At 34.2% G+C, this 69,206-nt stretch overlaps 9 protein-coding genes and 1 non-coding gene across 17 annotated transcripts; 3 read left to right on the top strand and 7 right to left on the bottom strand.

Annotated features, from left to right (window-relative positions):
• Positions 1-4,194: 4,194 nt before the first annotated feature.
• On the top strand, positions 4,195-7,371 carry LOC103863279 (ultraviolet-B receptor UVR8). Of its 3 annotated transcripts, XR_631939.3 has the most exons (11): positions 4,195-4,562; positions 4,628-4,701; positions 4,788-4,872; positions 5,148-5,447; positions 5,569-5,796; positions 5,949-5,998; positions 6,123-6,305; positions 6,396-6,486; positions 6,570-6,625; positions 6,844-6,887; positions 6,990-7,371. XR_631939.3 is itself a non-coding variant. In XM_009141038.3 (10 exons), the coding sequence occupies exons 1-10, from the start codon at positions 4,373-4,375 to the stop codon at positions 7,110-7,112; spliced, it is 1,368 nt and encodes a 455-aa protein (XP_009139286.1). In that variant the 5' UTR covers positions 4,196-4,372; the 3' UTR covers positions 7,113-7,371. The 3 variants fall into 3 exon arrangements, 2 of the variants coding, with proteins under 2 accessions (XP_009139286.1, XP_009139288.1); XM_009141038.3 differs by lacking the exon at positions 6,570-6,625 and having other exon boundaries at positions 4,196-4,562; XM_009141040.3 differs by lacking the exon at positions 6,570-6,625 and having other exon boundaries at positions 4,197-4,562; positions 5,955-5,998.
• A 126-nt stretch (positions 7,372-7,497) lies between these two features.
• LOC103863278 (CASP-like protein 5B2) lies at positions 7,498-8,536 on the bottom strand. Its single transcript, XM_009141037.3, has 3 exons — positions 8,081-8,536; positions 7,868-8,000; positions 7,498-7,781 (listed from the first exon to the last, which is right to left on the bottom strand). Exons 1-3 carry the CDS (start codon positions 8,209-8,211, stop codon positions 7,581-7,583), a joined length of 465 nt encoding a protein of 154 aa, XP_009139285.1. The 5' UTR covers positions 8,212-8,536; the 3' UTR covers positions 7,498-7,580.
• Positions 8,537-8,781: 245 nt separating this feature from the next.
• On the bottom strand, positions 8,782-9,842 carry LOC103863277 (40S ribosomal protein S21-2). 2 transcript variants are annotated; one of them, XM_009141036.3, is made up of 4 exons: positions 9,686-9,842; positions 9,385-9,457; positions 9,131-9,263; positions 8,782-9,031 (listed from the first exon to the last, which is right to left on the bottom strand). In XM_009141036.3, exons 2-4 carry the CDS (start codon positions 9,432-9,434, stop codon positions 8,966-8,968), a joined length of 249 nt encoding a protein of 82 aa, XP_009139284.1. In that variant the 5' UTR covers positions 9,435-9,457; positions 9,686-9,842; the 3' UTR covers positions 8,782-8,965. The 2 variants fall into 2 exon arrangements, with proteins under 2 accessions (XP_009139284.1, XP_033145940.1); XM_033290049.1 differs by having other exon boundaries at positions 9,385-9,461; positions 9,688-9,726.
• Positions 9,843-12,795: 2,953 nt separating this feature from the next.
• Positions 12,796-16,338, bottom strand: LOC103863276 (RNA polymerase sigma factor sigC). The gene is made up of 9 exons (XM_009141034.3): positions 15,869-16,338; positions 15,709-15,795; positions 15,553-15,631; positions 14,801-14,940; positions 14,234-14,725; positions 13,909-14,139; positions 13,664-13,804; positions 13,360-13,563; positions 12,796-13,226 (listed from the first exon to the last, which is right to left on the bottom strand). The coding sequence occupies exons 1-9, from the start codon at positions 15,902-15,904 to the stop codon at positions 12,945-12,947; spliced, it is 1,692 nt and encodes a 563-aa protein (XP_009139282.2). The 5' UTR covers positions 15,905-16,338; the 3' UTR covers positions 12,796-12,944.
• A 5,720-nt stretch (positions 16,339-22,058) lies between these two features.
• Positions 22,059-28,015, top strand: LOC103863274 (serine/threonine-protein kinase ATG1b). Of its 5 annotated transcripts, none has more exons than XM_009141032.3 (13): positions 22,059-23,839; positions 24,599-24,716; positions 24,812-24,870; positions 25,135-25,199; positions 25,411-25,504; positions 25,584-25,664; positions 25,764-25,872; positions 26,026-26,098; positions 26,176-26,561; positions 26,639-27,000; positions 27,079-27,325; positions 27,405-27,475; positions 27,550-28,013. In XM_009141032.3, the coding sequence occupies exons 1-13, from the start codon at positions 23,594-23,596 to the stop codon at positions 27,775-27,777; spliced, it is 2,139 nt and encodes a 712-aa protein (XP_009139280.1). In that variant the 5' UTR covers positions 22,059-23,593; the 3' UTR covers positions 27,778-28,013. The 5 variants fall into 5 exon arrangements, with proteins under 5 accessions (XP_009139280.1, XP_009139279.1, XP_033145774.1 ...); XM_009141031.3 differs by having other exon boundaries at positions 22,205-23,839; positions 26,636-27,000; XM_033289883.1 differs by lacking the exon at positions 22,059-23,839 and having other exon boundaries at positions 25,154-25,199; positions 26,636-27,000; positions 27,550-28,015.
• Positions 28,016-28,039: 24 nt separating this feature from the next.
• Positions 28,040-31,971, bottom strand: LOC103863275 (mitochondrial substrate carrier family protein B). Its single transcript, XM_009141033.3, has 7 exons — positions 30,077-31,971; positions 29,768-29,944; positions 29,542-29,691; positions 29,325-29,426; positions 28,764-28,834; positions 28,604-28,671; positions 28,040-28,517 (listed from the first exon to the last, which is right to left on the bottom strand). Exons 1-7 carry the CDS (start codon positions 30,347-30,349, stop codon positions 28,282-28,284), a joined length of 1,077 nt encoding a protein of 358 aa, XP_009139281.1. The 5' UTR covers positions 30,350-31,971; the 3' UTR covers positions 28,040-28,281.
• Positions 31,972-36,747: 4,776 nt separating this feature from the next.
• LOC117133857 lies at positions 36,748-36,854 on the top strand. The gene has a single exon (XR_004457898.1). It is a non-coding gene; the product is annotated as a small nucleolar RNA R71 (small nucleolar RNA).
• Positions 36,855-40,361: 3,507 nt separating this feature from the next.
• On the bottom strand, positions 40,362-50,640 carry LOC103863273 (protein NRT1/ PTR FAMILY 5.7). The gene is made up of 4 exons (XM_009141030.3): positions 43,020-50,640; positions 42,718-42,935; positions 41,812-42,356; positions 40,362-41,446 (listed from the first exon to the last, which is right to left on the bottom strand). The coding sequence occupies exons 1-4, from the start codon at positions 43,165-43,167 to the stop codon at positions 40,564-40,566; spliced, it is 1,794 nt and encodes a 597-aa protein (XP_009139278.2). The 5' UTR covers positions 43,168-50,640; the 3' UTR covers positions 40,362-40,563.
• An 8,079-nt stretch (positions 50,641-58,719) lies between these two features.
• Positions 58,720-59,530, bottom strand: LOC103863272. The gene is made up of 2 exons (XM_009141029.3): positions 59,120-59,530; positions 58,720-58,914 (listed from the first exon to the last, which is right to left on the bottom strand). The coding sequence occupies exons 1-2, from the start codon at positions 59,445-59,447 to the stop codon at positions 58,898-58,900; spliced, it is 345 nt and encodes a 114-aa protein (XP_009139277.1). The 5' UTR covers positions 59,448-59,530; the 3' UTR covers positions 58,720-58,897.
• A 1,482-nt stretch (positions 59,531-61,012) lies between these two features.
• LOC103863271 (universal stress protein PHOS34) lies at positions 61,013-62,827 on the bottom strand. Its single transcript, XM_009141028.3, has 4 exons — positions 62,552-62,827; positions 62,350-62,459; positions 62,131-62,249; positions 61,013-61,268 (listed from the first exon to the last, which is right to left on the bottom strand). The coding sequence occupies exons 1-4, from the start codon at positions 62,724-62,726 to the stop codon at positions 61,184-61,186; spliced, it is 489 nt and encodes a 162-aa protein (XP_009139276.1). The 5' UTR covers positions 62,727-62,827; the 3' UTR covers positions 61,013-61,183.
• Between the last annotated feature and the right edge of the window lie 6,379 nt (positions 62,828-69,206).

Here is a 69,206-nt window from a genome sequence, read left to right as displayed (position 1 = left end):
ATGTATTTTTTTGAAGTTACAAAAAAATAATGTTTTTTCTTTATTACACTAGCATTATATATAGATTTCATATACACAAATAAATATAATATTAACAACATAAGCTTGCTTTCCCCGATTCATATGAAAACTTTTTAAGTTATCCACCAAAGCAAATTAATTAAATCAATCAAATTGTTAGAATACAACAAATTAATATATAATTTTATTTTAAATTAAATTATTTAAAAAGTGTATTTTCATTAAAAACAAAATAATAAATAAGTAAAACTGATTTGATGGTAATTTTTATGACATATATATATTATGTGAAAGAAATATAAGCTTAATATGGAAAAAATCTTAAATACAAAAAACTCTAAAATTAACAAAAAAAAACTAATAAAAATTAAACTATGATATCATCAATTGAAAGCTTCTTTGCCATCCAAAAGTTTATTATTAATTAGCATCAGTTATTTCAAGATGTTTAAGAAAGGATGGACTTAAATGATATATGAACTATGAATAATAGTACTTTGTAAATGTGACTTAGATAAAAAATTTGCACATCATTTCCAGTTCTTTTTGATGCATAAATTCAATTTCTTCAGAGCAGTTATTCCACAAAGAGATCGTATGAGATGTTGTTTTGATATTCAGATTTGTTTCTTGAATGTTAAGAAGATTGATAACTGTAAAAATGTCTCTTTCGAACATTATATGTCTGTAACTGAATCCCCAACATGAGACAACTTTGTTTAAAAAGTAAATAATTTTATTTTTCTTATATTATATAATAAATTTATATTATTTACTGATAAGAAAAATATAGTTATTCATCTATCACTAATATCTATGCAAATATGTTAATCAAGTACAACAATCAAACAACATAATGATTTCCACAAAGAAAATTAAAAAAATATATTTATATTCTTTAAATAATGTAATACAATATTATACATTATTTTTTTAAAATTGAGAAATACATATATACCAATTAGACAAATTAAGCGATAATTAGACAAATTTGATTTTTTTTGCCAGCCAAAAGTTTATTATTAATTAGCATCAGTTATTTCAAGATGTTTAAGAAAGTATGGACAAAAAATAGGATTGACATAAATGATATATGAACTATGAATAATATTTTGTAAAGTTGACTTAGATAACAGATCTGCACATCCATTTCCAATCCATTTTGATGCATAAATTCAATTTCTTCAGAGCAGTTATTCCACAAAGAGATCGTATAAGATATTGTTTTGATATCTTATATATTAAAACAGAAGTCACAACTTTGATTCATGTGTGATTTTTCTAAAAATAAACCTAATAGACCTATTCATAGAAATTCATGTTATATTTAATCTTTAATCTTATCATTTAAATTTTGGGCCTACCAAAACAATTTATTGAGCTATCAATAATTGGATTTAAACAATAGATAATCCATTGGATTTATAGTCGTATAAGTTCTGTTTGTGCATAATATTCTATAGCCAATTTAAAATTTTATGTAAGTATAAATATGTAATCATCAAAGCATATTATTCCTCCGTTTATTTGGTGTGTTTTACATTTGCTATAGTTTATTTCTAGCAAATTACTGACATAACATAAAGCAAAAATAAATCCTCAAATATAACATAAATATAAAAAAAACAAGTACTAATAGTAGCAATGACATTGTCTTAAACAACCGTAAAATATATTTTTAGTGACTAAGATTACCTCAAAGTTGAAATTTTATTTTCCATGGTATTAAATACTCTAACATAAAAAAAAGAATTCTAGTAATTGAAAACTCAATCTCATTCTCTTAACATAATCACACTTACAACCAACTAAACATAGAATACAATTTACACAAAATTATATATTTCTTGGTTTATACATTGAATTCTGCGCTACGCGCGGATCTGCCCTAATTCAGATTTGCTTCTTGAGTATTAAGAAGATTAATAACTGTAAAAATGTCTCATTCGAATATGATATGTCTATAACCGAGTCCCCAACATGAGACAAATTTGTTTTAAAAGTAAATAATTTTATTTTTCTTATATTATATAATAAATATATATTATTTACTCATAATAAAAATATAGTTATTCATCCATGACAAATAACTATGCAAATATGTGAATCAAGTACAACAATCAAACAACGTAATGATTTCCACAAAGAATATTTAAAAAATACATTTATGTTATGTAGTCTTATTTTATATTCTTTAAATAATGTAATACAATATTATACATTATTTTTTTAGAATTGAGAAATACATATAATATCTTATCCGTGCGTAGCGCGGTTAAAAAATCTAGTGTTAATAAGATTTCAAAACTTAGCTTTCAAAATATCATAAACCCTAAAAAATATTTTAATAACAATTTGAATCTATTATTTATATTATTAATTTCAGTTTTTAGTGCCAATATTTCATATTCTGTTACAAACCAATAATCTATGTAGATACATATATGAAAAAAATTGCCAAATCTTTTACCAAAAAAAAAATATTTTTTTACCGAATAAATCTCAAAACCAGTACTCCAATGAATGTATAGTTGTCTAAATAAATATAACTCACAAAAAAAAGATAACCCACAAAATTTGCGATCCCTATATAGACTCAAAGTAATAACTAAATATCTCAAATGTAAAACAAAATATAAATGTATTTATTGTGGATTTTGTTATTTTAACCTAACAACTTATAGAATATCCACATAAATATTTAAAAATTCACTCAATTTTTTTGGTCACCTAATTTATCCGAGAATCTGATATTTATCCAAAAAGTCCAAAATGTGATTTTTTCAATTTTTTTGAAATATCCAAATACGGGAACCATAACCAAATTGAAGAATGGAAACTTCTTTTTTTTTAAACACTTGAAAACTTCATTCATGAGCTCATTTGTAAGTGTTGCTGACTTAACATTTAATTTTCGGCATAACAAAGCTTGCACTGTCTTTTCGCAATTAGGCGTACAGCGTGCCATTAGCTAGCGGCATAGGACCCGACTCGGCGTCAGCGGCTTCGTGCCGCACTGGAGTGATCCAATATATGGTTCATCATATCATTATTATCCAAACAAAACTAATATAACTAAATCAAAATGAATATCCATAAATAACTAAATGATTCATATATCTCTTAAATAAAAAAAAGGAAACCATAACTGGAACCAAACCGGAAAAAGCCGAGGAGGCCTACACTTAACAAAGGAGCCACTCTGCCAAGTTCACTCCCCGAATAATCTTAACATGAACTATTTCACCAGGTTTATAAAAATGGGTTCGAACAAGGGCAAATCTCCAAAATAGTACCTTTCTAAGTTTATATCACAAAAATAGCACTCAAAAACTAAAATGACCAAAATAACATTTTATCTTTTGAAAAATTTAAATTTTTTTATTTTTCAAAATTTGAAATCTTATCCTTAAAACCTCACTTCTCAACTCTAAACCCTAAAACCTAAACTCTAAACCCTAAACCCTAAATTCTAAACCCTAAACCCCACCCCATGAATATTATTTTTGTGACTTTTGACCTTGAGTGCTAGTTTGGGAACAAAAACTTGATTTAGTGCTATTTTGGTCTTTTTTTCTTCGAACAAACAAGGTCAGGAACAAACTAGAAGAGAACCGAAATTACCAAACTTCAAAGCCAAAGATATTACTAAATTAACTAACAAATAAATCAAGAGAATTTGTACTCCCTACACACAACATATTCCCTATTTGCACTCCATACCCTATTTCCCCCCATTTTTTTTCCCCCCATCATCACCTTTTTCCCTCAACTCTATGGTATCTCACTTCTTTTTGTATATTGAGCTAATTTACTCATAAATCAATACATTATATTTATTATTAACTAAAATAATACAGTGTTTTAATCAAAATGTAGTAATCCTTTCTATTACCAGTCTTAACCAATTAAAAACTGATCTAAAGTTAATAATGGAAGCTGATGAGGAAGAAAAATAAATAATAAAACAAGAATATTAAAAGGGTCATTTCCTCACCACGCGTCCATCAGAGACCTAAGGAGCTCTTATTTCGAACGATAGTCTTTCCTTCCAGAAACTTCTCGACATAAAAAAAAGACTTGCGGCCTAGATCACTCCACGTGTTTTTAACATGATGTGGCAATCTGACGTGGCACTCCCTAAACACCCGGATTTGATTCTCCCACCACTCATTTTCCTCTCTCTCTCACTGAGTCAACTCGTCTCTCTCTTTTCCGTTTCTCAGTTTCTTCTCTGTAACCAAGAACGTTAAAAAAAACGCCGATTCGTCGAGAAAGTGAAACGCAGATCGATCACTGAAAGCAGACTTAGATATTCTGGTGGGTTTTGATCATCGGAAGAGTCTCTGCCATGAATGGGAACAACGGAGGATCAGTTAACGCGAGCGTGGTTTACATGTCCGGCTACTTACCAGGAGCCTCGCCGGAAAAGTCTCCGATTCTCTCTCATGTTCCCGTGCGGTTACCGGCGGCTGTCCACGGCGGAGGTTCATGGAAAGACGTATGCGGCGGCGGTTGTGGATTCGCTATGGCGATCTCAGGTTAGGGTTTTGGTTAAAGTCGGAAGCTTTGTTTGGTTTTGTATTCTAATGTTGGGGAGTTGTAGAGAATGGGAAGCTTATAACTTGGGGGTCTTCTGATGATGAAGGACAGAGCTATGTGGCTTCTGGAAAGCATGGGGTAAAATAAGATGATTACTTTTTTTTTTGTCTTCTTTGCTTAGAAGTTGACTCCATTCTTGTCTTCCTGTGATATGATTGTTTAAGGAAACTCCAGAGCCGTTTCCACTTCCTACCGAGGCTCAAGTCATACAAGCTTCTGCAGGATGGGCACATTGTGCCGTTGTAACAGGTTATTGGACCCTCATGCTCCTGCAGGATGAGTTCATTGTTCTGTGCTTAATGTGCAATGTTTAGGATTGGTCAATGAAATTGAAACTTTAGAAATGATTAATGATACCTGTAAGGCTGTAACTCATGTAAAGATCTTGATTAGTCTTAGAATGCAGAAACTAAAGAAAACAAGGAACAACTCTCAATTTTTACTAATCAAATCATACACTGCTTACGAACTGTATATATGACTATATGTTTTTTCTCAAGAGTTGTGTGTGTTGGTGTGTATAGAGGCTGGTGAAGCGTTTACTTGGGGTTGGAAGGAGTGCATTCCATCAAAGGACGTTGGTGGGAAGCAGCAGAGTGGCTTGACTGAGCAAGGTACAAATGCATCAAGCGGTCAGAATGAGAACCGAAAGGTGGGGGAGGAACCAGTGAAGCGGAGACGGGTTTCTACCGCCAAAGATGAAACGGAAGGTCTTACATCTGGAGAGGACTACTTTGCTACAACACCTTCGCTTGTGAGTGTTGGCCTTGGAGTGAGGATCACCAGTGTTGCTACTGGTGGTCGGCATACTCTAGCATTGTCAGGTGAAGTTTAGAAATCCAAGATGAAGCAGCAACTAGTGTTTTTAGCCTTAGGTTATGTGAAGCCTGAAGATTGTTTGAGAATGATTGCATCTTATGTGTCATGTTTCTGCGGAAGTTTCAGATATAGGACAGGTTTGGGGTTGGGGATATGGAGGCGAAGGGCAGTTAGGATTGGGTTCCAGGATTAAAATGGTTTCAGCTCCTCATCTGATACCTTTCCTTGAATCACCTGGCTCTGGAAAAGAAAGATCTTTTGTATTGCATCAAGGGACAGCAACCACGTCAAGAGTTCCTGGTCAGTATATAAAGGCGATTTCTTGTGGAGGGCGTCACAGTGCGGCAATTACAGGTCTGTTGTGACTTCGGAGTTATCCATTATTGATTCAACTAGCTTGGCATGACGTGAAAGCTATCTTGTGATATATGTATTTCTCAAGTTGGTATCAAAACTGATCTGGAAAATGTAGTGATTTTTTAATCTTGATTGCTCGTCCTTCCTAGTTGCAGATTCTGGAGGGTTAATAACTTTTGGCTGGGGACTCTATGGACAGGTCAATGTTTCATTTCTTACTTATCTTTGTCTGGTTTACAAACTGATGGAGTCTTGAATTCAAATGCTTCCTGTTGAGCTTCTCTATTTTCTCATGCTAACCCAACACTTTTCTTGGTATGTAGTGTGGCCATGGAAACACAAATGATCAGCTAAGGCCCATGGCTGTGTCAGAAGTGCAGAATGTAAAGATGGAAAGCGTAGCAACTGGATTGTGGCATACTATTTGCATCTCTAGTGATGGTAAAGTGTTCGCCTTTGGTGGGAACCAATTTGGGCAACTGGGAACTGGCACTGATCATGCTGAGGTACATTTCTTATAATATAAAATTACTGATTTCTAATTGAAAACGTCTGAAATGTTGTGCAATCATGAACTGGAACATCTTCTGATATAGACCATACCGAGGTTGCTGGATGGGCAGAACATGGAGAACAAACATGCAATAGCAGTTAGCTGTGGAGCGCGACATAGTGCGGTTTTGACAGGTATGGTTTTTCAAATGTTAATTTCAAAAAAAGGGAACTCTCCCAACAGAACTGAGCACTAGCAACTTGGCATTTGTTTTCAGTCGTTTTAAAGAGACGAAACTAAAGAGCCCTATGAGATGCTGCACCTTGTCTTCAGGTCCCCTTTTGAATTGTTTCAGTTTAAATTTGTGGTCTCTCTTTCAGGAGAGTAAAAGTTATATCCTTATAGAAACATTTAGCTGTTCGTGAAACACCTTGCTTTATATGATATATGCCTGATGCTCCTTTAAGTTTACTTCACGGTAAAATATACGTGAAGACCGTATTGAGTGTGTTCTATGTTTTGCTTATTCACCGAAATTTCTGTTTCTGCAGATGATGGTCAACTGCTATGCTGGGGATGGAACAAATACGGGCAGGTATGATGTTGTTCTTGTTTTGTTTTTCCTCGGTTTGCTTTGCTAAGTGGTTATCAATGTGTAGTAGTGTATCTTAGTTGCATCCCTCTTGTTACTCAACAGCTGGGTCTAGGAGACACGATTGACCGGAACATTCCAACACAAGTCGAGCTCGATGGCTGCAGACTGAGAAAAGTGGCGTGTGGATGGTGGCATACTTTACTTCTAGCTGACTCACCCACTTGAGCCAATCACCAGATCCTCCGTACAGGACATTTTCAGGGTTTCCATCTTGTGAAAGAGCTGCTTGTAGGTTTGATAGAAGCTGTACATACAGAGGATATTTTCTGTATGTGTGTTTCTTCTTCTTCTTCTTCTTCAATCTTTCTCTGTCTTTTATGTTTTTCAAGGGACAGATCTCTTTGACTTTGCATTGTATTATATGGCAAATTTGCGGAACAAAACAATAAATCAGCTTGGTATGAAAGAATCTTAGGTTTCTTCTGATGAATGTAAAACAGTTGGATTTGTTAACATGAACAAGAGTTGGATTGGTTTTGGACTGTGACCAAGGCAAACAACCCTGTTTCTTGTGCGCAAGGTGTTGTGGGTTAAGCCAGTGTAAGGGATATAAGCTTAAGAAACATTGATTTGAAGCAAAAATGTCACGTCTCATCAAAGCCAGTACAAGATGGTGTCGACATTTAAAAGAAACTAAACAGATGCTAAGATCCAAAACGTGACATGAGAAGAAAGGGCAATCTGAAACCAAGTGACGAAAGAAAGCGCCACAGCAATTTCATACCTAAGACATGAAAGTTGGTCATGGATACCACAATACTTGAGATCTTTGGCATATAAAACCACAACTCCTGCTGATGAACACGCAGCTGCAAGAGATAACATTGCTGTCACCTGCCAACAACAAAACAAATTCATTACAAGAAGCAAACTCTATCATTACAGATGAAGCAGACAAAAGCAATGTGGGTGTTGCATACCCAATCACCAACGACGAATAAGCTAACCAAGATTGGGTTTTGGAGATCTTTCTTGGTCCTCAGAGCATAAACATCAAGACACGCGAGGGCAAAGCTCCACAGCAATTGAAGACCCATTGAAGCAATCAAGTAGCTAAAAACCAAACCAAAAAAAAAAAAAAAACAAAACGTGGTTAAGAGAGAACCAAATCAACACTTAAAAAAAAAACATACCAGAAAGCAGTGCGACCAGAGAAGTCGGCCGCAGAGACCATAACTCCAATAGAAGCAGCAGAAGAAGCACATTGTCCGATTCTCAGTAAGAGACCACACACAGTTCCTGGTCCTCCGAAGATCTTCTTCATCTCATCCCAATGTTTTAAAACCCCCCAGAAAAATTGCGATGAATCAAGCGAGGAAAGAGGAGATGCAGAGGAGCTTCATAGGTATAATTGGGCACCACCTACTACTACATACGAGTTTCCTAAATTGCGATAGATTCTTTTATAAAGCTGGACTCTCAGCGGTGGTGTCCGACGTGGCCGACAAATATATCTTTTGAGGAATTTGGTAACTCTTTTTGCTATTTTAATTGAAGGAATAAAATTATAATTAATATAATATTGTCTTTTGTATGAACTATAGATTTTACATAACAATTGTATGATCATCATACTATTTGGATTGTTATTCGGAATGACAATGACACTCATTTTCTTGTTAGCTAGCTCTAGATTACTCTTAAGATTGATCGAGTTACTACTTGTAATAGAATGTTTTTCCAAGTTAAATGCACTTTATGTTTTTCTTATGGAGACAAATCGAAAACTCTTTTTTTTTTTTTGCAATTACATAATGGGGAAGTTCGGAAGATGTAATTTAAAGATGGTGTAGTGAAATTTTGTTTTTGATCAAAACGTTCCTGTAAAGAAAAATTACGAGAATAGTAACTGAACCGTAGAATATGATTCAGCTGCCACCAAAACTTAATTATCTTTCATAAACCAGAAACTCAAAATACTTGTTTGCAGCTAGAGAGAAAATTCAACAAAACATCCCAAAAATAACAAAGAGGCAAAGCGCAGCAGCTTTTTAGATTTCTCAATCTCTCTCACTCACTCACAGTTGTTTGGTTTCGACCTTCTTCTTCTGCCAGAGCCTGTCCACGCCACTGTCTGCGTCTCCCTGCAATTCATGTTTCATTCAATCAAAACGTCCATAACCAAACACAATCCTGAGCACGGACATTATAAAGTAAATTAGTGGAGAGCTATAACAACAAACCTGAGCACGGACGAAACCGCAGAGCGCAAGTGTGGTGAACTGTCCAGTGTAGATACCATCGGCATCAAGATGGCCAATGTTAAGCTGAACAGATGCATGATCCTTTGATGTGATCAATCTGTTTGTAGCCGAGCTGCAAATTTAAAATCCACCAGACAACAAAAGATTCACAGCTTAGCAGATGAAGATTATTAATCAAAGATAATTAGCTTCCTAGGATTAATTAACAGCATAATGTAAAGAAAAAGATATACCATTTCCTTGGAATGTATAGCTCTGTGACGACTCCTTCCTCGTTCTGCATGATTATTGCTTGGAAAATTCGATCTGATCCATAACAAAACCGGTGACAAAAATATTACAAAATGTCTAATAAAGATTCGCTAGCAGAGAAACATATGAACAATGAAGTGAAGAGTGATCTCAAGCTCTAGATAAAGAGATCATCAACAGTAACTGCTAATATTCTACACGATACGAATGCTTGTCACGCGTTTAACAGTAAAACATAGAACGATTAACAGCTTCGAAATTACTGGAAGAAGAATCTCTTACCTGAGAGGATAGAGCAGTTCGGCGGCGATGGAAAAACAGAATAAAAAGCAAATTATGTCATTTATAGTTGCGAGCGAGCTCTTAGGGTTTGCTTATATCGCAGTAGATGTTAAAGACTACTATACCCTTCATGTTTCTGAACTAACTTCTCAGAACCGAACCGAGCGGGTATATAAAAATAGAACCGAACTACCAGAATCTAAACCGACAGCCGACAGGTATTTGTGTATGGGTTTCTACAGCGACTTCAATTGTATTTTTGTTTATCTTCTATTCACATATGTTGTCACATGAATCTACGAGCTGATCCTACATAAAATATCCCCTATATATTATTTGAGAAGCATTACAACATTTTTTTGTACATACATGTCATCACTAGAATGATTCTTAGAATCCTTAGAAAAATATGTTGGTCCATCTAAATATATAATAAACTTTTTATTAAACTAACCATAAATACATTATTAATGTGCTTCATTATTTCCATAAATAAAATTACGGAATTATCTAATATGACTAAAGTATATATGACAATTAATGACTTTGAATAATAAAGATTTGATAAAAATAAGTGTATGTTATATTATTTTGTTTAATTTTAAACTATTAAAATAAATTAAACAATCATAGTAACCATTTAATAAAAATTAAAAAAAAATTTTATATGTTGTATTTTGAATTTTTAAAAACGAGTATAAATTAGTAAAACCATTAAAAGTTTCACATTCAAATTTTGTGATATATGCTTTAAACTTTTTGTTATGACATGATACAAATAATTAAAAAATCATATAAGTTGAAAGTGTCATTTAATAAGTATTAAAAATAATATATATATAAAAATATATATGTATATGCATATTAAATTATATGTCATATAAGAAAATAAATAAATATCTTAATTTTGAAATTTACTTTTAACAAAAAAAATTTGAAAAAATATTGACAAATTAATTTTTAAAAATATTAGAAATTATATAAACTATTAATCCCACAGTGAAAGTTTTGTTATCAGTAATTTAAATTTTTTGCTATAATAGATACAAATAATAATAAAAACATGAGCAAAAAGCATCATTTAATAAATATTAATATTAAAATATACTATATATATGTTACTATCATTTAAATTTAATTATATACCATATCAAATAGAAAAAAATATTTTTTTAGATTAATAAAATTTATTTATATGTTCGCACCAACTTAATTATATAGGTAATAGTTACTGACTTTTTAATTATTCAATATATATTTATTGTTTCATAATAGGTTAGAAACATATAATATATAAAATAATTTATATATATAATGTTTATCCCGCGCAAGGCGCGGATCTTAACCTAGTTTCACTAGTATTCTGATATACACATTTACACATTTCTAGACCATGAGGAGGACATGAAGCTTGTGCAAGTGCTTTATGCCTTCAATTCAGATGTAACATTCAGTTTGGAATCAATGTCTTTTACAGGATAAAATCCAAGATTTGTAAATGTTTGATATATTTTCACTTTGGGTAAAATCTCTACCTTTTATGATTATAAAATATAGGGAAAATTAGAAATATAGGACACTTTGAACTTTGATTTGTCACAATAAGATTTTGTCTAAGTTTTTTGTCTTATTAAGATTTTAATTAATGTTAATACGATTATACCCTTAGATTATTGAAATTTTAATTTAATTAAAATATAGAATGTTTATTAATTAGATTTATTTATAATTGTTTTTACATTAGGGATGGAAAGAAAAATCAAAAGCATTAAAAGTTACGTAATTGTGTCTGTTTCATTTTTTCTTCTTCCACAATTTAAGGCACGACATTTTTTCACAAATACCTTTATGAGGTTTCTGTTCTCATCTTCTTCTTTATCTTCTCAGATTATTGTCTTCATCTTTACTTGATATCCTTCTTAGCCTCTTTGATTTCGCATTGTGTCATGTGAAGATGGTTTATAGCATCTTCGATTTTATTTCGTATTTGATTTGATGGGTGATTTTCTTTTGTTCTTGATTAGATCCTTTGTTAAAGGCGGCCATTAAATCGGAGTCACCAAAATTATTTCACGTTTTTAAGTTTTAAAACCTTGAAACTGGAAGATACATGCTAAATCTACAAATTTAAACCATACCCAACAAAAAAATGCAAAAATAATGGACGAAATCAATCAAAGAAAGCATGGCGGCTCTGTAAAAATATCTCTGTAACCCTAAAAACAGTCGAGGAAGATGATGACTTATTTACGGTTATGCCATTAATGAAAATAAACACTAAAAAGAGCAAAATGCACTTCTTGGGGATCGAACCTGACAACCGGGCAACATAAACCTACCCAATTCCCACTAGGCCGCTTCAATAAATGATGTTCTCTATACAAATCACTATGCAATATAAACAATTTTCTGAAAATTGAAAAACAGTGTTTAAAATTAATCCCCGATTAATCGGTATTTAGTAAAGATATTTAAAAAAAAATGGAACTTCCATATTTTTGGTTTAGACTAAATTTATTAAAGATATTAAATAAAATATTCTTTGAGAGATTTATGATATATTTAGTTTAGATTCAGGAAACATCTTCAACTGAATATGGAAGTTTCCATATTTTCCGGATTTACCTAGAATATGTATACTACCTACGCAGAACAAAATATAGTAGGCGAGAAACATATTCTTCTTTAAGGCGTCATATAAGGTAAAAGACAGAACAAGTTATGTAACATAATATAACCGACCTATATCATTGAGTTGTGGCTATATATCGTTATCAAACTGTAGGTAGACCGAAGACATCTTTCTTGATTATAACGTAATCAATTCTATTTGTGCTAGATTATACAAGAAATGTTAGTTTACAGTATATACCCTAGATATATCTATGTTTAAAACTTAGAATCGGACATATAAACTAGGTAGATTACCAAAATGAGTTTTCTAACTGTACCTAGAAGAGAAAATAAAATATGATTCCAATTTTTTAAAAAAAAAGTTTAAACATATATATTGTCATACTTATGTTTCCAACACTTATCATATTTTTTTTACATTTTTAAAATTCAATTTACTATTTTTCTCATTAAAAAAGGGTAAAACATGTCCAAAATTGCCAAAAGTATGAGAAGTCTTATTGTGACAAACAAAAGTTCAAAGTGTCCCATTTTTCCAATTTTCCCTAAAATATACACAGCTTTACACTCGATGAGAATGTTATTACAAATCACAAAGCCATTGGTTCCAAAAATCTAATCCTTCTCACTGGTTCAAATAATATCTGAGGTTATCAGCTTTGGGTTGGTCTCTGATTTTAGCCATCGCTCTCCGTTCTATCTTCCGGATCCCTTCTTTGCTAACCCTAAGCAGCTTCCCAATCTCTTCCAAGGACTTGGGCCTATAGTCTTCAAGACCATAACGTAGAACCATCACTTGCTTCTCTCTAGCCTCTAGCCCTTCTATTAGATTATGTACCTCTCTCCTTGCGCTCTGCCTCATCACAGCCTCCTCTGGACTCTCCATCGTCGTGTCTGGTGTAAACTCCTGCATACACACACACAGCAAACAAACATTGACTCACAAAACCAAAACCATGCAAAAATAGCTTAAATCTACACAAAACCAAATATTTTTTATAACAGTTTATGAGAGAGGATGTTGGTTCAAAAGGACATACCAGGAACTTTGTGGTAAAGCAATCCCCAACTTTCTTGTCGATTGAACCAACCACTTTCAGGCATTGGTTAGCTGCTCTAATCTTCTTTAACGAGTACCCTGTTAGTTTCGAAATCTCCTCATCAGCTGGATACTTTATCCCCTGGCTCGTTTTCAAGGTCTTGCGAGCCTTTTGTATCTGACTCATTGTTCGGATTATTGACGCCTGCCAAAATAAACAACATCGATCACAGAATGAATACAAGTGAGGTTCTTTGGCTTTTCTAGAAATGAAAAATAAAATTAATAATCAAGAATGCACAAACAGGAATGTGGACGCCTCTTGCATGCCGTGACACCATCGTGGACATCGATTTTCTTATCCAATACTGCACATACGTCGAAAACTTGTAACCCCTTGTGTGATCAAACCTCTCTGCTCCTTGCAACACTCCCACATACCCTGCCTGAAACCCACATTCAAGAACATTAGAAACAAAGGAACTGTAAACACAAAGTTTCATGTGCAAAGGTTTGACTCTCATACAGTTCTAAAGGAGAGAAGATGAACCTGAATCAAATCTTCGTGGGCGATCCCGAGACCACGATAGTTTCTTGCGAGGAAAAGAACCAAAGACCGGGTGCTTTTCACCAGTTCATCTCGACAGTACCAACCGAAATGTAGATTGCGCATGAGAAGTTTCTCGTTCATCCCTGCTGCTTCAGCCCAACAAATCATACTCGCTACCTTACCACTTTCCTCTTCCAGTTTCGTTCTAATCCTCTCCATGTCCGCCACTAACTTCAATAGCCACATGAGAGTGTCATAAGAACTTCTTGTTAAACTACAAAGGATTATAAAAAAAAACAGTTAAGAGGAATATTTCACACTGAACCTTGACTCCTTGTGACATCTCAGCCTCGTTTCTAGATATCCTCTCTCTTTTCTTTCTATATTTTGATGGTTTTCTCACTCTAGGGACATCAACACCCTCCCATATGGTTCTTGAACCCAGATCATCACTCCCAGTCATCAAACTCGACCGTCTTGCTTTCTTTCTCAGTTTCCTTGTTGAATGCACAAAGGTTTTCTGTTCTTCTGTAGTATCCACCAACTCAGGTGTTCCTGTGTCAGGTAAGCAAGAAGCGGTTGACGAAGCTCGGGACCTAGATAGACAGGTGTTGAATAACTCAGCAGCCCCCAACTTCCTCATTTGCAGCATAATATCTCTTTCCATTCTTAAAGACTCCAAGGCGACAAAAGTTTGCTCTAGTGCTAAAAGGTTCTTCCCTAGTAGATTGTACTGCAACATGCTACGAGATAAATTGGCTTTCTCTGAAGAAGAAGAAGACATTCGTTCTCCAACTAAACCCACGCCAATATTTTCCTGAAGACATGGCAACGAGTACTGAGAATCACAAGAAAGGAAAAAAAAATGTTTTTGCAGGGAAGTACAACAGACCTTTGGATCTTTGAGCTCTACATAGACGTTTTCAGCAGTTGCAGAAGCACAGCCACATGCTTTTAGAGGATGATCTCTCTGGTGAAATCTGGTTTCCTCTTTGAGTGAGGATAGGAACGACCACCTCGACGCAATTCTAACTAAAAGGATCAAGAAACCAAGAGAGATCATGTAAAATTTATCTGAAATTGCTGAAACAATTGTTCAATCAATTTGCTCAATTTACAGAACACAAAGTCTCGATAACAAAGATTAAACAAGGAGTTTTAGAGTAACTCTATAATAGAGTTTGAGTTTGCTCCAATGATACTCTATTTTAGAATAGAAAATAGAGTGATGAACAAAAAAAAACAAGTTACTCTATATTTGGGAGTAAATTTATATTTGGGAGTAAACCTATTTTTCACTCTATTATAGAGTGAGAAAAAGAGTACCATTAAATCAAATTTATGTGAGAAATTGCTGAAATAATTGTCCAATCATTTTGCTCAATTAACAGAAATTAAACAAGGAGTAATAGCAATTTCATGTCTGAGTAGATACTTTGACTTTCTCTCGAACCATAGTAATTTTATTTGGGTATGCTCTATATACTGCCTTTGGTCAACCCTCTCAACAACTAAGAGATCCATTCGAGGAACACGGGGACTAGCCACTTAGAGCCATCTGATTCATCTCAGTAAAGAACACTATACACACACACAGATGCAAAATCTTGATCATAAATCTTGAGAGGATCTTGTAGTACTCACCGAAGAAGGGGAGAGGAGTTTGGTCGCATCTCAAGAGAGAGAGCCAATGTTTGATCAAAGGATGCGGAGGTACAAAGACCTGATCATTCGCAGTCAGTTACAAACTTTCTAATGAAGAAGAGAGAAGGGAAGAGGAAGAAGAGGGGATTATTATACCAGCATACTATTGGTTGAGGCCATACTCGATCGCACCAAGATACGTGGACGAGAAGCAGACGAAGATGACGAAGAAGAACCAACCATCTGTATAATCCGAAATTCAAAGAATGAAAGAAGCAAAAATCAGCAAAAGAGTAGAAAGTGTATCCATCCATACCTGTTTGGGAATTGGGAACGAATTGAAGGAAGCCATTGACGAGAGGGAGGGAGAGAGGGAGAGAGGATGGAGATGATATTAGTGTGTTGTGTATTGTATGGTCTATACGACTCTCTGTTTCGTTCGTTGCCACACTTTTTCTTTTTCTTTTTTGGTGTGTTTTGTGCCTTTTTTTTTACTTGCGTAATTTTGTATGGACGTTGGACTATACTTAGATAACGAAGCACGACGTCGTTTTACATTCTTTCGATCGAACCATTTTTATTTTATTTGTTTATTTATATTATAATCAAAATATCTGTTGTTAAAAGGAAAAATCAAAATATCTCAAGCTAAAATCCAGATCAATTTTAACAACTGTCTGCTTTACTAGTGTTTATTGTTTTGAATCGGCTCCATTGAATTAGTTGTTCATTCTCGTTGGAAAGAATGTTTTACACCATATTAATGTTAGCGCCGATTGCACCTAAAGAAAGATTATGATTTCTGCCCAAATTATTTTCAGTTTACAGAAGAAAAAAACAGATTAATTTCTAACATTTACATGATAAGTTGTTTTTGTCAATAAAAACACACCATCAAGTGAAAAAGTAGCCTAAGCACACTATCAAGTGAAAAAAGTAGCCTATCAAGTGTCAAAATCAGTTTTGATAAAAACCATCTTTTATGACATGTTTGATCATATGTACCATTAGATCTGTTCAAGTTATGGATTTATACACATTAGAGTATTTCTAGTGTATTATTCTATTTTTTGTCTTTTAAATTAAAGTAACTTCATAATGGACTAAATTTCACTCATATCTTAATATATTTTGTAATGAGAAATAGTGTAACGAGTAAAAGTATAAAATCATGTTCTATTTATGTATGTTTTTTTCTATGATAAATGTAAAATCAAGTTTGCTATAAAAATGTAAAATCAAGTATAGTTCAAAATATTTTATTATAAACTTCATTTTAAAACGAAAAATGGAATTGGAGAAACTCTTAACCAGAGAAATGGTAAATTCACCGCATCACCGCAGTTATGTTTATAACCTTCAGAGTAAAAGTGATACGAAATTAAAGTTTAATAGTTCTTAGTTGTTTAATTTTAACAATCAGCCAGAAAGTGTAAAACTCTATCAACATCATTTTCTCTGTACATAATAATCATATCAGGTGTGACTGGTGATCATTTGAGGAACACTAGGAACAAATAAAAAAAAGAATGAAGAGGAATGAAATTAAAGGAATGAATGAGAATGATTGTTCCTTCTCAAAAATAATGAGGAATAATTTTGCTTTGTTATTTTCTACAAAAAAAATGAATGATAAGGAATAGAAATGAAAATTAATTCCTCATGAATAGTGTATTTTTATGGGAACCATAAACAATTGAATGTTTCTTCTCATTCCCTTGGTCACCAATCACACCTATCAAGTTGAGCGGGCGTTGTGGTCCAATGGTAGTGGACAGGCTTTGGATGCAAATATATTTCGGGTTCAATCATCTTTCCGCAGAAACTAAGTCATATTGTTCTGTTCACCACGACTGCGAATACGTCCGTATGAATACCTGGAAGAGATCCTGCCGTGGGTTGCTACACTTTCACCCGAAAATTAGGTTTGTGTATTTAATAGACATGGATTTAGTTTTTTTTTTAAACAAATATATATATCAAGTAAACAAATATTCTATATCGAATTATACGTACACATGTTACAAGCGGGATAACAACATCAGGACAACTAACGAGTACCAAATCGCATGGAAGAAGAACCCAAGCTCGGTCTTGTTGACTTCACATCAAGCATATACAAAACTCATTGTTATAATCACGAGTAATCAGAACTTCAGCAAGAAATGAATAACGAAGAAGATGAACAAACCCACTATTAAATTAGAACTAGATTTCAAATTAAATTGAAGGAATCGTAAACTATGTCAGCTGCATATTTAGATTTTAGATGGTGAAACAATCAAATTGATATGTTAGATTGGTAACTTGTAATTTGATAATCTATACAAAACAAAAAATACTATAGTGTTTTTGTTTGTAGAATATATTCACTTTGTTTTTAATATATGACGTTTTAGAGAATTGTTTTCACTCCAAATTAGATGATATTTTCAATTTTCAATGCAAATTTATTTATTTATTTATTTTATATAAATTTTATATTCTATAATTAATTTTTATTGGTTGAATTATGATTAGGTGAATAGTTAATGATGTATTTGGTTAGATAAAATAGATTTATTTTTAATTTGTGTGAACAAATCTAAATATCAAAGTAAAAAAAATGAAATATTTTCATTTAGTTGATTATATATATTAATACATATATATTTTTGTATATACATTTGTTCTATTTTTCTATATTTTTTTCTATTATATAGAATACAATTTAATTTATATGTAAAATTATTTTTTCAATTTAGATTTAACGTTTGAACAGTATTCTAGAGAGAGCTTGACGACATTTTAGCGTATTCATTAGTTTTAATAGTAATTTAGATGTATAAAGACATGTTATTCATTATTTTTTCTAATCATCAAAATATTTAATAAAATCTATTTTGATGTAATTTTAATAGAATTTTTACTATTTATTTGCAAATATTTATAGTTTTTGTAAACTATACTAAAAATAAGATATAAGTGATCTTTAAGATTTTAAGATTTAGTAATTGTGTGGTTTGTTTAATTTAAAAAATTATAATATTCTTAGAAATTCTTAGATCTTTTTGTTATAAATATTATATAAATAATATTTTGTGATTTACAAATACGTCTGATAGATTATAATTATCAAATACTCTCTCTGTTTCAATACAGCTCATGTCTTAGAAGAATTATTTTGTTTCAATTACATAAAGTTTTGAGATTCTAAAGTTAATTTAACTTTATTGGAAATTGTTCAACCAATTAAATTTTACAGTTTTTTTTATAAGGGAAATTGGCCACATATAACACATTCATAGTACCACTTTTCATGTTTACACTAACCACTTTTACCCTCACTTTTAATGAAGGGTAAAATACAATTATACCCTTAGGGTTAACTAATCTAGACTTAGGGTTTAGAGTTGAGAGGTGGGATAGGGTTTTTGGAATGTGAAATTTATGATTCTAATAAATATATAAATACTTAAAAAATATATAAAAAATTTAAAAAAATAGTTTCAAACATAATTTTCGTTTTTCAAAAAAAAATTTGAAAAAAAATTCAAAAAAATTTTATTTTATAAAAAACTTCGAATTTGAAAAAGTATATTTCGAAAGATAAAATTTATTTATTTTTATTTATTTTTTATTTTTTTTTATTTTTTATTTTTATTTTTTTAATTTTTAATTTTTAATTTTTAATTTTTATTTTTATTTTTTTATTTTTATTTTTTATTATTTTTATTTATTTTTTATTTTATTTTTTATTTTTATTTTTTATTTTTTTATTTTCTATTTTTTATTTTTTATTTTTTAATTTCTATTTTTTATTTTTTATTTTTTAATTTTTATTTTTATTTTTTATTTTTTATTTTTTATTTTTTTTTTTATTTTTTATTTTTTATTTTTATTTTTTATTTTTTATTTTTTATTTTTATTTTTTATTTTTTATTTTTTATTTTTTATTTTTTATTATTTATTATTTATTATTTATTATTTATTATTTATTATTTATTATTTATTATTTATTTTTTATTTTTTATTATTTATTTTTTATTTTTTATTTTTTATTTTTTATTTTTTATTTTTTATTTTTTATTTTTTTTTTTATTTTTTATTTTTTTTTTTTTTTTTTTTTTTTATTTTTTGTTTTTTATTTTTTATTTTTTATTTTTTATTTTTATTTTTAGTTTTTATTTTTTTATTTTTTATTTTTTATTTTTATTTTTTTATTTTTTTATTTTTTATTTAAATAATAATTTTTTATATATATAAATAACAAGGACATAAGAGTCTTTTGTCACTTAATGAAGTATGTATTTTTGAAAATATCTCATTAGTGGTGGTAAAAATGAAAAGTGGTACCATGAAAATGGTAAACATGTAATTTCCCTTTTTTATAATTGGTTAATTGATTTTAAAATTATATCTTTAAAATATTTTTTTTTGAAAAATGTAATTTTCTTAATCTAGGTAAAACATCAAGTATTATAAAACGAAGAGAGTATATTTAAAATTATATGATTATAAACAAATTATATTATATGTTTTAGAATGGTATTTATTTGATAAAGATTGTTAATTATATTAAGGAACAATCACATGTTGTGATACTTTTTTGACATCATCAAAGTAATAACAATAATCATATGTTATGGTTGCATAACATAATACTAAAAATAGTTTTTACGATCATATGTATATATAATCATATATTTTGATTGCATAACTTATGCTTTTTTTATGTTAATGATGTGATCTACAAAATAGTTAATGGCCTACAAAATAATTAATAATGTTGTTAATAATTATTAGATTAATAGGTTAAAATATTTTTTTATAAATCAGTTGGTATATTTAATTGTTTTGTCTTCAATACATATTTTTGAATTTAGCATATATTAATAGTAAACAAATTTTAGATTATCCTCAAAAATAGTACTATATTGTTGATTTTGTTAAGATATTAATAAGATATATTTGTGATTATATTTATTATAAAAATAAATGATAGGATAATTAAATATGATGAGTTTCTAAGAGATGGTCCAAAATTAAATATCATAAATGAAAGAAGTCATGATTACTGTTTTAATGAATAAGATGTGTAAGAATCTTTACAAAATTACTTGAGCATGACTCAACCAAAATTAAAACCAAAATGATTAAAACCTATATTAAAAGGCTGTATGTCCTCCGTCGCAGCCGGCACAGCTAGCATCGTCATCGTTGTCCCGATCAGGTTTGGTGTTGATGCAGCAACACACGAGAGCCACCAGCAATATGAATCCCCAAACAAATGCAAATGATTGCGCCAACTTCAAGTATTTCTCCATTTTTGTGTGCTCATATATATTACTCCTCCCCTTATCTTTATCACATCACTAAGCACAAAAGCCTTGGAAATATCGTTTAATTCCAAGAAATGGAACATCCGTAGATTTGCGCAGAGAGAAAGATGTGCAAGGGGTTTATATACATAGAGAGAAGAAGGAATCAGAGACCAACATGATTGAGATATGAGATGTGATTCTTTGTTGATCAAAAAAAAAAAAAGAGATGTGATTCTTTATATTTTAAAAGTTTTGATGGGATGTGTTGTTCGAATGACCTGTGCGCATGTGGAATTTTTATGTGTTTTTGCCTTTCTGCCAGATCGAATAATTTTGTTGGTTGAGTTTATAATTTATCATTTTCCAAATTACAATTTAAATGCATATGGAATCCTTTATGTAGTTGGTTAAGTTTTAAAACATCATTTGATCATTCTTTTTGTAACTGATTTCACTTGATGCCACACTGGACACAGCTTCTCTCTTTAAGCAACTCAGTTTTCCAACTCAGTGGACCTTCTCTTTGGGCTAAAGATTATTGGGCATTGCGGATATTTGATAGTTCAGAATCAGATATGAGGTTTCAGGATGTATTTAACGACCGCCATTTTTTTTTGGTTCATATTGATTTGAATAACTTCAGGTTCGGCAAGTTTGGATAGTAAAACAAAAAATTGGCTGATATCCAAAAAAATTATATCACGTTTGGTTTTGATTCGACTAGGTTATTTTTAAGTAATTTGTATAAATTATTGCGCAATTTAAATGATTTGGATTAAAAATTTGGATTATTTATTTTATAATATTTCGGATAAAATATTCGGATATTTTTAGATAAAATCAAGTAATTCAAGTACTTCATATAATTTGGATAATTTAGTTTCTTAAATACGTTAATATATTTTAGTAGATTTTTGAATAAATGTATATATATCTTATATATATAACTAATATTATATATATTCAGATATTTGTTTGGTTTTTTTTTTGCTTGGTTCAGATATTACTTATATAAAAATATATAAATAGTTCAAGTGTTTGAAATTTCTGGTCCAGTTTCAGTTATTTTGGTTTGATTCAGTTTTTTTGAGTATCCGATAAATCGTTCGGACCATCTCCAATCCCACTCTATTTTTCACTCTAAAATAGAGTTTAAAGTAAAAAATGCTCCAATGGTACTCCATTTCTCATTCTATAATAGAGTGAAAAATAGGTTTACTCTAAATATAGAGTAATTTGTTTTTTTTTGTTCATCACTCTATTTTCTACTCTAAAATAGAGTACCATTGGAGCAAATAGAGTTAGCCATCGGAGATGGTCTCAAGTGTTTGGAATTTCCGGTCCAGATTCAGTTATTTCAGTTAGATTCATTTTTTTTAATATCCGATAAATCGTTCAAGTGTTTGAAATTCTCAGTCCAGCCTAATGTTGATCACATAATAGCCATTTATGGTTTTATTAAAAAGTCTGACAAAAATATTCATTTTATCAATCTCTGGACCGGTGTTAAGATCTCAATCAATTTCTGTTGGACCCAAAAAATTAAGAGTAGGGCCATGGGGGAAAAGTGTATAGCACAATTTGCAAAGACAAGTTTATACATTGCATCCATAGATCTGGATGGTTCTGTGATGCATTCTAAAAGAGGACTCCTTGGAGTTGAGTGGCCCTCCTCAGCACATAAACTTTCTTTCTTCTCAATCTCAGCATCTCCCTTATGAAGCCTGGTAATAGTGGGAGCTACTCCTTCCATCCAGCTGTATGGTTAAATAACATAAATTTATTAATAATTTGGGATCCAGTTCAAAGATTCTGAATATTCTACTTTTCGAGGATGAATTAAGTATTCGGAATCCTCCCTACGAAACATGTGTGGTAACTTTGATCATACAATCGTACGTAACGTACCTAACATGTAACAGGTACAACAAATGACCAATCCTAACAAGACCACATGTTAAGTTTGCAAAATACCATGTTACAGATTCGAACCCAAGACCTTTATACCATTAAATCAGTATTTTAGTTCCCAATTTTGAAACAAAAACGTAAGAATAATGGAAAGAAATAATTGGTTGGAAATATTCAAAGAAATGGCGGCCAGTCACAATCAAAAAGCTAGTGGTGGACTTTTTACAACGGCACGCTATAGTGGCTTAGACCCCTACATAAATAAAATTCGTGTACGCTGCTTACGCCATCCTTTTTGGTATTTAATTATACACGTAATCCCATCTTCACACTTCATTTAAAACGTTTACACTTCACCTTTCTAACGACCATTTTTTCACTGACAGTACTTTTATATAACCGACGCTTTAATCAAAACTTGAAAAATAGCATTTGTTACGGAGTATCAATCATCAAGAAACAACAATCTTGTAGGTGAGTAAATAAAAGATACCGTGAATAATATCAACAATCGTAATCTCATACCACTAATACGCAATTAAAGAAAATAATCATATAATTAGGGAGATAATGTTAAGAATCTTTATCGTATAATCAGAAGCGTATTCATTTCATTACAAGTTGATTCTCTTGTCATTGTTTATATAGTAATAATAATAAATCAATTCAAACTAAACCTTCTCTCTCTCTCTCTCTCTTTGGCTCATCATCATTTTATCTGATGAATACGCCCAATTGAAATCCTTTCCTTATCAACTCAAATTGAGTTTTCAAAATTATTCAATTTCCGGATCTCCGTAGATTTGCTCGGCGGAGGAGGAGGAAGGATGGCTCAGTTGGCGGCGGCGGCGGGGAGGAGAATAGGGGATTACGCGGTGGGAAGACAAATCGGGTCGGGTTCGTTTTCGGTGGTGTGGGAAGGGAGGCATCTGGTAGATGGAAGCGTGGTTGCAATCAAGGAGATAGCCATGGCGAGGCTTAGTAAGAAGTTGCAAGATAGTCTCATGTCGGAGATTATCATCTTGAGGAAGATCAATCACCCCAACATCATCCGCTTCATCGACATGATCGAGGTACTAGGTCTCTCCCCTTTTCTCTTTTGTTATGCTCTTCTTAGTTTCTTAATATGGACTGATTGTTAGCTTCAAATCTTTGAGCTTTTTTTGTTTCTTTATTTGGTTACAGTTGGTGGAAGTTTGAAAGGTCTTAGCTTTTTGAACAATTAGCACATTTGAACTCTGTATATGGTACTTTGTACTGGAAATGGTCATTTCCTAGAATGAGAATGGCCCTTGTGTAAAAAATAGTTATTCTGTTAATTTGTAGGCGAAACATCCAAATCTTTGAGCTTCTTTTGTTTCTTCACTTTCATCCGTTTGATGGTGGGAGTCTAAAAAATGTCTTAGTTTTGTGAAAGTTAGCACTTCTGAACTCTATAGATGGTTATAGGCTGATGATAGTTTGTACTGGAAGTGGCCATTGCTTAGAATGGTTTTGATTTTTTTTTAGGAATTGTCTTGAAATAGTAGAATGAGGACAGTCAGGATATGGAATGATTTAGCTCGTATAAAGCTCACACTGCAAGATGAAACATCCAAAATTTGGAGCTTTTTTTTTCTGTTTCGTTTGGTTGGAGTCTAAAAATGTCGTAGCTTTGTGAAAGTTAGCACTTTTGAACTCTATAGATGGTGATGATAGTTTGTATTGGAAATGGCCCTTGTTAAAAGTTAGCACATCATGATGATGTGTGTTGGAAATTGTATATGTCCTGATTGTGAATGGGTTTTGATTGGTAGAGGATGGTTTTCTGTTTTTTTTGAAATTTGATGTAGGCTCCAGGGAAAATAAACTTGGTGTTGGAGTACTGTAAAGGGGGTGATCTGTCTATGTTTATTCAGCGTCATGGAAAAATCCCTGATGCTACTGCTAAGCACTTCATGCAGCAGTTAGGTAAATTCTGCAAAAGAGTTCTTCCTTACTCCTTGTTTGGTTTCGACTCTAAAATTGTATTCTCACTTAAATGATTTTTTTTTTTAATGTTATAGCTGCTGGTTTGCAAGTTCTTCGTGACAATAATATCATTCACCGAGATTTAAAGCCTCAGGTATGTCTGATTCTCATCTCATACCCAGGAATGATCTTGTATTGTCAGTTAGATCATGACATAACGTGAGAGCTTCCTCCTTCTTAGAAGATTAATCACTTGGAAGGTTGAACGGATGTGTAGAAGGGTTATCTGTTAGGTTCCACGAAAACATGTTTTATTCGTTATTACAGGATATGCTTTCAGTTCATTATTACCCTAGCAGATTAGAGATTTTGTGTAAATTGATATTCAATTGCTAAGATTCTTTCGTTCTTGAAACAGAATCTTCTTCTATCCACAGATGATAATGATGCAGCTCTTAAGATTGCTGATTTTGGATTTGCAAGGTATTCTCATCAGCTCCTTTGTTACGGAAATAACTAAGTTTAATGTGATGATCAGAGTTGGTCTTTTATGGCCTCGTTCTGCTTTTCATGTACTTGTCTTAGACTATCTAGGCTTAGGTAGTTAATTGCCTTTTCTTTTGACTGTGGGAGTATGTTTATTACACCTTTGAGTTTGTAATTTGTACTTAAACATCACACTTTCTTAGCTCAGATCGTTGCAGCCTAGGGGTCTGGCAGAAACTTTATGTGGTTCCCCATTGTATATGGCCCCAGAGATAATGCAGCTTCAGAAGTATGATGCAAAGGTGCGACATTTTTGATCTCTAGAAGCGACCTTGACCTGTCTTATACTATATCCTGCTTAAAATCTCCCTTGCTACACAGGCAGATCTCTGGAGTGTTGGTGCTATATTATTTCAACTTGTGACCGGCAGAACCCCTTTTACAGGAAACAGCCAAGTTCAGGTTTTGTATATACCAACAAATGTCATGAATTTCTAAAATATGCAAACCTCTGTGTTCGGTGAATTCATCATTGGCTAATATGTTCTCTGGTTTCCACAGTTGTTCCAGAACATTATGAGATCAACTGAATTGCATTTTCCAGTAGACTGTAGAGATTTGACTAGTGACTGTAAAGATCTATGTCAGAAATTGCTGCGCCGTAATCCAGGTAAACATTTGTGTGAACAAAACTCTGATTGTGTTAGCATAGTAAAGCCCATCAAATTCTAAAGATATAGCAAATAAATAGAATTGTCAATTCAGGTCTGTGACTCTGTGTCTGTTTGTGCTGACATTTATTTATTTTGGAATGCTTTCACAGTGGAACGTTTAACGTTTGAAGAGTTCTTTCACCACCCTTTTCTTTCAGACAGACAACCATATGATGTGCCAAGGTTAATGCTGGGATAAACTATTCTCTTCTACCCTTCGTGGTTAAAACTGTTGTACTGATTATGATTTTATGTTGCAGGAGTAGATCAGGTTCAAGAACGATGGATGGTTTTCATTCATCCGGAAGCAGTCCCTCAGGAAAAATGGAAGAAGTTTCTCATGATGACTCTTTGCCCTTCTTTTTAGATGATGATTCTAGTGAACCTGAGGGAAGCCCTTCATATACCAAACATACATCTCCGATGAAGTCATCTTATGGATTTAGTGTTGAGACTAGACGTGAAAGAAGGGAAGCAGCAGCATCTAGTCCTTTGAAAAACATGGAACTCAATTCCAGATATAGTAGAGTTAGTCATAGAGCAGATACCAATAACTTCAAGTTCGAAAGCCATAGATTATTAGATATAAACCAATTCAAACCATCAAGCTTGCCTGATTCCAGATCACTTAGTACTCAAGGAAGAGGTAAACTGCACTTCTATCATTTGCTTACCACTAGAAAAAAAATTGTTTAAAAAAAAGTTGTCTTGCTTTTACAGTAGTAGATACACCAGATTCAATAGATCAAGATTATGTTCTGATATCTGGACCATCAGTGGATATACCATCATCTTCATCTGGTTCTCCGAAGCTCTTCAATTACCCATTCAAATCACCTTCCCCTCCTGTGGAGTTCGTTAAAAGAAGTGTAACAAGTTCAACGGCTCCTATGCCAATAGCTGGTGCCACTGGCAGGACCATTGGTCGGTTTGAAAGCTTGGAGAGTCCAAATTCTCTCCCGGGTACTTCCCATGGGTCTCTGAACCTTGTGGATGCTTTTGAACAGCCATCAACTCACAGCTTCACAAGAATCCGGTCTTTGCAAAAGTGTGCAGCAACGATTGCAGAGTTGGTTCGTGAAAAGGTAAGCAGCTCTCAATAGTTAGACAGACTTTGCCAACTTGAGTTTCTGAGCCTTTGCTATTCTTGCTTCTCGTCATAGATTGAATCAGGTAAACAGTTAGAAGCTTTCTCAATCCAACTGGTGATTCTTGCTATTTGGAATCAAGCACTGCACATCTGTCATACTCAGGCAGCCTCAGGCGTAGAAGGAAGCCTGCGCCAAGATGGTAACAGAGTAAGAAGAAATATTAGCCAAGAAGGATCAGAGAAAATATTGTCTCAGATACAGAGAGAGTTTGTCTTGGAGGTTGAGCGTGCTGAAGATCTTGCCAAGTTTGTTGAATCTGGTATGCATCTTCAAGAATACTGTCTGTTTCTTTATAGGTTTTTATCGGTATTATTAAACTACAGAGAACATGATTGTAGGCAATACAAAGATGCCTGATGCAATGGAGATAATATTCCAAGCAGCTCTTACTCTTGGCATACGTGGTGGAGTAAGTTTCTATCGCCCTTTATGATCAAATCCCAAACCGAATGAATTGAGAGATGAGAATTCAACTTTTTGCAGGTAGATGAGGTGGTGATGGGAGAGGCAGAGAACGCAGTAAACCTCTACACAAAAGCGGTACGCTTACTAGTCTTCCTTGTGGTTGAGGCGCAAACGCTGATTCTGAATCCACCTTTGACACTCACAAACTCAGTAAGGTATCGAATCAGAACATATATAGATAACCTCATAAGCAGATTAAAACACCTACAATCACATAAAAGAACTTCTGGTCCCCAGAAACCATGAGAGGGGGAACAAACAAATCATCCCACATGTTCTGTTCTTGTTTGTTTTGTTTCAGTGTCTGTAAAAGTAACCATTTGTTTGTACAGCCACAAAAGGAAAAAAAAAAGACCTGATTCTTGATTCTTTTGGATGTTAGTTAATATCCAGAGGGATTTGTACCATTCTCTTTGTTGTCACGCTGATCAATTGTTTCTATTGTATGTTGAGATATTGGTTCTACATTAAAAGTCTTATAATATGAGTGTTTTGCCCAAACTTTTTCTTCAAATGGAACATATATTAAGGATTCATAAACGAGCATAGAGCTTGGCTTAATCTTAAGAGCCCCTAGAACAAGGCAAAATTGATATCTCGAGGGATGCTAATGGAGGAAGAAACTGTAACCTAACACCTTAAACTGCATCTACTATACACTGGAAAGTAAAAAACTACCACCAAAGACTATCTGTTTCTTCTTCTCCAAACTCTGTAAAGCAGCTTACACCACTAGAGCACATGAGACTATTAATTGGGAGCAGAGGATAAGAGTTTCTTCAGTTTCTCATATGCCATGAAGGCAATGCCAACACCAGGAGCCACTTTGTAGTACTCTGGTAAGATTCCTCTGTATAGCCCCCTCATGCCTTCTGCCTTAAATATATGTTTGAATGTTCCAAGGAGCCCCGTTTTATAAACTCGCGCTCGCCCACCAGCTCCTTCCAACTGCATCCTTCTTCTCACCAGGTCCACCGGGAACGTCGCTACAAAAGTTAGATTGGGTATAGTCTAACAATTTTCATGACACCAAATAAGAAAGCCAAGCCTCATCTTTTTATTCATAACAAACCTGTTGAGGAAGCAATTCCAGAGAGACTGCCACAGCTAAGACTAACCATAACTTCTGAATCACTAGGCCTGAAGAGGGTTTTGAAGAAGACAATATTAAAATAGGATGAGTTAAGATTGAACAAACAAACTAACATCCCAAATCAAAGAGGCCTTTTTACCTATGAGATAGCCATGATGTTTTCAGAGAGTTATATGCTGAGAAGCTGATGGCAAGGCTTGGACCAACACCCTGCAATATAAAACATAGCTACATCAAATAAGAACCTCAATTTCTATTAATATCCAACTTAAAAGCTAGATTCATTAAATTTTCCAGCCTCAGATACATCATCCTTCTTGGTTGGCTTTTTCTAAAGTGTTCTGTAAGTAACAGTTTTACACTCAATTCAACATCTTCCGATATATGACGGTGATCATGAACAGCTTCAAATGAATAATTTCTATATTCTTAACTAAACAGCTTACATACAACAAGAATGCCTAGTGCATGTACGTTCATTAATTAGGTGTCTAAAATTACAAGATGAGCCGATTAGACCATTGACTAGAAACTTAGATCATCTAAGAGACTCCCATTTACCGAAGCACCCTAGGGAAAATCATACTGAGAGGTATTGGCTAAAATGACTACCAATACTGACTATCTTTAACACTGCCAAGAAGGAGTAAACAATCAAACACTGATCGCTAACAAGGGGAAGCAGAAAAAAAAAACGAACCAACAAAGTAGCACCAAGTCCTTTATATAGACCCCAAAATCCTTCTTCTCTGATAATGGTACGGAAAGCATGCCCAACTCCCTGATAATACATTGAGCTTCTCTGCAAAAGATCAAATATAATGTACTCAGGTCAAAGAAGACAATACAAAACTGCTTAGGTCAAGAATAACTACATCACCCTTTCATCTAAGAAGAGTTATAAATAAAACAATCACCTGAGCAGAAAGCCGTGTCCTTACAAGATCAAGAGGGTAAGTAGCTGAAGCAGCTGTCATTCCAGCTAAGCCACCACTTACAAAATGCACTAAAACATCCAAACTTGCATTTCCTTTAAACCTCTTCAGTACTGGATTCGAGTAAAAAAGCTGCAAATAATGACAGATCAGCATAAAGTACTAAAGACTAAACTCCAAAAATAGAATAGAATCGAATCCAACTGACAGTATTGTACTCTTCATAAGCGTAGAAGTTGACAGCAGAATAGGGAAGCCTGTGAGCAACAGTAACCAAGTTTCCTTTCCAGAAAGCTCTAAAACCTTCCTCGTTTACAATACGAGACGCTTCACGCCAAATACTCGGACTGCTCAAAATCGCAGTCTCCGATTGCATCCCTTGTATCTACCAACAACAAACAAACAAACAAAAACACAACTTGTCATGCGATTCATCATTCATGTTCATGGGTATAAATAAAGTCTTCAACTTTAAACTCAAAACTCCATAAACTCGCCAAAGTTTGCACCTTTTTACCTGGAACAAGATGGTGAGACGAGCGAGAGGAGCGGTGCACGTCTTAGCGAAGGCCCCGGAGATTCCTCCGGCGACGAGATGCGAGATGGATCCGCCCTGTTTCTGATTCAGCGACGGTTTATTACTCTGTTGTTGTTGTTGGCAGGTTTGAGGTTGCTGCTGTAAAAGCTTCCTGTTTCCGGCGTCTACGACGGTGTTATTCACGGCGGTGGCTGTGTGGAGAGCCCTCTGTCCTCCTTCCACCACTACGCCGACTCGAGCTTCCATGGTCATTGCCGAGATTGGTTTGTATATGGGTATGCGAGAAGTAGATGCAGAAGTCGCATCAATTGAGAAAGAGATTTTGCGAATTGAGATCGACGGGGGAAACCCTAAGAGAGAAAAACCCTTAAACCTCTGTTTGTCTGAGAAGGGAGAAAAGGGTTTATTTGGTAATAAGGAAGGTGACGACGCACTCACAGACAGACAGTTGACATAAACGTCGTCGTACGCTTACAATTCGAATTTAAAATTAGATTCGTGTAATTCTTTTTTTTTCTCTCTCTTTTTGAGTTGTTTTTACTTGGGTCAATTTGCTGAATAACCAACTTTGGCATCAAAATTAAGTGAGTAGCATTGATTTTGACGTAATGTAATATCTATCATTTATGCCAATTATTATCCGGTTCTGCCCCTTCTTCCATTAATCATCCGGTAATATTGTATTGGTAGATATGACTTGGTCAAAATAACATAGGGTAAAGATTAAATTAAATACTACTTTATTTGATAGAAACACATGCAGCCACGTACCAATTTAATCCACCCAAAATTTTCTTATTGCTGGTCAATAATGAATCACTATTATTTACAAACACATCACGTAAAAGAGCTCATGTCACAAATTTACTTATAACATATTTATTTACTATATAAAGTAGAATGAGCGGATAGAAACATAATTTAAAAAAAAAATAAAAAGTGTATAAACCCTAAACCCAAAAAAACATAAATTTCCAAATACTAAATCCTAAACTCTAATCACTAAACCCTAACTCAAATATAAACCCTAAACCCAAATATAAACACAAAACCCAAATAGAATGGAACAAAATAAATAACATAGTACATATTGGTGAAACTATAAAATATCTATGATTGCATGAAAGAAGTTAGTGTTGACCCAACCATACTCCTCACCTTCTAAATACTAAACCCTAAATTCCAGTCACTAAACCCTAATCCAAATATACCCTAAACGCTAAACCTAAATAAATAGATTAAGCTAAACCCTAATCAAGGAAGTATAAACCCAAATAGAATGTATATAATATGGTTTACTATACCCAAACATTTACTTAGTAAATCTAAACCCTAGGCAAGAACCTATAAACCAAAATTCAAATATAAACACAAAACCCAAATAGAATGGAACAAAATAAATAACATAGTACATATTGGTGAAACTATAAAATGTCTATGATTGCATGAAAGAAGTTAACGCTGACCCCAACCATACCCCCTCACCTTCTAAATACTAAATCCTAAATTCTAGTCACTAATCACCCTAATCACTAAGTATTATAGAAATACTAAAACCACATCCATAATCTTTAAATACTAAACACTATCCCAACTCCTAAATACTATGGCTATCACTAAACCCAAACCTCAACCCCTACCTTCCAAATACTAAACCCTAAATTTAAATCACTAAACCCTAAACCCAAGTATAAACCCTAAACCTAAGTATAAACCCTAAACCCAAGTATAAACCCTAAACCCAAATAGAATGAAACAAAATACATAGTATAGTACATATTGGTGAACAAAATAGAACACTCTTTATTAATCGTCAAATGGAACGATACATGATAGGGTCACTGATGTTAGGAGTTTTCAAGGCTCCTAAGACAAATGTTGTAGTATAAATGATTGTCGAACCAGTTCTGAGGGATATCAAAGCACTGAGAATGCAAGTACTCACTTAATCTAAGTGCAACCAATGATTTAGATGGGTTTTAAACTATGACTAAAACTAGAAAGCAATAGCAGAATGATACTTTCTTGACTAAAGGAAAAGAGAACTCATGGGCATAGGGATTAGACCTTGGGTGATCAAGTATCGAACTAAGGATGGCAAATGATCAATCAAACTATCAACCTTAAGCCTAGACACAATTCTAAGCAAGCTCTATGTCTAGATGAATGCTCATTTGCTAACATATCTCAAACATCAAATGTCTTTGGTTGAATAATATGAAAGCAATCATTACTAACAAGTCTATTAGCTATCTTAGCATCTTTAACAACAAATGTCTTTGGCAAAGTATACTAAAAGCCTAGGAGAGTTGTCTCGGGCATTTCATCGAACACCTTTCGGGTGAGAAATGCCTAAGGATCAACAACTGAGTGGCCAACTCAGAAGATGCATTATGATTACTCTACTAGCAAGGAAATATGAATGATCTACACTAAAACATCCTAGCTCTAACCTAATCACCCTTAATCTCCCTAACCTATGAATTCACAAAGTGATTACTCACTAATCTCCATGATTCCTCTTAAACCCATATTGGATTTCAGATTAATCATGTAGAGAAATAGATAAGAAATCAACAATAACACAAGAACATAACAATCAAAATCCAAGAGATGAACTTCTCAAGAGAGTTCTTGTGTATTTCTCAATAGATCAAAAGATCAAAGATAATCTGCCTCTGGTGGCTACAAAAGATGTTTAAAACATAGGTTTTTCCAAGTGCAAAACGTGCATAATGAAATGACCAAAAGGCCCTTAAGTAAAATAGAAATCGAGCAGATAATAGGCGCGGAGCGACCTCGGCATGTCGCTCCGGCAAGTCGCTCCGGCCTTCGGGAGCGACCTCAGTGGGTCGCTCTGAGAGGTCGCTCCAGGCTTCGCTTCGTGTCGTCTCGCCATAGAGACGCGAGCGACCTCGGGGTGTCGCTTTGGGAGGTCGCTCCGAGAGGGGTGTGAGATGCGAGCGACTTCGTGGTGTCGCTCCGGGAGGTCGCTCCGGGCTCGTTCTCGCGTCTCCGAGTGATGAAACCGCGAGCGACTTTGTGCAGTCGCTCCAACGGGTCGCTCTGGATCGGGAGCGACCTTGGTAGGTCGCTCTGAGAGGTCGCTCCAGGGTCATCTAAGACTGTTCGGAGTAATGAGAACGCGAGCGACTTCATGGCGTCACTCCGGGAGGTCGCTCCCATGCTCGGTTCGTCCAATGGTCACCTTTTCACCTCTTTTGAGCTCCAAATAACCTCATGTGGTACTCCAGTACCTAATAGAGACTCATGTATGCAAAATGCAACCTAAACATGTCTGAATCCTAATCTATATGATGAAAATGCTCAAGGATGAATGGATAAAACAATGCAAATATGCAAGATATCAACTCCCCCAAACTTGTTCTTTTACTTGTCCACAAGTGAACTTTCTAGAACTCATAGGGAGAGAGGTTGAAGGAGGGAGCACATAGCCAAAAGAAACACAACTAGCACACTCTCTTATTACACTCTAGCTTCTCTAGGCCTATCTTAACTCTTTTTGTTCTTACACTCATCATCAAGCATCCACACATTCAAATCAACCAACTCTCACATTCATTAAGCACAAAACATCAGGTGAATTCTTGCAAATGGTCAGTTGGTCCAAGTCATTTGGTTGGGTAAGGGAAGGCTTTTATTCAAGTGATTCAAGAGGTTCAAAACATATGATCTTTAAGGTGGTTTACTCTCAAAACAAGTAGCCTTGACATTGCACATAATATATCTAAGAAAGGGACCAACTCATGCATACAATGCTCAATCTCCATTGTTCTACCCTTTTCTCAAACATACAAATCACACAATCATTTCCCAATGTCAAACCCAACTCACATCTCTCACCAAAAGATCCTAAGAACTTTAACTCCTTCTCTTTGAAATCTACAAGGGATTTTTTCACAACCTCAAAACATTTCTTAGCTCCTAACAACTTTGCTAGCCCCCTTTTTTTTTTTTTTTTTTTTTTTTTTTTTTTTTTTTTTTTTTTAAAGACTGGGGGCCAAGACTTTTCAAAACTTGAAAATTTAATACTGGTCCCAATAAAACAATTCACTTAAGCACAAAGAGTCTATTCTTTTCCTTTTTCATTTCTCCCAAATCATAATCACAACACTCACCCCCACCTATAGCTAGACAATAGAGTGTCCAATCTAGCAAGAATGAAGATCAAGCATTGTCGTTCCCGATACTCTCAACATTATGCACATGTAAGACTTTCTGAAAAAGGCCTCACTCATCAAACAATGAAAGCTTAAAAGGAGGAAAAGGTTTTGGGAGTGGTCTACCACTAGAGTTTGTCAAAAAAGATTGGTATAAAAGATGTGACAACTCAAGTGTGTATAGCCATGACTCAGTACACAAGGGACCATGAGCAAGAAGCATTAAGTTCGTTCAGTTCAAATAAGGTTGTAGTTGGCTTCAAAGACTGAGTTTCAGCAATCAACAAGTTTCAGGAAGAGTTTTCAAGGCTCGAAACATACAAGTCTTTTTGAGAGGTGCAAAAGCTAGTCAAGTGCAACGTAGTGTTCTTTACAAGGCATTCAAAATCATTGCTCCCAATGCAAGTGAATGCAACCTATATGCTCTAGACTCTCCTAAAAATGCAAATGATGCAAACTAAATGATTGGTTTTTTTTTTATGCAAATAGGTATGCAATGCATGACTCAATGAAACAACATCAAAGCAAACATGATCAAATACTTGGTACCTCCCCCAAACTTGAGTTACACAGTCTCTGTGTCGTCAAGTAGAGAGAGATACCAAAAAGAAGACTAATATGCAAAAATGAAATGGTATATACAAGGGAGTGTGGTGGGTTACCTTCTATGGGGAATGAGTAGAGGGAGATGCTCCCTCCTCGTCGTCCTCAGGTGGTAACTCTTCAAGGTGCTCATCAGCAGGAGTGCCAATCTCTTCAATGTAGAAGGCTTGCCCGAACACAGTTGGTTTCCTCATTTTCCCCTTGATGTCAAAGTGGAGGATGTTCTCTTTACCCAAATGGAGATCAATCGTGCCCTCCTTCACATTAACAATAGCTCCTGCTGTAGCTAAGAATGGCCTTCCTAGAATCAATGGATCTTGAGCCTCCTCACCCATCTCAAGCACCACAAAATCTGTAGGTATCTCATACCTTCCAATCTTCACAGGGAGGTCCTCTAAGATGCCCACAGGGTACTTCACTGAACGATCAGCTAACACCAGAGAGAGTCTACACTTCTTGTACTGAGTGAATCCAAGCTTCTTTGCAACAGACAAAGGCATCAAGCTGACACTAGCTCCCAAATCGCAGAGACTTTTCTCAAATACCATAGGTCCAAGAGCACAAGGTAGTGTGAAGCTTCCTGGATCCTCTAACTTCTCTGGAACATCAAGCCTCTGGATGATGGCACTGCACTCATGGGTAAGAATCATCATGCCTTCCATCTCCTTCTTCTTTGCAGCTACAACATCTTTCAGGAACTTGCTGTATTGAGGAATCAACATGAAAGCATCGATGATGGGCATTGCAACCTGAGCTTCACTCATTTGCTTCTCAAACAGAGCCTTGTACTTCTCTAGCAGCTGCTTCTTGAATCTACCAGGGAATGGAAGTTTGGGTTCATAGGGAGGAGGAACAAAAGAACTTTCACTTGCTGGAGTTACAACTTCACCATCCTTTACTGTCTTCTTCTCTTTCCCAACCTTTCCTTTACCTTTGGCTTCCACTATCTTCTCCAAGATCTCGTCATTGATCTTCTCATCAACAATCACCACTTCATCATCTATGTTGATGACAACCCCCTCACCTAGTTTCTCAGCATCCTTGGTGAGGGTTCTAGGAGGTAACTGCTTACCACTCCTAAGGGTGATAGCTTTGGCCTCCTTAGGGTTTTGGTCAGACTTTCCAGGTAGAGATCCTTGCTGGCGATTCTGGTGAGTGTTCATGGAAGCAAACTGATTCTCTAAATTCCTGACTGTAGAAGCAAGGTGTGAGAATTTGTTGTTGAGCTCATTGTAGCTCCCATCAATCTTGGTATGAAGGTTCTTCAACTCATAACCAACATGCTTCTCACTTCTAGTCTGAGACTCCAAGATTTGTTTCAGTAAGGTATCAGTGCTGCTCTCTTGAGGAGCAGAGGAACCAGACGAGGGGTTTTGCTGAGGCTGATAGCTGCCTTGCTGGTTGTTTCTTGGCGGATAGCCACTCTGTTGGTTGTTTGGATAAGATTTCTGTTGGTAGTTGTTGTACTGAAAGTTGGGCTCCTTTTTGTACCAGCTACCATTGTTGTTAATGAAACACAACTCCTCTTGACCTTCCAAACCCTCAACCTCATTGACAGCAAGTGGATCTTCCTGCTTGGAGTTACCAACAAACTTCAGCTGCTCTTGGGTGGCTTTTTCAGCAATGAGTAGATCGATCTTGTCTTCCAAAGCTTTGATCTCTTTCCTCGTCTGCTTATCATCTGTTCTACTGCCTCTTTCGTGGTCTCCACTGTAGACTGCATCACTCTTTACCATGTTGTCAACCAACTCTTCTGCATCCTCCTCAGTTCTCCCCAAGAAGAACCCATTACTAGCTGTATCCAGTCTGGCCCTGTACTTAGGGAGAGCACCACGGTAGAATGTGCTCAGCAAGCTCTCCGTAGAAAAGCCATGGTGTGGGCATTGAGCTTGGTAGCCCTTGAATCTTTCCCAGGCTTCACTGAAACCTTCCAAGCCCTTCTGTTGAAAGCTGGAAATCTCGTTTCTCAGCTTAGCAGTTCTTGAAGTAGAGAAGAACTTCTCCAAGAATGCTTTCTTGCAGTCATCCCAAGTGGTGATGGAGTCACTGGGTAGAGACTTCTCCCACTGACGTGCCTTATCCCCCAAAGAGAAAGGGAATAGCTTGAGTTTTAAGGCATCTTCGGACACACCATTGGTTTTTGACAACCCACAGTAGCTGTCGAACCTGTCCAAGTGATCAAATGGATCCTCTAGAGCCAAGCCATGATACTTGTTGTTCTCAATCACATTGACGAGTCCTGATTTGATCTCAAAGTTGTTGGCTGCTACAGGTGGTGCTCGGATTCCCAATCTATGACCATGAATGTTGGGGCGGTCGTAAGTGCCAATGGGTCGAGCTGCTCGCTGTTGGTTTGCTGGAGCATTGTTATTAGCGCCATTGACGCCTGCATCATGCTGATGTATGTCTCCCATATCAGTGTCCAATCTCTGCAAGTGAGCCTGTTGCTCTTCTTCTCTTCTCTTTCTAGCACACTCTCTCTCTAAAGCTCTGATGTCTGCAGCTCTTGGAACTAGGTTTGATGGACCCCTGCTCCTCAAGTTCATACACCTGTAGATTAAAGGGAGGTGAAGAAAGAGAATCAGTAACAAAAGAAAATAAAAATGACTTAGTCTCAAGCAAGTGACTAAATCTCAATGTTCAAATCTACTCAGAATTTGGCAACGGCGCCAATTTGATGTTAGGAGTTTTCAAGGCTCCTAAGACAAATGTTGTAGTATAGAAGATTGTCGAACCAGTTCTGAGGGATATCAAAGCACTGAGAATGCAAGTACTCACTTAATCTAAGTGCAACCAATGATTTAGATGGGTTTTAAACTATGACTAAAACTAGAAAGCAATAGCAGAATGATACTTTCTTGACTAAAGGAAAAGAGAACTCATGGGCATAGGGATTAGACCTTGGGTGATCAAGTATCGAACTAAGGATGGCAAATGATCAATCAAACTATCAACCTTAAGCCTAGACACAATTCTAAGCAAGCTCTATGTCTAGATGAATGCTCATTTGCTAAGATATCTCAAACATCAAATGTCTTTGGTTGAATAATATAAAAGCAATCATTACTAACAAGTCTATTAGCTATCTTAGCATCTTTAACAACAAATGTCTTTGGCAAAGTATACTAAAAGCCTAGGAGAGTTGTCTCGGGCATTTCATCGAACACCTTTCGGGTGAGAAATGCCTAAGGATCAACAACTGAGTGGCCAACTCAGAAGATGCATTATGATTACTCTACTAGCAAGGAAATATGAATGATCTACACTAAAACATCCTAGCTCTAACCTAATCACCCTTAATCTCCCTAACCCATGAATTCACAAAGTGATTACTCACTAATCTCCATGATTCCTCTTAAACCCATATTGGATTTCAGATTAATCATGTCGAGAAATAGATAAGAAATCAACAATAACACAAGAACATAACAATCAAAATCCAAGAGATGAACTTCTCAAAAGAGTTCTTGTGTATTTCTCAATAGATCAAAAGATCAAAGATAATCTGTCTCTGGTGGCTACAAAAGATGTTTAAAACATAGGTTTTTCCAAGTGCAAAACGTGCATAATGAAATGACCAAAAGGCCCTTAAGTAAAATAGAAATCGAGCAGATAATAGGCGCGGAGCGACCTCGGCATGTCGCTCCGGCAAGTCGCTCTGGCCTTCGGGAGCGACCTCAGTGGGTCGCTCTGAGAGGTCGCTCCAGGCTTCGCTTCGTGTCGTCTCGCCATAGAGACGCGAGCGACCTCGGGGTGTCGCTTTGGGAGGTCGCTCCGAGAGGGGTGTGAGATGCGAGCGACTTCGTGGTGTCGCTCCGAGAGGTCGCTCCGGGCTCGTTCTCGCGTCTCCGAGTGATGAAACCGCGAGCGACTTTGTGCAGTCGCTCCAACGGGTCGCTCTGGATCGGGAGCGACCTTGGTAGGTCGCTCTGAGAGGTCGCTCCAGGGTCATCTAAGACTGTTCGGAGTAATGAGAACGCGAGCGACTTCATGGCGTCGCTCCCATGCTCGGTTCGTCCAATGGTCACCTTTTCACCTCTTTTGAGCTCCAAATAACCTCATGTGGTACTCCAGTACCTAATAGAGACTCATGTATGCAAAATGCAACCTAAACATGTCTGAATCTTAATCTATATGATGAAAATGCTCAAGGATGAATGGATAAAACAATGCAAATATGCAAGATATCAGTCACCATCAAACCTCAACCCCACCTTCCAAATACTAAACTCTAAATCTTAATCAATAAACCCTAAACCCAAATATAAACTCTAAACCCAAATAGAATGGAAAAAAAATACATAGTATAGTACTTGGTGAAGAAAATAACACCTTCTTTATTAATCATCAACTGGAACGATACATGATAAATACATATAGTAACAGACTATTTTGCATTACATAACATGAATAAAACATTCATAATACATATTGTTTTACATTTCTATTCTATACGCATAAAATAGAATAGAACACAATGTTACAAAAACTGTTCATCTTCTCCGATCAATTCAAGGATATTCACAGCGAGAAAGATATGTGTAACTGGCAACATCCGTGAGAATAGTACATGTAACCGCCTCGTAAACCGAAAAGATTAAGGTGATTGAATGAAGAGTTGACGAACCTTGCGGCGGTGCCGTTTACGTTGTCGGCGACTCCATAGATTTCAGATGCGCAAAGCTTTTTGTCAGTAGCGAAGCGAGTCATTGCAGATGGGCATCTCATAGGCAAAGCTACTCCAGAAATGGTTTTGGTGGTTACACAGTGGATCAAAAATGGAGAAGAAGCAACCCACGTTCTACAAGGTATGTGATTCTCCAAAGGCCACGTTGTATGTGTGTAAGGTAAGTATTATTAATTTAGTTTTTTTTAGTTTACAGGTTTTACCGGTTGTGTAAGAGGGCATAGTAGTATTATTATATAAAAGATGCATGGTGTATTGGTATATTAGGGTATTTAGACATAGAATGAATTATAATTTGTTTGAAGGTTATACAGCCAAATTTCCCTTTTTACTTTGTACTTTCTCACCTTTTAAAAATTATTTTCCAAAAGTATGTCCAATCCACCTCTATATTTTCTATCAAAATAGAAATTTCTTCTTATAGATTTAAATTCTGCTTAAATGTATGTATCAAAAATAAAATTCTTTAGATATACATTGAAGTTAAACTCATTTATGTAATAGCGTTTATTTATTCTTGAAGAAAAAGATAGATGTGTTAAAACTTAAAAGCCCTTTTCTCAAAAAAAAAAAGAAGATAGATGTGGATTGCAATGGTCTAAGTAAATTATTCTTATTCTGATCATTGAACAGTGAAAAAGTACTGAACCTGCTTTTTTGAAGAATTGGTTTTATCAATAGGCTTAATAAAAGGCCCTTAATTAAATCAGAGAGGTTAAAAGATATCTAATTGACAATTTTTGTGTGGTTGGTTTAGATTTAAAACAATTTTTCAGTTATTTAAACCAATTTATGGTTTTTTGAGTTTGGTTTTTATGTCCTCTTTCGATAAGTCAATATTAGTTTATAACATATCGATCTAAAACCACACTAAATAAATAAGCGTACGAACACTTAGCAAAAGTATTTAGTCAAAAAAAAAAACACTTAGCAAAAGGAAAAAAAGAAGAAGCAAAAGCACATGGAATGGTCAAGTATACTTTGACGATGCATGGTTAAGTATACTTTGACGTATTGCCCACCGAGGCTGCCTCGACGTCATCGCCACCGTCAGCAACAGCCAGACTTGATTGCACACTCTTATAAGTGTACTTTTTGGCTACAATCACAAAGAAGCACATATTTACAGCGGTCAATGCGGCTAGCGTCCAGTAAAAACGGTCCAAGCGGCTGCTATTAAGATCTTTCCCGAACAAGCTCTTTCCAGAGATTTCCTCAGCTAAACGATCAGTAACCGTTATCAAAAAATTGTTGACAAAGCTAGCCGCTCCAATTACACTAAGGTAAAAGGCTATGCCTAAACTTCTCATTGAGTCAGGGACTTGGTCGTAAAAGTACTCTTGAAGACCCAGAAGAGTCAAAGCGTCCGCTATACCTATAACTATGAACTGAGGAGCTAACCATATAACACTCATAGCCATGTGATGTTGCTTAGTATAATCCAATCTTTTTCTCTCAATTAAAGCAGCAATAATCATGGTGATTAAGGAAAACACCATACCGGTTCCAATTCTTTTTAGAATGCTAATACCTCTTTCATTTCCCGTGACGCGTCTCAAAATAGGCACGAGGAGTTTCTCGTAGAATGTTAAGAAGATGATCATGGAGAGAGCTACAAGGGCGAACATAGATGATGGAGGAACTATGAAGTTATGACCGATATGTCGGTCCATGATAATGGCTTGTTTGATGAAAAATGTTGTGCCTTGAGTGGCGCATATGCCAAAGGCTAATGTAAAGAACCAGATTGGAATCATGTTGATGAGTAGCTTCAGTTCCTCTACTTTTGTTACCGTTGCGAGTTTCCATGGACTCTTCTTCTCAGCCATACCATTCTCGCTTCCTCGGTTTTCGATTATCGCTGCTTTGTCTAGAAATCTGCAAACCGTAAGAGGTTAGTTCCGTGCGTGGACGGATAATAAACTTGAAAATGGGTATTGTTACAATTTATCTAAACCAGTGAAACTGATCATGATATATAAAAACAAAACCAAGTCATGACTGATATATGCTTAAAAGTTAAAACCAAAATGAAATCCAAACGGATTCTATAAAAAAAACAAAAAAAAAACTATCCTGTACATCTTATATACAATTTTTTTTTAAAAAGTGGAATTCTAGTAGAACATTTGACAAATCTATCAGTATATTATGTTCACTATTATTTAATGACAGAAGCGAACCAAAACCGCAACCGAACATTATATATATATATCTAGAGTTGTAACTTGCAAAGCACTTACTTAAGATTGTTTGTGCTGGAAAGAAACCGTCCCTTAGTATACTCTTCTCTAGACAACTCATGAAGAAGAGAAGAATCATTTGGACAAGGAAGATGTCTTTTGGAAATGGCAGCAACAAAAACTTGCAACATCGGGGTCAGCGGGCTACCGGTAGGTGCTCGATAACGATAGAACGGTCTACCCATAAGGAAGATCAAAAGCGATGTAGCCATGACTACCGTGAGTATGATACCAGCCACACCCCAACCAATACGGTCTTCTATATAGACGATCACAGTCACCGCGGTTAAAACACCAGCGCAAAGGCCGGTGCTCCACCAGTTAAAGTAGGACATCTTCATCTTTCTTTCTTCAGGATGGCCATCTTCGAATTGGTCAGCTCCAAAGCTCTCAAGGGATGGCTTGTGACCTCCAGTGCCTATGGAGATCAAGTAGATTGCAATGAAGAAGGCTATTTCGTGGGCTTTCCGTGGCTCAACACATATTTCTTGATTACAAGCTTTCAATCCCGGTATAAACCAAGATAAAGTTAACAGAATCAAACCCTGAAAATTTAAAAAGAAAAGCTAACAAAGATAAGAAATTAAACAAGAGAAACAAACCATTCAGCTTTGACTGATCTCTAAATAAGTAATACAAATAAGAACGCAGGCGTCTCAAAATACTTTTTAAAACTTCGTCCAAATATATCAGAAATATTTTGATGTGTTACAAGATTTAAATAAATATGGCTCCCAGGAAAATTTAAATCGGAAGTTTGTTTGAATGCATCAGTATTATTGAAACAGTTTTGAGTGTATACATGCAAGATGTATATAAAATAATCTTTAAGAAAATATATATACAATAATCGTTTCTAGTGTTTTTATAAAAACCAATTGAAGAAAATTGGAAGTTATATATTACCATAAGGTAGATGATGGTTGCAAATAGGACAGTGGCATAACGGCCGAGATAAGCATCGGCCACGAAGCCTCCAAGAAGAGGCATCAAAGTAGTAACACCAGACCAGTAGTTTGCATTTCTTACAGCCATCTTAAGATCTTGGTGAAGGATCGTTGTTAAATAGACCACTAAGCTTGTAACAATCCCAAAATAACTTAGTCTCTCACTAAACTCGTTTGCTGCATGTACACATATATCAAACCATAAGATTATATTGTAAAGACTTAATACCAAGAGTCCCTATACAATGTTTTTATACATACCAATGACGAAGAGTGCAGCTCTCCAAGCTCCGGTTCTAGCCCGAACGGGAACCCCTCCTCTACTATCGAGAGAAGAGTCAAGAACCCATTTTTGTTGATCATCGTACGACGATTCTTGAAGCTTTGTATCAACCTTGTTGTGCTCCATAATTTTTTGTGTTAATGATTGAGATAGTGAGAGAGAGGGCTAGAGGATTGTTGATGAGTGATGTGTTTGTGGAGAAGCAAGCTTGGTTCTCTTTATAATGGATATCATTATCTATGTTGACTCTTCTTGCTCAGTGCTTCAATATTCCTTCAATGGAATGTACCACAAAAAGACACGTTAAGTTGAAAATAGTGTATAACGTTAAGAACTTAGGTACTATTCCCCTAGTTCATAAATACATAAATAGCTAACATTATTTTCAACGTTATTTTCAACGGAACTTGCAATTTTACGACTATAGATTTAGCTTTTAGTATAGCGTCTATACAATAATAAAAGGAAGTAAATGATAATGAAGTTTTGGTTACGCTAAGATAAGTACAAATCTTGGTGTGATATGGTAGTCATCCTTTTAAAATAGTCACTTTCAGATTGCAACTTTTGTGGCTTTGTGGACCTAAGGTGTCATATAAATGAAGTTGAGATTTCCATTAGCTCCAAAGTTCAAAAGACTAGAATTAGATAGATTTGCCAAATGAAATGGACCAAAAAAAAGTATTTTCCTTTTGAATAAATTTTAATTCAAAAAAAAAAGTAATGGACCAAAAAAGAAAGAAATATAGATTTTCGAATGAAAGAGAGACGAAGACATATATAAGAAATTTCAAATTTGATCTAAGTTTTTTTTTTAATTACAGAGATTACTAAACGAGAAAAATCTGAAGACACTCCAGCCGAAAGTGAAATCAAATTAACAGTTCAATTTTTTTTAAAAAACTTATCATGCCTTTGTCGTTGTGCAAATATTTACAAGAATCGTAGAACAAGTCCATCAGTAGTTGTAGGAAGAGTTCTAAACATTTAAGGAAAAAAAATTAGAAAATTAGAAAAGAGAATGAGCAAAATTCTTAATTTAGAGTTTTTAAGAAACTGTTAGATACTCAAAAAGATATATGTCATTCTATTAAGGAGAAATAAATACTTTAACTGATTTTAAGAAAATAAATAAATAAATAAATAATTATAATATTAGTTTTTTTTTAGAAACTTTCATTGTCTCTAACCAATGGATGTGCTCTTATAGATCCTAAGAATTTTTTATATCATGCGGGTTTGATGCCTATAGTGTAAAGATTCTCTCGTTGTGTCTAACACATTATTAATGCCTTACACAAAATACTTCCTCTTGGCTACCACCAAGACCAAATACTTTTAGGAGTCTACTGAAAATCACCAACACATTATTAATGCCTTACACAAAACTTCGCACTCAAATGATTCCAAAGTACCAATTTTTTTGGTCCAAAAGATTCTGGATAAAGCCTCTTGCAGGCTTGCAGCCCCCTAGGATCTGATCCCTGATATCTACAAACCCTTGGAGAACTTCAAAAACTAATATCAATTCAATAAAACATCTTCATTTACTGATTTTTTATTTTTGATTCTTTCAAAATCAATCTCAACTCCTTGTTTGAGAAGTAGAAAGAAAAATACTTAATTAGGTAAAGATTACCGACTGCTGAATCATCTCTTCCGAGTCCTCTTACGTATCTTCTTAAGATCATACCTAAATTCAGCAATGACGAACATTTCTGCCCCCACATTTGAAAATGATTTCTTAATCACATATTATCTCATTTACTAATAGTGTTGTTAACCACTACCACCATATGTTACACGATCAATATTGTACTCCATTACGACTATATGTCTATAATCACTCACGAGAAAGAAAAACTAAGAAGGAAGATACACACTTATAAGCATAATCATATAGCTCCAACTATAGCAGTAATAATCACATGTAATTAATTAGGGGTCAATTATGCTTAATACTGTACCCACCATCCAAATTGATGACATTATACGATCATTATCCTCTACTTCTAGAATGATCTATATAGCCTTCTTTTCAAGGAAAGAAGGATTTTCACATAATTATGTGGTTAGGGAGTACTAAGACCAATTCAAGTTTTAGTTAATGAGTTTTAAGTGGCTGTGGATAGCTTATTGGTGATCATTGCCGAGAGAAAAGTTGTGAATCTTTAGTGGATGTGCTACCAGAGCCAAATACACCATTCACATATCTTGCATATTTAATTGAGAATTCCAATTATAATTAAAAAAAAATTAATGTTTGGATTAAGAGTCAACTCTTATCATGTATGATGAACTAATGGAATTCTGAGGCTATGCTTGAGGAAAGTGGATTACCTTTTCCCATAGTGCTGCGACCACCACTGACTGATTATCATTATCTAGCCATAACTAAGCAATTAAAAAAAACAAATCTATAATATTATTTGCGAAATAAATTTTTGGAATCGAGCTCTCACGTTAAAAGTTAGAGCGGTTAATATCTATAATACCCTTAATGAATTTTATAAATAATTAATTATATAATCAAAAACAAATTTTAATTAATAATATTAACTTTTTTGAAAATAAGATAATTTTTATATATTGTGTTGTTATCTTAAAATATATTTTTCAATTATAAAATTTAAAAATAAACTATAAAACAATTATAATAAATTCAGTGGTTAAAGTCAATGTTATCTTTAATAAATTTATACTATTATTATATCAGCTAGAAGACACAGTAGGCACTTTCATTCACTCATGGCACTATGGCTGAGATAAAGTTCATCATCGTAGGTTGTAGTTTTTGTGATCCATCTTGTTTTTTATTTCTTTTTGCTAAGATAGTTAAAACATAAGATCTTCCTTATAAAATCTTATTTTCATTATATGATATTTACATTTTAGCAAAAAAAAAAATTATCTTTTTTTATCCGAATACTTTTTCTTCTAGCAAACTCAATGTTTCTTTTTCTTTTTCTAATATATGTTCATAAATAGTATCTACAAAATATGATAGAACCGAACAAGTGAATCAATTACTCAATGCTTCGTTTTGGGTGACTCTTCGCAAACTAATTATCGCAAACAAATTATCGCGTCTCCTATTTTTCATAATAGTCTTAGGATGCAACTGGATTGATGATTTTTTGAATGGAATGATGTAGAATGACTTATTCCATTAATTCTAAAAAATATTTCACCATTTAACATGAATGAAATGAAACACTCATTCCATCAATTTTACAACAAAAAAAATATATAAAGAAAATCATTCCATAAATTTTTTTTGTTATGAATGAATGGATTGAGTTCCATTCCATTTTTGTTGTATTTCATTTCTACCATTCCATTTTTATTTAATTTCATCAATTCCTAAATATTTTACAAGTTTCAGCCTTAATGATCTTTTATGCTAAATTTAATCAATCATTAGTGGTTTGCAAGAACTAAACTGGGCATGGTAAGCTAACTTATCAAATTGTGAGTGTTAAAATATCAAACTATCTGGATTTCATGTCCTTTTTATCACCACCACATACAATAAATCTGATTATGCATTTATGCTCTAGGGATAAAACCACCAATAATATTACCCGGTGAAGGGAAACTCAAAATACGTATATTTCATGCACGCATGCTTCCACAAGCAGTGGCGGATCTAGAAAGTTTTATAATAGGGGGCAAAATTTTGAAACCTACAAATGAGGCATATTTAACCCTAGGTTTGAGATTTTATGGGGGGCAAATTTATCTAATTTCTTTAAAATTCATTATAATTTAGTAAAGAAAAACTTTTTTTTTTTAAATCCATAGGGGGATGCTCCACCCTTGTTGGCTCTACATCCGACACTGTCCACAAGTAGCCTTGTTAAGGTCTCTATCAAGATTCGATTCTATTTTGCCAAACGAAAAATAAGTAGCACATGATGAACGTGCTTGATTTTTTCTTTTTGGAATTTATAGTTTACCTTAGAGATTCTGTTGTTCTTTCAGTGACAGGCTGTTTTCATGCCCACTTTGTGATCAAATACACTTAAAACTCTTCCCTCTTGTTCTTTGTTTGAAAATGATTTTTGAGACAATATGATATCTGATTGAAAAGACATCTAAACTTCTTCCACTAAGCTGTTAAGATGTTTTGTGTTAGAGTATTTCCATTCATAGATTTATAAACAATATCTAACAATAAATAATTTATAAGAGATAATGAATTCTAATAAATTTTAAAATACTTATGAAAATCCTAAATACCACTAGTCTTTCACTCAGTATTTTTTGAATAAAATTTTCAGTCTATGAAAATTATTTTAATATAATAACTTTTGTTTGAAATAATTTTAAGGTTTTTATTATTGAATGTGCTTATTATGCATTGACGAAATAATAGAAATCAAATGGGACATAAGAAACACATGTTATATAAGTTATACCCAAAATGAAAAGTATTTGGTTGAAGTAGTCACGATATCTCATCATCCCCTTACAAATTCTACAAGTCAAAACCACTCGACCTACTTTGGAATTAGTTACTAAACTAAAACCTTAATGTTACAAAAAAAAGAAAAGAAAAATGTTTGGTTGAAGTAGTCATGATTATCATCATCACCTCAGAGAGAGAGAACTCTCTCTTCTCTTTCCTCTTAACGAATTCAGATCCTTCAGAGGAAAGAAAAGATATGTTTTGTTTTTCGATGCGATATACTAGTATCTTTTGTCTTCCGTTCGCGGATTTTCTATTTTGCAAGGCGAGGTTTTGTTTTGTTTCAACATGTATCGGGGCTGCTCTTCTAGTCTTTTCTTCTCTCTGATTCAAGTTGAAAAATAAAAGATTGTATCGGGTCTGTAAGATACACCTTTCGCTGTTCTCTATCTATATCCCGATGGCTATGATTCGGATACCTTCTTCATCGCTTCAACTAGAGCTGTAAACTGGGTTAATCCACGTCCATTAGCCCATATCCACTTATCCATTTATTGTTTGTAGACAAAAAATGACCATGTCCATTAAGAACCATATCCATTAAGGACCAGACCCACTAACACTCATGTTAACATGGGCTGCCATGGAATCCATAATGGACCATATAAGAAAAATTTAAAATTTTAATCTATAAGCTAACAAATTTTACAGTTTTGGCAGAAAACTCGATTTTGCGGTTTTGACAGACAAACTCAATTTTCCAATCTTGCAAGGAAAACTCGATTTTCCGGTTTTGGCGGGAAAACTCGATTTTACGGTTTGGCGGGAAACTCGATTTTTACGGTTTTGGCAGGAAAACTCGATTTTTCGGTTTTGGTAGAACACGATTTTCCGGTTTTGGCGGGAAAACTCGATTTTATAGTTTTGCCGGGAAAACTCGATTTTTTGGTTTGGCGGGAAAACTCGATTTTTCGGTTTGGCGGGAAAACTCGATTTTCTGGTTTTGGCGGAAAAACTCGATTTTGCGGTTTTGGCGAGAAAACTTGATTTTCCGGTTTTGGTGGAGAAACTTGATTTTCCGGTCTTGGCGAGAAAACTAAATTTGTCCGATGGAACTCAGTTTCAATCACCAAAATCGTCAAATGAGTCGCATAAACTCTCTTTCACGATGAAATAAAAATTTCTAATTTCTCCCAAATTTTGGAAACCCTAGAAATTTTTTTAAATTGGGCCGCCCATGTCTATTTTAACCAAATCCACAAATAACCATTGATTAATTAGTTTCCCAATTTTGACCATTTAAATCCAATCTAGAAATATGGGTATAACTAATAGAAGCCCAAATATATTTAGACATAAACACCCATTGGACAGCCCACCCATTTTACGGCTCTAGCTTCAACCGAACCTCCTTTTAGGAGAATCAGTCTTTACTCTTATAGCTAGCCATTGATGTGGCGTTGTAAAGCTTCTCCGACAAGGATGGTTGAGTTTGATGGGTTTCTTTGGCCTCTCTGAAGCAGACTCAGGAGAGTTGGTGTTTCATTACGGTCCAACAAAGAATCTTCTTCAACGGGTTATAAGCTTCCTCTGGTTTTATTTGCAGTAAAGTAAGTGTCCCTCCGATTGATTGGTCGCGGTTTGAGCAAAAGGTCCAGAGAAGAAGCTGCAAAGTTCGTCGATAATCTTTGATGCTCACGAAGCCTGCAAATTGGAAAGTTGATTGGATGATGCACACGGCGGAGCAAATCTTCGGAGGTCGGAGCTGAAGTTCAGACGGTGGTGGCGCAGATCAATGCATGAAGGACGCATGTAGAGATACCCGTGTTGCGTATTCATCTCAAACCTACGCGTGTCACTTCCTCTCGACCAAGCAAACGTATTTTAGTTAGGTTTATTGTAAACTATGTGGGCATGGGCTTGAATTTCATCCGATGTCTTTTGTATTTAGCTTGCTTCTCATGTAAGTTGACCTTTTATGGGCTTGAATGAAATCTACTTTAGTAGTTACTAAACTAAAACCATAAGAACAGGCACAGTGGAGGTATGAGGAAGAGATTCTCACCCTTTTAATAATGAAATAAAGAGAAAAAAAAAGTAAGAGAGAGGATAAGAAAAGGAGGAGAGAAATGCAGAAACGATTGTTCTTCGAGAAACGTACAAAAATATATCAGAGACTTTTCTCTTACATTTCATCTTTCTATTGGTCTAATAATTTTTGATATTAACATTTAATTATAAAAATTAATTATAATGATATTATATGTGGAAGGTACTCTTTAGAGAGACTGTGTCAATGCTGATGCCATAAGTGATGGTTTTTAACAACAATTTCTCAAGAAAAAAATACCAGTAAAATAAATAAAAGTAAGAGAGAGAGTGAGAATAATGAGAATCGATAGTATGCAGATAAACTTTAAGAGCATTTACAGCATGGCCAAGTCTCTAAGAGCATCTCCAAAATAGAACTTTATTTTGAAATTTCCAAAATTCTATATTTAAAATTTAAAGTTTTTTTTCTCCAAAAGCAAAACTTTAAACTCAACTTCAAAACTATTTATATTTTATAATATGATCTTTATATTTTTCATAACTAATTTGAAATCATAAAAAATTATAAATAACTAGCACATGTATAAACATATTACAACAATAATAATTAATAAAATATTATATTAAAATATAAAATTTTAAACAAAATAACTTAATTAATATTAAACTTCAAGCAAAATACCATATTATTTCTTAAAGTGATTTTCGTAATGTATATATGATCTACTAGTGCATCTCGAAGTAAAAATGACTCTCCTCATTTTTAATTTGTAGATTAGAGATAAAAATTGTTGAAATCGGGTGATATTAATACTTGTAAATACATTAGATGAGAATAAGAAAGTAAAAGAAAAAACATAAAATAAAAGACTAAATTTTATCGATGATATTAATACTCGTGAATATATTCAATAGGAATAAGAAAGAATTGTACAAAAAGACATCATCATCAACAACAACAACTATTCAGTTACACACAAAAAAATTGGACAATATTTGGAAATTTTGAAGGTTCCGGATCAAACTTACCTGACTATTAGTGTTGTTGCAATATTTAAATATGTATAATAGTTATGTCTTCATGTAATTTTTAAAAAGTTTTTTTTTAATTTCTTTTGTACATTTTTGTTATCTAAATCTAGTTTTAAAAATAAGAGTTTTATTTAATTTAAAGTGTAAAAAAACTTAAAATATTTATGAGATATAATTTTTTTAAGGATTAAAACAATAAACAAGAAAATATTTATGAATCATAAATGTGGTATGTAATTATATGGACCAAAATGCAAATAAAAATATGAAACTTCAAATATGAAGTTTTGAGTTGTGAAACTTCAAATATATAGTTTCACTCCTCAAAATTTCAAATTTGAAGTTTTGAAGTTCATTTTTGGAGAGCAAAAAACTTCATATTTGAAGTTATAGAGTGTCTTTTGGAGATGCTCTAAGGCTGCAACTGGAATGACAGTTTTTGGAATAAATCATTTGGAATGGATCATTCCATGGGATTCCATAAATTAGTTACCAGTTATCATGAAACTTTTTCAAACACAATTCCACTTATTCCATTTTTGGAATGAAACAAAAAAAAATCCTTTGTAAAAATTATTCCTTTTATTCATGATTCAAAACTCCACTGAATGAATGGAATGTGTGGAATCTTTATTCTATTTATAATTTCAATTTTTATTCCATTTTTAACATCATTCCAAATTTTTCTATTCCATAAGAATCATTCTTTTTATTCCTATTATTCTTTTTATGAATAACCAGTTACACCCTAAAAATAATAATGAAAAAATGATAAAAGAGGAAAGATGAAAAAGAAACAGAGATAATTCATTGGGAATAAACATGAACAAAACTTAAAGAGACTCTTTGCTTACGTGTCTGTCTCCCGTTGATTCAGTTTTTTATACTTTTGAAATTTAACCAACAAAATTAAGTATATTGATATTATATAAGACAAGAGACTCATGAGGATTTCTTGTTGTTAGAGCACTCTTAGTGAGGGTTTCTTAAAGTAATTCTAGTAAATATAAAAATGAAATAAATAGAATAGTGAAGAGAGATGGTGAAATAGGAAGAGTCGGGCTGTTCTTTCAGGTACTCTATCGAAAAGACTGAGAATCTTTTGTTTACATGTCACTTTCTAATTGCTTTAATTTTCTATTTAATTTTAAATTTATTTAGATAATAATTTGTTAATAAAATAATTATATTTAATTTGGCCATGTACCTTAAGAGTATCTCACCACTAATGATGCTCTTAAAGAGATGATTTTTACACTTGTTCATTTTTTAGTGGTTGAACATTACTTTTAAAAATTAAATTTAATCATGCAACTAAATCACATTAGTTTATTATTATAAAATAGCTAAGAGATTGGATTTGAGAAACTTACCCACTAAGTACTAGTTTTCACAAACAATTTTTAATCCATTAATATAATATTTTTGAGTATATCTATTAAAATATTAGAATTGCAAATGAACTATCATCTAGAAAGGAAATAAACAATTTTTAATCCCTTACATCTATTTTATATAAAATAATATCAGTTAAGTTAAGCAATAGGCATCAGTGGTCTAGTGGTAGAATAGTACCCTGCCACGATACAGACCCTGGTCGATTCCCGGCTGGTGCATTTATTTTTATTTTCTTTCAAATATTTTGGATTTAGTTGATATTTGAGATTTTAGGCCTTTTCTTCGGAGTTCGGAGACCCAATAGACGGTTAGATCCATTTAGGTCTCTCTCTCCCTTCCCGATCTCTCGAGAATTTAGGTGTTATTGGTTTATATATTTTGATTGATTTAGAAATCTATACATTATTTATAAATCCAAGTAAAATATGCAAATCCAGAGATTTTTCCTCGGATTAGAGTCTTTGTATTTTTAAATAAAAAATCCAAACAAATCCGTTATGAAATCAAATATATTAGTAAATCCGTACGATTGAATAACACTTGATTTAATATAGAATTTTATGAACTATTAAATCAATAACACATGATTTTAATATAGATTTGAAAATCATATAAACAATAACACTAAATTTAGTTCGGATTTTCAAATCCATTAAAATACAACAACCAAAATGCCTATTATACTCGTCACTTCCCTAGGTCTTCCATGGAAAATTCACAGATAGTAATGCTTGTGATCAAATCAACTCGTCCACGTTTTCGCAACAACCACGACAAGGTCGCCTTCGTAGTCCACGCTACATTCGTCGTCTCCGGTTACAAACTCGTCGCAATCGGACGTCATGCATTGGCTACGCTCTCGCTTCCTCTCCTACTCGAGGTTAGTGTACGTTTCGTTTTCGATGTTATTTTAAGGGTTTAGGATTCTGATATGATCGAGTTTGTGGAATCTAGACGAGGTTGGGATCGAGGGAAGGAACGAGTCCGACAAATATGCGTTTGTTTACGTGAGTCCGAGGAAAGTTCTGGTTAACCGGGGCTTCTAGCTCTAGTGGTAAAGGGCTTACAGCTGTTAGTACCGCCACATGGATTCGAATCCCGGCCACTAGAAAATTAACATTTCGGCATCGCCAGGGACAGAGGACCGACACATGGCAACACGTGACTAGTCTGGATCACTTTTGTGGGATCAGAATACCTCTGTATAATTCAAAAAAAAAAAGTTCTGGTTAAGTGTTTAGCGATAGGTGATAAACTTCTTGTTGATGCCATTGCTGTGGGTGGAACGTATCCTACTGCTCATCTTGAGATAAAGTGTGTAATACGTCTCTCGTTATCTCTTCTTTTTTTTTTTCTTTATCTTTTTATTTGTGCTTTTATTTTCTATGTGTAATTTTGATGTAATGATATTTTTCTTGTTTTTGCGGAGTTAAGCGGTATGCTGCTGAGTCTAGAGAGGAGAGTGATTAAAATGCGCAGTTCAAGAATCTGGACAGATTAGTGCGCATTTCTTCATCAAGATTGTAATGCACAGAACGAACATCAATTTGCATCTTCACCCAGATGGATCACCTGGGTGAGCAAACGAACAGGGCCTAAGTTGCAGAATCAGATTCTGAATAAGCTTGATGAAGGACTTAAACCTATTGCTTATACGACCCGGAACAGGTTATCCCCGTGGTTACAAAGAGTTTTATTGCTCATAAGATGTTCTTAGATGGCTAGGAACGAACATGAGTTAAGTTGTAGTGTTAAAGTAAACATAGATTTGTTCGGATGAATTTGACTTTTACTCTGATCTTATGTTTTAAACACACGGGAATAATGTGAAGAGCCTATATGTATGTCGATTTTGCATTGGTTCATATAATTCTCATCGTGGAACTTTCATTATTTGCAGCTATTTTAGTAGTTTGACTAGAAGAATGATAATGATTTATGGTTCTTCTAGTGTATTCTAAGACCTTCATCTTTATCATTCGTTGCTTGCTTGTAGTTCCAAGAGAAACAGAGAGCCTGAGCCTGTACATTACGCTCGAAGGCCTTTTCCGTTAGGACCTCAGTTTCATCAACCCTCAGGGTAAAAACAACGACTAAAGTCTCCAAGGACGTTCGTATGTGATTGCAAGATGATTATAAAACTGTAACTTCGTTTTATTTCTTATTCTTAACTTGTGAGATCAACTTACATTATAGATCTCTTTATATAGGAGCTCTTAGCTTGTCCTATTACAATAGAGATTAGGAAACTTAACTTTATCCTAATCTATAAGTTATTCTACTTTCCTTAATGAATAACTTGTATCCTAAGCTATCTTATTAAAGCTTATCCACAACATTCTCCCTTCTAAGCTTCAAACCATCTTTGCTTAGATCTTGAACTTGAATCATGTCTCTCATCTCTTTGAACTTGATTCTTGCTAAGGCTTTCGTTATAATGTCCGCTTTCTGTTCAGTCCCCAGTACATGCTCCACATCAATCTCATTTTGCTCCACTTTCTCTCGAATAAAATGGAACCATTTAGCAATGTGTTTGCTTCTACGGTGAAACACAGGATTCTTAGCCAACGCGATAGCTGACTTGTTGTCGACACGAATCAGCGTCTTCTCCATCTTCTTTCCTGTAATTTCACTTATCAGATCTTGTAGCCAGATGGCTTGTTTTGCGGCTTCTGTTGCAGCCATGAATTATGCTTCGCAGGAGGATAAGGCGACCGTGTCTTGCTTCTGTGAACACCATGTGATTGGCGTTTCTCCAAGACAAAACAAGTGACCTGTTGTGCTTCTTCCGTCATCTGGATCAGTGTTGTGACTACTGTCACTGTATCCAACGAGCTTCTTTGCTCCTCCTTGCTTGAAAGACAAACCATACCCGACTGTTCCCTTTAAGTACCTTATAACTTGCTTCAGTGCATTGTCGTGTGATGCTCTCGGAGAATGCATATATCTACTTAAGATGCCGACAGAAAAGGTCATGTCTGGCCTTGTGTGCATAAGATATCTGAGGCATCCAATCCTTCTACGATAAAGTGTTGCGTCGATCTCTTGTTCTTCTAATCCTTTCGAGAGTTGCAGACCAAAATCCATAGGTATACATGTTGAGTCGCAGTCGTCCATTGCAGCCTCTTTTAGTATATGCTGAGCATATGCTTCTTGATTGATCATGATACAACCAGAGCTCTGTCTTACTTCTAACCCAAGATAATAGGTTAGTAAACCTAAATCAGACATCTCAAAGTTACTCGACATATCTTTCTTGAAGTCTTTGATTTCTTTAACAGAAGTCCCTGTTACGAAGAGATCGTCAACATATATAGCGACAATGAGTAGACTACTTCCATCTTCTCTTCGATACACAGAATTTTCTTTTGAGCACTTTTTGAACCGGAGGCGTTTAAGGATTTGATCGAGCTTTGTGTTCCAAGCTCGTGGTGCTTGCCTTAGTCCGTATAGAGCGTTAGAGAGTTTGAAAACCTTATGTTCCTCTCCCTTCTTTTCAAACCCTTCAGGCTGTGACACATAGACATCTTCATTCAACTCGCCGTGTAAGAAAGCTGTTTTGACGTCTAAGTGATGGATCTCCCACTTATTTTCTGCAGCCAAGCCAATCAGAAGTCTTATCGTCTCTAATCGTGCTACTGGAGCGAATACTTCATCGAAATCAATTCCATGCTCCTGTACATATCCTTTTGCTACAAGTCAAGCTTTAAACTTGTTGATTGATCCATCTGCATTCCTTTTAACTTTAAAAACCCATTTAAGACCTATGATCTTAACTCCGACTGGCTTGTCAACCAAGATCCAAGTGTTGTTTTTATTGATACTCTCGATTTCATCCTCACATGCATCTGTCCACTGCTTACTGTCTTTTGCTTCGTGAAAGTTAGCAGGTTCATCGTTTATAGATAGTAGCATCAACTCCACTCCACTTCCGCAAGTAGGATGTAGTCGTCAAGGTAGTTGGGTTTACTTGTTTGACGAGTTGATCTTCTAGTTCCTTGAGTTGCAGCTTCCTGACTTGTTCCTTCGGTATGTGACGGCTCTGTTTCAGTTTCTTGTTGCTCTGTTTCTTCGGCAATACTTTCTTGCTGATGAGATCCTATCACAAACGGTCCATGCCCTTCGTCTATTGTCGTTCCCCATTTCATGTGAAAGTTTCCAGAGTTGTTTTCTTCTTCATCAGCCCCCTTCCAATTCCAAGCTTCTTTCTCATCAAAGATTACATCACGGCTAACTACAATCCTTTTTGTATTAGGATTATAGAGCCGGTAAGCTTTTGAGCCAGGCTCGATTCCAAGATGTACAAGAGCTTGCGAGCGATCATCAAGCTTCTTTAGGTGGACTGAGTCTACCTTTGCGTGTGCCACACATCCAAAAACCCTAATGTGCCCGATGCTAGGCTTTCTTCATTTCAAGCTTTCATATGGAGTCTGATTTCTTAAGGCTCTGGTAGCAACTCGGTTTATGACATATGTAGCATGACGAACCGCTTCACCCCACATGAAATTGGGAACTCTGGTTGCTTTTAACATGCTTCTAGTCATCTCCATAAGAGTTCGGTTTCTCCACTCAGCTACTCCGTTTTGCTGCGGAGAGTAAGGAGCAGTTAGGTGACGTTTAATACCATTCTCGTCACAGAACTCTTGAAACTCTTTTGATGTAAATCCTCCTCCTCTGTCAGTACGAAGCGTCCCTATCGACTTGTTTACTTCCTTCTCGATAAGAGATTTAAATGTTTTAAATCTTTCAAACGTTTCGCTCTTGAATTTCAAAAGTATGGACCACATATATCTTGTACAGTCGTCGACTATCACAAAAATATATTAATTTTGTGCTGGTGTTGTCGCAGAGATTGGCCCACACAAGTCCGCATGTAGCAACTCTAGTGCATTTGGTGATCTGTAGGGAGTTGCATCCGGAAAGCTATGTCTAGTCTGCTTGCCTACTAAACATGAGTCACGCAACTGCCTTTCCTCTTGAATCTCTGGCAGACCATGAACCATCTCCTTTGTTGCCATAGCCTTAATTGTTTTGAAGCTTATGTGACCAAGACGTGTGTGCCATCTCCATGGTTCCTCCTTTAGCTTCGTGAGAAGGCATACGGGTTTACCAACTTCGAGTGATATTTTATACAGACGGTTAGGAGACCTGAGGACTTTAGTCAATAGTCTCCCATTTGGATCCCTTAGAGTTAAGTAATTGTCCCGCATTCTAACGTCGCAGCCTTGCTTTGTTGCATGTCCCAAACTGAGAATGTTGCTTCTCAAATCCGGAATATAGTAGATATCAGTAAGAAGTCTTTGCTTCTCCTGTTTTAGCTTCAAACAATATCGATCCCTTTTCATTAATATCCACACATGAGCCGTCTCCGAACTTCACTTTTCCCTTAATATTTTGATTCAACTCAGAGAAATAACCTTTTTCACCCGTCATATGATTACTTGCGCCATTATCCAAGTACCATATTCCTTCCTCTTTCTTGCTTGTCATGAGTGCTCTTGGTATTACCTTCTCCTCGTTCAGAAAAACAACCTCATGCATATAGAGCGCAGCATCAGCAACTTCTGTTTCAGTTTTGTTGTGCTCTTGATTCTCTTCTTTCTTCTCAGGACAAACAGACTTGAAGTGACTCTTTTTCTTGCAGTTGAAGCAAGTGATCTGAGAGAGTCTCTCTTCTCTTTGTTCCACTCTCCGGAGTTGCCTCTGCCACATCCTCTTCCTCTGTTGCCTCTGCCACGTCCTCGATAATTGCCTCTTCTTTGTCCTCTTGAGTTCTAATCATTCGATCCTCCTGAACTTGAGAACAGCAGATTGTTTGGTTGATCGTTTGTTGTATCTTCTTTGATTTGTTCTTCATATGCTTTAATTCTCCCAACAACATCCTCATACTTGATTGTATTTAAATCTAGCATCTGCTCAAGAAAGGCCACCAACATGATGTACTTCGATCTAGGCAGGCTATTTAAGAATTTTCTTACAAGTTTAGGTTCTTCAATACTCTGTCCTAACGAGGCCGATTTCGATGCAAGCTCAGATAACTTGCCTGAGAAGGTATCTATTGATTCTGAATCAGACATCTTTAGACGTTCGAAATCATTCATCAAGCTCTGCAGCCGAGCTTCTCTTACACGATCTGCGCCAAGGTTTATTGTTTTCAAAGCTTCCCGCATATCTTTAGGAGAGCTCTGTTCACCGATTTGCAATATCAAATTCTCTGGAACGGATTGAAAGAGAAGTACCGTAGCATAATCATTCTTCTCTTCTTTATCTGTTCCTGGTTCGATCGCTTTCCATACCTTATGGACGCGAAGAAGAACTTTCATTCTCATTGCCCAAACCGTGTAGTTGGTTGAAGTTAACATTGGACAGACAACAGTCCCGGGAATCCCATCTCTTCGTCCCAGCGTCTTCGTGTCTATCAACGCTTTATCTTCAGCCATTGATTCTTCGAGTCGCAATCACACAAATTAACCTCAAGCTCTGATACCAAATAAAGTCTCCAAGGGCGTTCGTATGTGATTACACGATGATTATAAAACTGTAACTTCGTTTTATTTCTTATTCTTAACTTGTGAGATCAACTTACATTATAGATCTCTTTATATAGGAGCTCTTAGCTTGTCCTATTACAATAGAGATTAGGAAACTTAACTTTATCCTAATCTATAAGTTATTCTACTTTCCTTAATGAATAACTTGTATCATAAGCTATCTTATTGAAGCTTATCCACAACAACGACCACTTACTACTTCTTACTTTGATTCACTGTGTGATGAAAGTGTAATTGTAGGCTGAAATCATTTCATATATTATTGATATAGTTATTAATTACAACCACATTGATACATATAAAACATTATCATTATTCATATAATATACGATACATGGGGATAGGCTTTTAGGATGTAGTAGTGAACTCCAAAGCTTCATCGTAAAGCCCATGAATCTGCACCCTCAACACTTCATGGAAGTGTGTATGCTATACGGAAAACGCACAAAAACATGTAATATTAGTAGTAATTAATAATATTGTACATATAGTTTTGGTACCGCACGTAACAAATTATGCATGAAACATTAAATTAAGGCTATATTTGAATTTTTTTTTTTTTTTTTTGTCACAAAAGGGCTATATTTGAATATAATGCATAATTTACATTACATATATATATGTTAACACTCACCTCCGCACTTGTAACCGACGGGGCGGTTAGCGAAATTGCAGCGTTTGGGGATAGTCAGGGCAACCTCCGGCTGCACGCCTGAGGCTTTAGCCGTGTCTGAGAGAAGGACGGCGCAGAGACATTTAGGATTCTGTGAGAATCTTTTAATCTGAGCACAGCAACCGCCCGGTACGGCAGCGTTAGCGTCCTGAGCCGCGCCTACACATGGGGCCAGCTTCATCGCCTCATTGTCAGGAGTTGATCTACCGCACTCTCCTGCTCCATCTACGACGGTTCCAACAAGGAGAAAAAGGCCAAGAACGCAGAGAAATTTCATAAAAGATGCCATTATGTTTTATGGGGGAAGATTTGGTAAAATAATGAGGTTCTGTTTTGTGTTGATATTGTCTGTGTGTTGCCACTGGTTCTTGAATGTGTGAATTTATATAGCAGGAATTTTGTGTTTAGGTTCAAGGCACTGAAGGTAGTGGAGTAAGCACTTGAGTGAGAAAGAGGTAGTGTTCTTACCAACAACAGAAGTTTCCAGGTGTTGATGTCTGAGAGATCACTGAACAAACATTCTAATACTTATTTTATTTCTTAATTTCGATTATCAAATCGAATGGTGGATTTGTGGTTGTGTCATCGCCGACCTTGCAACTTTTGAGTAAGTGTTAGTTGTACATTATTATAACGAGCTTTTTTTTCTTTTCGAAGTTTGCACAAGTTGTGGTATTCTAGAGCTTGTTTAGATCAAGCATTAAGCTAGCCCATTAACAAGATTTTGACCCGACATTCTTTTGAGTATCCTCAGGTCCAGCTCGACTCCCAAATCTCTACAAAATGGTCATCTCACCATGGTGGGAAATAAACTACATTACTAACGCACAAATTTTTAAACTCTGAAATAAACTACACTATTAACTCCTATATTTTGATCAGGTCAAGCAGTCGAGAGAGAAGAAGAAAAAAACTCCAGGTCATTCCGATCTCTTTTTGTGGTTGATTCGAGATGAAATAGTAAGTTTGATTTGCAGATTTTCTTTTGCGAAGAGGTGGCCATTTTTAATTCTGCGGATTGTTATTATGTCTAACGAATATTCGTGTGTAAGATCTGTAAATCTTCATCGGTATTTTTCTTTTTAGTATTGCAAGTTCTTGTGTCTTTGAGCCTAGGTGTTTGGTTTTGACTTGGTTTTGTTTCGACTCCAGTTTCAAACAATCTCTCGTGTTGATGTAAGTTTATCTTTTCACATGCTTGTTTCGATGTTGTGCATGTTTTGGTTTGGTGGTGTATTCTTTAGGGTTGGATTTACCTAAATTATTGGTTTTTTAATTGTTTTCGGTCTCATATTTTGTCTCATATTTTTCACGAGTGTATATGGTCATGATCAGTCTATCAGTTCCAGCTTTAGTATACTTAGTTCTCTAATATTTATTTTTCATATATCCTATCTCATTTTTATTGTTACTTTCTTTTGGATTACTGCTTCCGAAACTATTATTATTTCCTGTCGAATTATTTCCTGTCGAATTTTTGCAATCCATAATGTATTTCATTATGAAAGTTTTAATAAAATTTTGAGTTAAAAAAAACTCCTATATTTTAAGAAAAAGACCAGTAATTCATGTATATCTTTTTGGTCGCATCGTGTATCCAAAGAATAACAATAATTAATATACTATTTGTTTTCTATCCTTATAAATATTCTAATATTTCTTTTCATAGTGGCCGATGAAAAGGAACCGACCTATCCATGTGATTTCTGTCACGCAAACTTGTTTAAAACCATTTGGGTATAACAAACTATTCAAATAACCCCACCACACATTGATCCCTAAATCACATGGAGTCATTCTGGCCGAAAAACAACGAAAGTAATGGAAATAATTTGCAGGAAAACATAGAATTCTTCCAAAAACTCTCTGTTTTTAGGGTGTGAACAACTATGGCGATGTAATAATATATTGATACGAATACGAATTCAAATACAAATACGAGAGAAAGGGTCTTTTATTCTTTAATTAAAACCATACGCAGCGATGATTGTTTTGGTAAAAACATAATGAGATAGACTTCATTATTTAGTGAGAGTCGTTATCCTTGACAACGGTGACAGGGCAAGGAGCGTGCTGAATCACGAAGCTGCTCACGCTTCCCATTATTATCCTGTTTGGGCAGGCAATTACACTTATAAATAAGTTCGTTTCACACTTAATAAAAATACTGACTAAAAGTTAAATTCGAAAAGAACAAAGAAAGGGTACATGTAAACCAGATGATAGATGTTGCCCTTAAAAATCCAGGAATAAACGACAGGTGTGTTATAAACAAAATGTGTAACCAGCAAACCATACCATAGATTAGATTCTTAAAAGGTCTATTATTTTACTTTTTCTTAACTATGAGATAAAGACAAAAAACATTCAAAGCTAAACTTAAGTGAGATGGGTTTTAGATTTGTAAAACCGGACTCAAAGCCAGTGGTATTTGACATTGTCGTTTAGCTATAACGATAATTTCAATGATGGATCTACTCAATCGCCCTACTATACTATCTGCCAGGTTCAGTGCCGTGCGAAGAGTTTAAGGGGCCTAAGGCAAGTTCTAAAAATAAACTTATTTACAACAGTAATGAGAATAATTTTCTAATATGATATATTATTTTCATCAAATACACAAGTCTAATACTGTAAAAAAATAAGTTTATAACGTAAATATGTTATATTATGTTATATAGAAAAAAAATACATGAATTCAGGAAATGAGTTAATTAATTTTCGTAGAAATGTTTTTTTTAATAAGTCTAAACCACTAGATTAGAAATTATTTTAAATTTTGGGGCCCTAAAAATAGTCATATTAATCGGGGGCCTGAGGTGAATTCCTTTTTCAATACACTGTAGGCACGCCTCTGGCCAGTTTCTAACTTCGTATACAATGATATTAAACCAAAGCAATATAATCACATTTCGGCTAGAAGATTTCAAATCGCATATATAAATTTGAATTTATTTTTAATAAAAGAAAACCTTCGAAGGGCACTGAGTCCTCTGCTTCCCATGACAATAGAATCAAGTTTGAGATCTTCAACAGCATCGACCAGCGCCTCTCTTGCATCTCCCCAATATAATTTCGTCACTACATGCACCTATTTCCATTTTTATCATAACCAAACCACTTATTAATATAAGTTGCAAAAAATGTATTTTGATTATGATCAAGAAGTATATTTATAAAAATAAACAAACCTCTTTCTGCCTTGAACCAGTGTCAAGCATGTCAAGAACTGGGATATCAATCTTGACACCATATTTCTCCATGATCTCCGGTTCCCTAAACTCCACCAACGGTATAAGAGCTGCAACACCAAATTAAAACCGAACTAAACCGACATTTCAATCGCAAAGTTTCCCTAAACCGAAAGGACTAAAAAGAGAGAAAGAGACTTACGAGAACCGGATTCGAGCCAGGCAGAGTTATGAGAATCAACTTCGGAGGTTGGTAACGTGTGGATGATGTAAAGTGTGTCTCCTTTATCAGCTAAGTTCTCAAACGCCCATTTCAGTGCATTCTTGCTGCTCTCCGAGAAGTCCATAGCGATTCCGATCTTCCTGTCTTTAGGCATCTTTCTTGATTTTCTTGATCAAACTTGAGATTAATTTTTTTTTGTAAGAGAAGAGATAAATGGTGAAGCGTGGTAGCTTCGAATATTATATAGGACCTGGCAAAGGGAGAGAGATTAATGCATCTAAACCGTCCCTTTTACTAAATCGTATAGTAGTATGCAAAGTATGAGATTTTTTTCTAATGAATAAATTTATTGAAAAAATTGCTAATAATTTAGATGTTGTACTTATATACTAAGTAATATTTAGCATATATAAAATTTAAAACAAATTTACATCTAATATTTCCACACAGTTCCAAATGATTTCATTCCACTTTTTAAAAGAAATGTATCTCATTATATAAATATATTTCCTTCAATATCTTTTTTTTTTTTGAGAAAGAATTCCTTCAATATTGATGATAATTTTTATTCATTTTAATAATTCTATTTACCGTTGGAATAGGAGCGACATGTGATCAAATGAGTTGTAAGCACGAAAGGGTCATGACTCATGAATGTACATGTTCTAGATTTTTTATTCGGTTAATTAAGATACATGTTTAACACTGTAATTAAGTCTAGCAAAAAAAGTGTTTCAAAAAAAAAGTCTATAGCAGATGTTAAAATGAAATCTTATGATTCCTTTCTCGTGAAACAAATCCTAAATAAAATGCACGTCTGCACCACCAACATAATGACTTATTTGTGTCCGAATTCTATACTACTTAGTACTTATCCAGAAACGAACAAAGACGGTAAAACCACAATTATAGACGGAGTAGATAATACCGCAATCGCATTTGCTTAAACTTTTGCTCAAGATGCATGAGTCTACGTGTAAACATGTCACAGCCCTAGTAACTAGTCAAGATATAGATAGATCACATCTCTCACTTGATGATATATCTTCTCGATATTAGTTATGCTATGCTGAATATACAGTTGAATTTACCAGCATCTCTTGATCCACATCATGATGACTCGTTGATGATCATTGATCAGCAGCTCATGTAGCTCCGAGTTGGCTCGGTCAAACCGCGAGAGCTCCAACACCTTCATCAATATGAACTAATCATATAGATAGCCACTACTATAAATGAAAAATCACTGTTCGTCTCATGTGCGTCTCTACGATTCCTAATTGATAAAATTGAGTTTTATACCAATTCATGAGATAAATACTTGGGTGAGTAACAAGCAGCTACGCTTTAAGAAGTAGCTTAGTAAAGATAGATTAGCCAGCCACTCAAATAAGAATAATCTGTTATTCTTACTCGGGATTTAATTAATTTAAGCATATTTTAGTTCTAAACTTCTAGCTATGATTACCAACAAAATTACCATTGTAGATTTTGAATGTGAAAGTTTTTAGACCAAAATAATTATAATCGAATATGAAAAAGTTCAGAATTCAAGTTTTCCACCACTAATCACCAATTGAATCTGAATTTATTTATGACATATGTCGATCTCTTGGGATGAAGTATTAGTACAGCTGAAGTTGCAGTCATCTTAAAGAGTTAAGATCCAAACCAGCTTATACACTGAAACCATGCTGCCTAATCCTAATAGTTAATTTTTACGGGGATGACTAATGATTTCCTTGTGTATATTTGGGCTGAAGTATCTTGCTTATCTTCCATGGGCCTTTATTGGAGATTTCAATGAAACATCTTATCCACCAATGTTAATGAATCATACAGAAATTACATTTCAAATGTGTTTTAATTGGTAAAGAACCCCTATCTAAACTAATGCGGTCCCAACACACCAATATCAGACTGTTAGAAAACCCAAGTCTCTGTAAGTTGATTAAACGATATCAGTCATAAATTCATAATATGTGGATTGAGATTACATATAGAAGGTATGGAGTCTTCATCAGTATATCAGTTAAGAGCGAGTTTTTAATAAGATAGATATATATTAATAGACGACTCTATGAAAGAAAAATTAGCATATTGTTTGACATTTTTTGAATCATTTTGAGTTACATACAATACTACCGAACAATTCCAGTCACCATATTCCATCTTCAGTTGAACTTGATGAAATACATTAAAAAAACAGTAACTCTACAGTTTTGCATAAGTGAGTAATACTATATTTGTGTTACAAAAAAAAAATAATACTATATTCTTTTCTTTTTTCGACTAATATACTCTATTCGAAATCGACAAAAGGAATTTATATATTTGACACGCATTCAATCAGACAGCTGAACCGAATATATGCAACAGTTCGAACTAACATAGTCACGACTCACATCCATGGTTCTTGATTATGGATTTTCCCGCAAAACACGCTATGATGAATTGTAAACTCAAGACATGAAGGAATGGCATGTAAAACAAGAATAAGATAAATAAATTTGTTGCACAATTAGATTTAGGTTTTTTTTTTTTCCACTATTATTTTATTCATGGGTCTTGGCCCAACAAGACCAAGCCCGACAACACCAAGGCCCAACAAACGGCCACAAACATTACACAACGATTTGGGCCGAAAGCCCAAAGTAAAAACCGTTGAAGAAGACGCTTACTCATCCCACCACGTGTACGACGCCCGGCGACTGAGACACGCGTCAAGGAGAGGATAAGCCACCTTCCACCGGCGAAAGATGGGAGACTCGACGGAACTCTGCCGTCAAGCAAAGCTTTCTCGATGAAGAATGGTTCACGAAGAAGCCATCTTCACGGTTAATCAAGTCGCCACCGGATCTACGATTCCAGAAAGACAAATCGCCTACAATCGATCCCACCACCTTGATCTTCCTGCTTGAAAAAGCGGTCACTTTTAATGATAAGGAAAAGCGCGAAGATGAAACAGCTCGCGACACCGACGAGGAGAGGAAGCGATGATATCGAGGCTAAGGAAAGAGAGGCGATTAGAAATAGGAGAACGGGAAAGGTAGATCAACGTTACCGGGAGAACCCCGGAGAGAAGCCGCCGCCGCCTTCGAAGAGAAACGCAACGCGGAGACAAAAGCCGAATAGCCCCGTTCAAAGAGAGCGCGAGCCACCGGAGGCAAAAGCCGGCTATACTCGTCGAATAGACCGCAGTATACCGAAGACAAAATTACCGAAAGAAATCGGCGACGGAGATCGAGGCTTAAACTCATCATCTTCCTCGTGAAAGATACAAGAGAGAGAACGAGGAAGAGAGAGAAGCCTCTTCGTATCTCTCTCTAATTAGATTTAAGTTATGATTTAGAGAGATATTTGGATATATTTCAAATATCTTAATTATTTAGATTATTATTAATTTTGGTTTTTATTTTAGTTAGTTATACTTATAATTATTTTAAGGATTTTTAATAGTTATAAAGTTATTTGGTTTTCATATAAATAGGTATCTATGCCTAGAGTTGTATTGAGATATTTTTCATCGTGATATTGTTATTGTCACCGAAATCGAAGTGGACTCCACCATCCACCCATAAAAACAAGATAACGAGAAGCTATAGTAAAAGAACAAATCATCATTGTTAAAATCATATACAGTCAAGATTTGTCTCCATTTCAGACGATCGCGTGGAGTTCATGTGATGCATGCTTCATTTCTGATGTCAAATAACATAAAAATGTTTTCAAGACCGTTGACCAAAAAAAAATGTTTTCAAGACCATATATACATGTTTTATAGAAAGGTAATGTTTTATCATAAAAGTCTAAATTTACTTAATGGCAACTAAACTATGGATCTTAATGGTAACATAATAGTAATAAAAATGTTTAGATACAATATATGTAAATATTTTATTATTATTAACTGCGGTGTAGTGTAGTTCGGTATGTCACCATTCAAAGTTTATGTTTTAAAAATAACTAGGATACTATCCGTGTTTTACAGAATATGTTTTAAATTTCCAAAATTGACAAGTGATTATTGAAAAATTTTAAGGTTCATATGTTGATAATTTGGGGTTCGACTCCACATTTATTTTTGACAAATATCGGTTATGTTAATAATTTGAGTTTAGTATAATGCTTTGTTTTAATTGTGACATGTTATAATCACTAAACAATTTGATATGCAGAATAAACTGACATATTTTAACTATTTTCATTCCTCTTAAAATCACTTTTTTGGATATCTATAGGAAAATAAAATATAAACCATATTTGTAGGGTTTAATAGCTAATACAATAATATTTTGTTTACTTTTTGACAATTTTGAATTTTAAAGAATAGATTTAGTAGACTACATTTCAGAATATCATGTTTTTATTTAATATATTAGATTTTGACTGATTAAAGTAAAATATCAAATAAAACATATTAATGATCTAGAATTAGTCCAACATATATAGAATCTTGTACAATATACAAAAATATGACTCTAGATTAGACGAATAGATTAAAAGAAGGTCTTTTACATGTCCGTCTTTTCAGAAATAGTCAGTAGTTAACTAACAGCTTTTAGAAAAATGGGTTAAATGATCTCTTTACATTCTTCACATGGTTGTTATATGTTTGTTTATAAGTTTTCGACTTATAACTAATTAATACGATCGATAAATTTATCCATGTTTTGAATTTGAGTGTCTAGTATATATAATATTATGTATCATGTAGAAGTAGAAATCCATGCAACAGTATTAGGGAAACAAATGTTGACCTAAAGAGAGTGATCATACAGTTAAACTTTGTTACCAACCCATAAAGTTAATGAAATGACCTTTGTCAAAAAAAAAAAAAAGTTAATGAAATGAGTAAGAACTTTCGAATGAGTGTGTAAGCTTATTGTTAAGAGGAGTCTTAAGTTTAAAGAATCCGTTAAAAGTTTGTTACATAATCCCTAAGACAAATATTAGCACGCAACTACAAGATAAAAAAAAAACTACAAGATTAAACACAATTACACAAACAAAATGTCAAGAATATTTAACTATAGTCTGTGGATCATTCTTTAATGATTTTCGCAAGTGATATTCAGCCAAGACTGAACCAATAGTATGTTAATGTGTGTGTGTTCTTTTTTTTCATTTTTGGGATTGACGGCCTCCTCGACTTTAGTTAGTACTACCAACAGACAAAGACAAGAAAGCATGTAATGCACATATTATGGCCCAGGAATAAAGACCCATCCACAATTATATTATGTATTTTAGGTCATACATTACGAGTGTTTCAAAAAAAAAAAAAAAAAAAAAAGTCATACATTACGATGTATGCTGTAATATTTATTAATTGAAGGTAGGAAAGCTGATTTAATCGTATCATTAAACCAAGTTTAAGGGGGCCTTTTCTGATTTTAGGCTAACCAACGATAATGGAGTGGGATTTTTCCACACTGATTTTAAAGCATGGTCAATAATAATATATTGAGCCATAAAAAAATAAAAAATAAAAATAGTAATGAGATAGTAGTAATAACGGTTTATTTTCGGATTTATGAAAAAAACCAAAAACAAAATTTTGTGAGTTTTTATGAAGAAAAACAAATTTTGATTAACTACTACATTTTAATTAATTAATAATTAAAAATAAAAACAATTATCATACAATTTATTGTACACAAGATATCATTTAAAAAATAATGTGAAATGTTTTAATTTGTGTTTTATATCTGTAAATAAATTTATATATTTTATAAACAATATTATTTAATTTTAAAACTTAGTTATTAGTTTCTATAAATATAATAATTGAATTATTTATACAATATATTGTATTAATCATGAATAAAAATAGCCATTCAACTTTAAGAAAATATAAATAATTTATATAAGAAAATTTATAATTAGTTAGGGAAAATTACATGTTTACCACTTTCATGTTACCACTTTTCATTTTTACCACCATTAAATAGACATTTTCAAAAATACCTTCTTCATTAAGAGGCAAAAGACTCTTATGCCCTTATTATTATATATAATAAATCATTATTTAAATAAAAAATAAAAAATAAATAAAAATAATAATAATAATAATAAAAGAAAAAAAAGTAAACTTTTTTTTATGTTTTCGAATTATACTTTTTCAAATTCGAACTTTTTTTATAAATTTTTTTTTCTATTTTTTTTTTCAAATTTCTTTTTGAAAAACGAAAATTATGTTTGAAACTATTTTTATATATTTTTAAAGTATTTATTTATATATTTATTAGAATCATAAATTTCACATTCCAAAAATTCTATCCCACCCCTCAACTCTAAACCCTGAGTTTAGATTAATTAACCCTAAGGGTATAATTGTCTTTTACCTTTCATTAAAAGTGAAGGTAAAAATGATTAGTGTAAACATGAAAAGTGGTACTATGAATGTGCTATTTGAGGCAATTTCCCAATTAGTTTCATAATTTTATGTATTTTTATTTTTGTATAATTTATAATATTTATATAAGAAAACTATTGATATTCAAGTTTTAAAAATTAAAAATAATTTATACAAGAAAAATGTCTAAATAGTTTCAAAATTTATTTTTTATTTTGTGTAATTTATATATATATTTTACGATTTGTATTTTACTGTAATATATTTTTAAAGAAA

This window comes from Brassica rapa, chromosome A04 (assembly GCF_000309985.2).
Source record: "Brassica rapa cultivar Chiifu-401-42 chromosome A04, CAAS_Brap_v3.01, whole genome shotgun sequence".
In the NCBI taxonomy this organism is placed as follows: domain Eukaryota; kingdom Viridiplantae; phylum Streptophyta; class Magnoliopsida; order Brassicales; family Brassicaceae; genus Brassica; species Brassica rapa.
Note: the sequence above shows the minus strand (reverse complement) of the source record. Positions and strands in the feature narration are given on the sequence as shown.

Bases quoted from the DNA above. Each gene is read 5' to 3' on its own strand.
- LOC103863279 (XM_009141038.3), top strand. From the start codon at position 4,373: ATGAATGGGAACAACGGAGGATCAGTTAACGCGAGCGTGGTTTACATG. The intron at 4,702-4,787 runs GTAAAATAAGAT...TGATTGTTTAAG, and splicing joins TGGCTTCTGGAAAGCATGGG to GAAACTCCAGAGCCGTTTCC. The intron at 6,306-6,395 runs GTACATTTCTTA...CTTCTGATATAG, and splicing joins CTGGCACTGATCATGCTGAG to ACCATACCGAGGTTGCTGGA.
- LOC103863278 (XM_009141037.3), bottom strand. From the start codon at position 8,211: ATGAAGAAGATCTTCGGAGGACCAGGAACTGTGTGTGGTCTCTTACTG. The intron at 8,001-8,080 runs GTATGTTTTTTT...TTTGGTTTTTAG, and splicing joins TCTGGTCGCACTGCTTTCTG to CTACTTGATTGCTTCAATGG. The intron at 7,782-7,867 runs GTATGCAACACC...TGTTGTTGGCAG, and splicing joins TATTCGTCGTTGGTGATTGG to GTGACAGCAATGTTATCTCT.
- LOC103863277 (XM_009141036.3), bottom strand. From the start codon at position 9,434: ATGCAGAACGAGGAAGGAGTCGTCACAGAGCTATACATTCCAAGGAAA. The intron at 9,264-9,384 runs GTATATCTTTTT...TTAAATTTGCAG, and splicing joins CTATACATTCCAAGGAAATG to CTCGGCTACAAACAGATTGA. The intron at 9,032-9,130 runs GTTTGTTGTTAT...CATGAATTGCAG, and splicing joins GCGGTTTCGTCCGTGCTCAG to GGAGACGCAGACAGTGGCGT.
- LOC103863276 (XM_009141034.3), bottom strand. From the start codon at position 15,904: ATGGCTTCCTTCAATTCGTTCCCAATTCCCAAACAG. The intron at 14,941-15,552 runs GTGAGTACTACA...TGATCCTTTTAG, and splicing joins AACTCCTCTCCCCTTCTTCG to TTAGAATTGCGTCGAGGTGG. The intron at 13,564-13,663 runs GTTTGTGCATTC...TTATTTTGGCAG, and splicing joins CAAGAGGCGTCCACATTCCT to GCGTCAATAATCCGAACAAT.
- LOC103863274 (XM_009141031.3), top strand. From the start codon at position 23,594: ATGGCTCAGTTGGCGGCGGCGGCGGGGAGGAGAATAGGGGATTACGCG. The intron at 25,505-25,583 runs GTGCGACATTTT...CTTGCTACACAG, and splicing joins TTCAGAAGTATGATGCAAAG to GCAGATCTCTGGAGTGTTGG. The intron at 27,001-27,078 runs GTAAGCAGCTCT...TTCTCGTCATAG, and splicing joins CAGAGTTGGTTCGTGAAAAG to ATTGAATCAGGTAAACAGTT.
- LOC103863275 (XM_009141033.3), bottom strand. From the start codon at position 30,349: ATGACCATGGAAGCTCGAGTCGGCGTAGTGGTGGAAGGAGGACAGAGG. The intron at 29,945-30,076 runs GTAAAAAGGTGC...TGTTGTTGGTAG, and splicing joins GTCTCACCATCTTGTTCCAG to ATACAAGGGATGCAATCGGA. The intron at 29,427-29,541 runs GTGATTGTTTTA...GATCTTTTGCAG, and splicing joins GGACACGGCTTTCTGCTCAG to AGAAGCTCAATGTATTATCA.
- LOC103863273 (XM_009141030.3), bottom strand. From the start codon at position 43,167: ATGGAGCACAACAAGGTTGATACAAAGCTTCAAGAATCGTCGTACGAT. The intron at 42,357-42,717 runs GTAATATATAAC...TTAAATTTTCAG, and splicing joins CAACCATCATCTACCTTATG to GGTTTGATTCTGTTAACTTT. The intron at 41,447-41,811 runs GTAAGTGCTTTG...TACGGTTTGCAG, and splicing joins TCCAGCACAAACAATCTTAA to ATTTCTAGACAAAGCAGCGA.
- LOC103863272 (XM_009141029.3), bottom strand. From the start codon at position 59,447: ATGGCATCTTTTATGAAATTTCTCTGCGTTCTTGGCCTTTTTCTCCTT.
- LOC103863271 (XM_009141028.3), bottom strand. From the start codon at position 62,726: ATGCCTAAAGACAGGAAGATCGGAATCGCTATGGACTTCTCGGAGAGC. The intron at 62,460-62,551 runs GTAAGTCTCTTT...TTGGTGTTGCAG, and splicing joins CTGGCTCGAATCCGGTTCTC to CTCTTATACCGTTGGTGGAG. The intron at 61,269-62,130 runs GTTTTCTTTTAT...CTGCCCAAACAG, and splicing joins GGACTCAGTGCCCTTCGAAG to GATAATAATGGGAAGCGTGA.